This window comes from Lactuca saligna, chromosome 5 (assembly GCF_052625555.1).
Source record: "Lactuca saligna cultivar CGN05327 chromosome 5, ASM5262555v1, whole genome shotgun sequence".
Taxonomy (NCBI): Eukaryota; Viridiplantae; Streptophyta; class Magnoliopsida; order Asterales; family Asteraceae; genus Lactuca; species Lactuca saligna.
Window position 1 is genome coordinate 220,444,748 of NC_136421.1, and position 72,089 is coordinate 220,516,836.

At 37.5% G+C, this 72,089-nt stretch overlaps 1 protein-coding gene and 1 pseudogene across 1 annotated transcript; one reads left to right on the forward strand and one right to left on the reverse strand.

The window, feature by feature from the left end:
• The first annotated feature begins 12,435 nt into the window (after window positions 1-12,435).
• LOC145046282 (beta-galactosidase 15-like) lies at window positions 12,436-16,692 on the forward strand. Its single transcript, XM_078994577.1, has 15 exons — window positions 12,436-12,603; window positions 12,716-12,924; window positions 13,475-13,544; window positions 13,642-13,734; window positions 13,826-13,969; window positions 14,060-14,148; window positions 14,242-14,347; window positions 14,448-14,535; window positions 14,650-14,768; window positions 14,847-15,008; window positions 15,086-15,279; window positions 15,380-15,593; window positions 15,686-15,910; window positions 16,005-16,502; window positions 16,585-16,692. Exons 1-15 carry the CDS (start codon window positions 12,436-12,438, stop codon window positions 16,690-16,692), a joined length of 2,487 nt encoding a protein of 828 aa, XP_078850703.1.
• A 21,710-nt stretch (window positions 16,693-38,402) lies between these two features.
• On the reverse strand, window positions 38,403-39,404 carry LOC145045010 (ethylene-responsive transcription factor ERF017 pseudogene; annotated as a pseudogene).
• Window positions 39,405-72,089: the final 32,685 nt, after the last annotated feature.

Below are 72,089 nucleotides of genomic sequence, written 5' to 3' on the forward strand. Positions count from 1 at the left end.
ATTTTTTTAAATATGTAAAAAAATAAATACATAAATAAGAAAATTAATTAAAAAATAAACTAATAAGGACACAATAGTCTTTTTAGATAAGACATGACCAAACGCGCAACAAAAATAAACAGTAGGGACCATCCAAGTTGAAAAATAAGTTAGGGATAAAAAACATAAATCCCCCAAAACCACAGGGACCATTCATGTAATTTAATTTTTATATTTCGTTTTGTTCATATTTGGGTAACTGTTTTTTTGTACACATCTAGGTAACGAACTTGTTGAAAGCGTTCACATCTAGGATTTAACCTATTATAACAGGTCATAATGGTCATATGTGAACACTTCCAACAAGTTTGTTACTTAGATATGTACAAAAAAAAAAAAAAAAAAAAAAAAAAATTACCCAGATGTGAAAATACCAAAAATTTAATTACCTTAATAAATCATATTCCTTTTATTTATCAGTTTTAGCATCTTTATAACTCTTTGTATAATTCTATAAGTGAAGTCTTTTAGTCTTATTTTTAGTTATTTCATTTTTTTTATTATCACCAAACATTTTGAGACTTATATCTTGTAAACCTTATATGTAAGAGGCTATTTGTTTTCTTAGGAAACCCTCTTTAGATCGTATTATGATGTGTTGTGCCGTTAATACTTGTCATCTAACATCACTTTGTTTTTTATAATGCTTCAGACTACAAAACATTTGATTGTGTTTCTACGGCGCAATATTTGATTTTTCTTTTCAAATCTCTTTAGTTTTTATTTTTTCCATGTGATTTTTTTAAAAAAAATTTGGTATAACATGATTTTTTTAAACATTGTTTTTTTTGTTCTTTATTTTTTCAAAGAACTTTAATTTACAGATTTTATACAATTTTTTTTATAGTTTCCACAACTTTTATAACTTGATTTTTTTTTTAAAAAAAAAACATTGATTTTTTTTATTTTTTACCGTATCTTTTAGTAATATTGTTAGTTTCAGTTCCATCTTTTTTAAATGTGGGTTTCTTTTACGAATTTTCTAGATATTGTTTGAAATATTTTCTTAAATTTCTTATTTCTTTTTTTGTAAAGACTAGGATAAAATATGTAAAGACTAGGATAAATAATGTTTCATTTCCAAGTCTAGGATAAATAATGTTTCATCTCCCCCCCTCCCCTCCCCCTAAATTGAGTAAAGACTAGGATAAATAATGTTTCATCTCCAAGTCTACTTTATTTTTTATTCTATTTTTTTACCTCAAAAAACTTATATATATATATATATATATATATATATATATATATATATATATATATATATATATATATATATATATATATATATATATATATATATATAGTCAAATTCATCCTTCTACTAATTAGATTTTAATAAATATGTATTATATTTTTTCATTACAAAAAGATTACAAATTATATTATCATAAACAAAATGCTTTTATATAATAAATTTAAATTAATTATTACTTTATTATAAATATTTATTAAATAAATAAGATTATATTTATAATAAATATATCAAGATAACAATCATTTTTTATTACTATATTTTATATATTATGTTACCGTGTTTCAAGTCTTCAATATATATTTAATTTTTTTATTTGAATTCGATAAATAAATATTAAACTCTATATTTATGATTAGTTAATATAAATTACTATATAACATGATATTACAAATATCAATATTGCATTTAAATTATAATTAGTAGATAAAAATAAACTATAAATGTATAGAATAAAAATGTAAGTGACTAAAATTGGCAACTGAAACTTCAAATCCATTTTTAAAGATATGAATAGTTTTCCCCAAATATGGGGGACTACTATTTACATCTTCAAAAATGAAGATGGAAATGGGATAGCATTGGAGGAGAATGTTGGAAAAAATGGAGGGAAAATGGATTTTAGGGGTGGGTTGGAGATGTCCTTAGAATTCCTTCATTGTTTTAAGACTAGAGTTATTAGAATTTCGACGTTGAGAACTATTTTCAGTTTGTAAAATCACTTTATTTAAATTTCAGTTTGTTGCAGCAGCCTACATATATTAAAAAACAAACATGCTTTTTATTACAGATTGCATCCGTTTGGTCAACCTATTTAGCTACAGAGGGTTGCATAGGTGGTCCGTAGACTTCATGAATTTTCGTTTCGAAAAAATAAACGACCCTAAGTGTCAATTTTATTAGTATACCAAGTAGTTTCCTTGTGTTTCTTTTTCCAATAAGGGGCCCCTCCCATTTAATTGTGTTCTTGGTTGGTTTTATTGTTTGGTTTATCATTATATTTTATAACATGTTTAACAAACTAAGCCACAACTATTTTCCAAACTACAAATACATTATGTCAATATCAATCTAGAAGTCAATACATATGTAAAAAGTTAAAATAGCAGTTAATTACCAGTGTAGTATTCCCTAGAGAAGTTATTGGCGATATCCTTATTTTCACATCAGTTTGAAATCAATTGTAAGTGATTGATCCATATATTACACTTAACCAAAAGCATCCTAATTTTAATGTCTCAAACATTAGATATTATTATGCACATTAACTTCTGTCGTGTCTTATGAATAGTACCCGTTATTGAGCCTAATTTTCATGACTCATATGTTGGCCTTGCTATATTGAAGACATGTGTCTCGCTTGCCTCTGCATGAAACCAATTTCTTTCATTTGATACACACAAATCTCAAATTCTTGTCTTCTATGTGTAGTATACCGTCCTTGAATTTGCACGTTATACTTTTCCTTTATTAATACATTAGAGGAATAAACATATTGAGGATTGTACTAGAACAAAGATTTGAATTTATAGGTTAGTCGTCTCTCCGTTTTTCTCAAAACAGGGCTTCCATTGTAACGTCCCAATTTTTAGAATAAATTTTCGTTTTTAAAAATAGAATAAACACCTATTTTCGTAAAGTTACATCCAAGTTGAAACCATTTGTTCATAAAATGTAATTCAAAATCAAGTTTATAAGGAAAACAATGTGGAATATCGAATCATAAAACTGTTGTGGTGTATCCACAGTCCCGCCATCGCAATCTGACAAGTACCTGGAAAACATTTTAATCCACAACTGTAAGCTAAATATTAGTGAGTTCCCTTAAAATACCCCACACAACAATACACATATAATGCATGCAAACATGAGCCTACAATCTAACTGAACCGCCTTATAAGGCCTATAGTACACCTGGACCACTATAATATGACTAGATTGCGTCGCAAGGCCTACAGTACAACTGGATCGTCCAGGTATCTTAGCCTACAACACAAAGTATGACCGACTCAACCCAACCACATCATGTTTACAAATACAAACAGATAACAACCATTAACACATGTAATCATAACATATATACCAAACTCATAGATCACTACAACATAACAACATCATACACATAAGGATACATACTTAAATACAAAGTATAGTAAGAAAGGCTCACCTAAACCGCACAGAAGAAGCTCAACAGCCGCAACATCTAGTTTTAAGAAGCTTCCTATTTGCGGAATTATGGGCATTAAATGGATCAAGTTAGGGACCTGGACTTCAAAAAGTTTGGGTTTTAGGCCCATTTGGGAGTGGATTATATAGGTTTTATGATGCAAGCTTTTAGTTTATGCTTTGGAGCCTAAGGGCATAATGGTAAAAATGATGTTTCAGACCTTTTCATGAATTAAGGATTCTAGTTTGGAAGGTTTTAAGTCAAAGGATATTATATAGGATTGTTGGGCTTTGCATTACCATTCCGGGCATTTAAAGAATGTTGAAAACAAAGTTGGGATGCAAAAGTTATGACCATTGGAAGTTAGGAAGGAATATGGTGTTGACTTGTACGTTGGGAGTACATGGCATGTACGTTGGGCGTACTGAATGAATGAAACGTGAACATCCTTTGAGTGTGTTGTGTGTATATATGGTACCTACAGAGTGCTTACGTGAATCTTAAACCTAACTTTTAGGGTTGGGACCCTATAAAAAACCACATTATCTCCTTTGAGGCTGGCCTTATTTCTAGCCTCCATCCTCTCTAACCATAATTTCAAAACCATAGCCCCATTTGTGAGATTCTTGAGTGTTTGAATGTTTTAGAGTGTTCTTGGTGTATCTTAGAGAAGAAGGAGCTCATAGGAGATGTGTTATTTGGCTTGGAGCTTATAGATCCATACTTTGTTTACCTTGATCTTTCTTCTGGAGGTATAAAGCTTTAAGCTTGATGGTTTTTTAATGTAGACCTAGCTTTAAGTTATGTTATGAGAATGTTTTGGTCCCATGGTTTGGATCTTGTGAGTAGAAGTTACTCCAAAACCTTTGAGCCCCATTTCTAGTCATTTTTGAGGTCATTAAGTCATAAAAATTGAATCTTGATGGGTATATCTTTTCCATACATGAATAAGTGGTCCTTTGGTGGAGTAATGAATTTAAGGCTTTGGTTTGGACTCCATTAAGCCATGCAAAATCATAAAGTCAGGAACTTTATGAGTTAAGATGTCCCTTAGAGTTAGATCTAGAAGTTAGATGTTTTGTATTAAGGCATTAAGAGCTTAGAACAAGATTTTTGGCTTCAGCACACAGTACGTCGGGTGTACTACGATGGTACACGGGGGCGTACTCACTAGAATATCCTTATGGGCCATTTTTGAGTTTTAGGTCATTTTGGATTTGGGCCATGACTCTTTGGGCCAAGTATGGGAAGGGTAAAATCTTATTTTACCCCTTATCATGATACAAAATGATTGGACCCTTGATTATGGGTTGTTACCCTAATTATTGATTAAGATTGATCTTGGATATGTTCAGTGTGAGAAGCCATGGTAGCAGCAGCTCGAGTGTGATTTGTTGGAATAAGATAAAGGTGAGTCTCCTCACAATACTTGCTGGTCGAAGGCACCAATGTTGACCCACCGATTATGTTTATAGGATGCTAGCTATCTATGTGAATCTTGCATTTATAGTATATGTTTGTATGTGTACCGAGCGCGACCTGATGATTGTGTTGGATGGGGCCCATCTCATGTTACCGGTATATCTATATCGGGTGGGGCTTACTGTATGTATGGTATGTGGTATTTTTGGGAACTTAGGTAGCTTTTTGCTTAGGTTTTAATTTTATGTTTTAGGTACTTTTGATTCGATGGGGAATGACCCGACTTGATCACAGAGCATCCACCCGTGTCAATTATTTTTATTATTTTGGGAATTGTACTCTGATAACTATTTTTACATTGACATACTTTTGGATGGTTTAAATGAATACTTGATGGTTTTTGGTTGACCTAAAAATGAAAATTTTCTTATAATTTTTTGGATGTTACAACGACATCCTTGTAACATCCTAAAAACCATGATTGTAAATTGCTAGATTTCTGTGAGAGCTCAAAGATAGATACATTTTTGAGTGCCTGTAATTGTTCCAGAAAATTCATAAAATGATCTCTCTTTCTCTCTCTCTCTCTCTCTCTCTCATTTGCCCATGGACACAGGTCCCCTTGACCGAACCACGTTAAATATTGTGCTCTTTTGATTTACGTTTTTTAGAAGTTTTGTGAGTTTACCAAAGTTTTCGCTTTGATATTTTTCTGAAGTGCTTAATTTGTTTTGTTGTCACCCAACAAACTGATATCAGAGCAATGGTTGAAGATGGGAGAGTTAAGATGGACAAGTTCAATGGAAAATATTTCGGTTTCTGGAAGATGCAAATTGAAGACTACCTCTAGCAAAAGAATTTGCATGAACTATTGTGGGAAGATAAGTCATACCTAATGGAGCAGGAGGATTGGGAGTTGTTAGATTGCCAGGAACTTGGTGTGGTGCGTTTATGATTGGTAAAGAACGTTGCTTACAACATTGTCAATGAGAAGACAACTTATGGGTTGATTAAAGTGCTATTTAACATGTACAAGAAACCTTCAACAACGAATAAGGCTTACTTGATTCGGCAATTGGTAAACCTGAAGATGAAGGAAGGTGGATCAGTGACTGATCATGTCAATGGATATAATTCAATCTTGTCAATATTGATATCGGTTGAGATTAAATTTGAAGATGAAGTCCAAGCACTGCTGCTATTATCATCATTACCTGAAAGTTGGTCAGGAACAGTGACAACAGTTAGCAGCTGAACTGGAGGTTCCAAGCTGACATTTGAAGGCATACACAACTTAATCCTTGGTGAGGATGTGCGCAGACGAAGTACTGGTGAATCCTCTAACTGTCTTCTTAGTACCGAGGAATGAGGAAGGAAGTCCAATAGTGGGAGTGGGGGTAGAGGAAGATCAAAATTAAGGAAGTGAGGCGTATCGAAAAACATGAAGGGCATCACCTATTGGAACTGCAAAGAAAAGGGTCATTTCAGGAATCAATGTCCAAAGCCTCTTGCAGATAAAGGCAAGAATTAGATGAACATTACATCATACACTAAAGGAGATGCTCTTATCTGTATAGTTGAAAGCTCAGTTGAATCATGGATCATGGGTTTTGGTGCGTCATTCAAAGCTAGTTGTTCCAAAGACATGATGCAGAATTTTAGGCAGTACCAAGGGAAGGTCAGACCAGTAGATAACAAGATCCTTGACATTACAGTTGTTGGGGATGTGGTCCTCAAGACTACTTTGGGTATGAAGTGGACTTTGAAGAATGTCAAGTTCATTCCATACTTGAAAAGAACGTTGATATTAGTGGGGAAACTTGATAATGACGGTCACCATGTCACTTTTGATGATCATTAGTGGAAGGTGACAAAAGGAAACTTGGTCGTTGCTGGAGGTCAGAAGCGGGGTACACTTTACATGTTGGAAGTTTTTGATGATGAGGCACATGTTGTTGAAGAAGTTGGGGAATCCACTCTATGGCACCAAAGACTTGGATATATGAGTGAAAAGCGAATGAAGATGCTTTCCTCCAAATGAATAATTCCAGATCTAAAGAATGTGATAGTAGATATCTATGAGCCATGTGTTCTTGGCAAATAGAAAAAAGTTACTTTCATGAAGATAGGACATCTACCCATGACAGGGAAGTTAGAGCTTGTTCATTCAGATGTCTATTGTCCCACTTCAGTTGCTTCAATGGGAGGATCCCAATATTATGTTACTTTCATCGATGACTACACTAGGAAAGATTGGGTCTATTTCTTGAAACAAAAGTATGAAGTTTTCAGTGCTTTTAAGAAATGGAAAGCGATGGATGAAAATGAAACTAACTTGAAAACCAAGTGTTTTAGATCTAGATAATGGGGACGAATATAGTAGCAAAGAATTTGTTGATTTCTATGTTGAACATGGAATCAGGATGCAGAAGACTGCTATTGAAACACCTCAACAAAATAAAGTAGCTGAGAGGATGAACAAAATATTAAATGAAAGGGCGAAGAGCATGAGACTACATCCAGGTTTTCCCAAGATGTTTTGGGTAGATGTGATCAACACAACTACATACCTAATCAATAGAGGACCCTCATTTCCTATAGGGTTCAAGATTCCACAAGAAGAATGGAAAGGTCGCGAGGTTTCATTCAAACACATAAAGGTCTTCGGTTTTATCTCATATGTAAAACCCAAAGACTCTAAGAGAGACAAGCTAGAGGAAAAGTCAATGAAGTGCACCTTTATAGGCTATGGGTTGGACGCCATGGGATACCATTTCAAGGATAACGAGCACAAAAGGGTTATCAGAAGTTAGGATGTAGTGTTCAATGAGAATATGCTATATAAGGATGAACTTTCTAGGGGCTCAAGAATTAATAAACAACCAGAAAAAGAAGAACAAGTTGAGTTGGAAGAAACTTTAGAAGATGAAATTATAAAACCTGTCAGTACTCCAGAGATAGGTGAAAGTTCAGGAAGCAGTGGGAGCTCTTATGAAACTGGATATATTAGGAGCACAAATGATAGTAGTTCAGAGAATGAAGGTGTAGAAACTGAAACTCCTACCATCCGTAGATACACTAGTGTACGAAGGCCTCCAGTCAGGTATTCTCCTTCAGCAAACTTCTTGTTGCTAACAGAGAATGGAGAACCTAAGTCTTATCCAGAAGCCTTGAGGATGAAAGAATCCATATAGTGGAAGAAGGCTATGGAAGAAGAATTGAGCTCACTTGAAAAGAATCACACTTGGTCCTTGGTCAAGCTCCCAGAAAGGAAGAAAGCACTGCAAAAAAAGTGGGTGCGTCGGGTTAAGACTTAACATGCTGAGCCTTCAACCCGATAGGCTCCACTGTACGGCTTTCCGTACTTAGCATAGTGGCCCCAAACCTTTTTTCCCCTACTGGGAGGATCGGAGGTCTTATGCTTCTTATCCTGACCTACTGTTGCCTGAGCCTACTCCGAATTACGCTTCGACTGGAGATCCAAATCAATTTCCCATTCCCGGGCCTTCTCCACCATGTCATTCAGGGTTTTCCACCCTGAAAAGTTCACAAACTCACGGATATCATCCTTCAGCATGGAGTGATACCTCGTCTTCTTCATCTACTCATCTGCAGCGTACTGCAGAACCAACAATGTCCTCTCTTTGAACGTGGCGATGATCTTCGCCACATTCTCTATCGTCTGATGAAGGTCCTGAAACTCCCTCATCAATCACTACACCTCAATGGCCGATGCAAAATCCCGATCAAACCTCCATACAAACTCCTCCCATGACATCTCAGCTACACTCGCTGATCCTACCTCACGAGTATCCTACCAATCTCGCACCTGATCCCTCAAGATACAATATGCGAACCCAACCTTTGCCGCCTCGAGGCAAAAAGCTCGTGGGCTGGGCATTCTCCATTTCTCCAACCTAGTGGCAACTAGGTATGATGTTCTTAACCCTAAAGAACTCAGGCACACCACAAGCCTTGAACTCCCAGAATAAGGGAGTTTGAGTCCCAATCTGACTCGTAGAAATCTTAGCTCGAAAAGACCTGAGCCGCTCCTCTATAATCTCCATGATCCCCTCCTTGATGGTACCAAATATTATCGGGGTAGTGTCAAGGATTCCACGATAACCTCAGCCGCGATAAGCTTGCACTGCCTCTCATTAATTGACTCTACACCAGAGCCTAAACCTGATCCTGAACCCAAACCTCCTCACATAATCATCACCATCCTTAACTGAAACATACAACATAAAGAGCAATTGATAAGCAAGTTCGAAGGGATTCCTCCTCACCAGACTCCTTAGAGCTTCCAATTTTGTCCTTGTTTCGAGTACATATCCTATGCTTTTAGTAGTACGGGCCCAATACTACCTTCCACACCTATTTGTACCTTCCCCAAGGCCATACCTGATGCCTCTAATTCACCCAACCAAAGATAAACATGACCCACAAAACACAACACAAAATCAGATCCTAGACTATCATAAGATTTCTCAATATTCACCAAACCAGAAACCTAAATCAAACATCACAGGTTGCCATATGCATGTAAGTGATACTTAAATATAATCACATAGATTATCAAATAAAGCTTCTACCCTAAAACTACAACCAAACAAGGAATAGGAAATAAGGTAGAATCCATCATTCTAGGGCTATGCAATCCTAGACATATACAAGTTTGAAAACATACACTTAGCAAATAACAAATTCAACACCAACTTCCAAGAATATATATCTAGCATGGCTAATACACTGGGAACACTCACTTGAGCTCGACCGATTATGCGCATTGCACTCTCACTCGTTTACTTAAGAAAACCATTTTCAGAAGAAAAAAAAAATTGAACTTTGGTTTATTTTGAAAAAACGTATGCCATTTCCTCAGTTTGAGTTCTGATACACCCGAGAGTGTGCCTAAATCTCTTAAACTAAGGCTCTGATACCAACTTGTAACTGCCCAAAAGTTTAGATAAAATTTTCCATTTAATATTTAAAAATTACAACCATAATTAGTTTTCCAAAATTCCATTACATAAACTCATGTCCATAAAATTAGAGTATCCAAAACAATGAATGCGGAAATACTAGAGAGTACATGTTGCGCCATCAAGCCAGACCCTTGCCCTTAGAGCCAAACGTACTCGAAACACCCAACAAAATTGTAAGCAAATGCTTAGTGAGTTCCCAAAATACACAAAACATATAACAACATAATGCCATGCAACATATATACATAGGATTGCCATGGACTCACTCCATGATCTTCACGCGGAATGCCATGGGCTACCCCCATGGTCTTACATCCATGGGTCATGGGCTCCTATCATGGTTTTTACCAAATACCATGGGCTCCCCTATGGTCTTCACATAAGTCATAACATGCCAAATAACAAAACCATTGCATATTTAACTATTGAAACCTCATATCAAGTAATGGGCCGACTTGATGCCTTCTACCCATTGGTATAATGAGAAGACTCACCTCAGTCTGCTGAAAACAATAGTTGCTCGACTACCAATCAAAAATTTCACTCTGTAAGAATATTCAAATAGCCCTAATTAAGATTATGACACAACCTAGACGAGGGCCCAAAATCCTAAGTCCAAGTCCCTCCATGATGGCCCGAAGGTCTCTCCTTCCTTAATGGGTCCAACATCAAAGTCTAAAACCATAAAGGGCCAAAAGACCCAAAAGGCCCAAGCATGCCAACTATTTTCCAAATTAGAACAAAAGTCCAACAATTATGAATGGGTCCAGGCCCAAGGTTGGATAGGGCCCAATAAGCTTACAAGCCCAACGAAGCCTAAACTCATTTGGGGTGCGTATGCCTAAAGTACCACATGAGTACACTTAGCATACTAAGTCCTTTGGCCGTACGCGCAACGTACGCATCCTTACGCCTAGCGTACAAGCAACCCATGAACAAAATTCAGTTAAGTACTTATTACTTGAGATCTCAACATCTAACTCTAAATTTGAGTCTATTAAGATGTGCTAGGTGATAAAGTTATCAACTTTATGCCCTTGCATGCTACATGGGACCCGAATACCTCATTTTTTCCATTAAGACCACTTTTAAGACCTTAAACTCATGCATGGTACTAATACAACCTTCAAGATGGCACTTTTATGCATCAAGCATGACCAAGGAGCTTAGATCTATCATTTTTAGCCTTTAGAGTTTCTCAAACTCGCAAGAAAGGGTCCATGAACCAAAAATGGACTTCACAACAAACCCTAACTCAAACTAGCAAAAGAGGTGGCAAGGTCTAGACTTTTTACCCCCATAAGTTCCTCAAGATGAACTAGATGTAAGATCTAGAAGCTCAATAACATCCATGACTTGATCACCACCTTCTCCTTGTAAACCCAATAAAGTGGCCACCAAAACACTTTTAAGCTCAAAGATTACACTCTCATGCAAATCTAGGGATTTGGGACGATAATAGACTATCGAGGATGTCTAGGGTAAGGTCCAAACAACATAAGAGTGTTTAAATAGAGGCTTTACCCTAACATTAGGGTTTTAGTCCTGAGCCATGAATGCCCCACGTATGTGGTGCATGCCCGAGACGAGCCTTCTTTGTTGCTCTCTTAAGGTTGATGGATCCCATCAATCTAATCGTCAATTTTCTTTTTTGTCATTCTTTTTTCCTTTCACAATCTTTCAAAGTTTCTTTGTAAGTTCTCCATAATTTCTTGCTATTCAAATTTTTTTTTTGAAGAAAATGTTTCTTTACCTATTTCTTAAAAGTTTTTCTTCTGGTTAGACGGGGATCATGTATTGGCCCATGAACAAACCTGTGTGTATTTGAGGATACGAGTTGTATTCCCTTGATTTAATATTCTTGGTCAGTTGGCCCAATATCAACTTCGTTGTTATCTCTTTTTCTATTATTTTTATAGTACGTCATTTTTTTCACAACATATCTCATCCAAGTGTGAAAAATATGAATTCAAAATCATCCAATGAAAGATATAACGTAATATTCAACGATGTGACTATAAAAGTTTGACATATGTTGATCAACATTAATTCTGGGATTATTGTACCCTCGCATATTTGTATTTACGATATATTTAAAAAGTAATATAAAATTATTGCAAAAGGATATGATATGTTTGAAACAATAGTAACATTGCTTAGTTGTTAATGTGGCAGGGAGGACTAAAAGAAACGATTGATACTACACCAATATAAAAGTAATTGCAAAAAATAAAAGTAATTACAAAAGCTCCTAAGATATGTTCGAAAGAATATGACATGACATGATATAAGTAAAAGAACGTACGTATTTCTAAAAAATTGTCTTTTGTGCCAGTTAAAAAGTGCAAAATATTTTCTAAATGAATTGCTATTGTTTTGGTGTTTTTTAGGAAATGTTAGAACAAACATCGGAAATTGATTACTTAGATTTATACCACTTCAACTCTTGAACACCGAATTTTCATGAGCTTTCAACTACTCCACAATTCACTGTGACAATTGACAACATCCCTATAAATATACACCAATCTTGATACTGATCTTCTATGCATTCTCCCTCGATCATGATGGGATTGAGTACTACTCTCCTTTTGCTTTCTCTACTTCTTCTTCATCAATGCATATCAACCGCTAACGCAACCCAAGTTTCTCACGATGGTAGGGCCATCACCATTGATGGCCAGCGCCGTCTTCTCATCTGTGGCTCCATTCATTATCCACGTAGCACGCCCGAGGTATATATACCACCTTTCTTTTCAAAAATTTATACCACCTATCTAATGCTATAAACTTACTTTGTAACCATTGTCTTATCAAATATACATATGATGTGCTTTATAATATTAGATGTGGCCTGATTTGATTAAGAAGGCTAAAGAGGGTGGCCTCGATGCAATCGAAACTTATGTTTTTTGGAATGCTCATGAGCCTTTTCGTCGCCAGTATGACTTTTCTGGCAATTTGGATTTTATAAGGTTTATAAAAACCATTCAAGATCAAGGCCTATATGTTGTACTTCGTATCGGACCTTATGTTTGTGCCGAATGGAATTACGGGTTTGTTGTTTTTTCTTTTCTTGTATTAATTTGTGTCTACTTATTTCAAACATCTTGCTTTATTGACACCTTTTTTTAGTGGTATCATTAAGGGAAAATGATTTACAAACCCAACGAAGTTTTCAAACTGTTCAAAAAACCTCAATCATGTTTTGTGTGTCCAAAAAAACCCAATGAACTTTACATTTTGTCTAAAAATCTCAACTAAGTTACACTTTCCTGAAAGTCAAATAAGAGGAATAGATGATGTGGCTTATTACCGTATCGGGAAAATGACTTGTTAGATCAACAAAGTTTCCAAAACGTTTACAAAACTCCGATCATGTTTTGACTGTTCAAAAAAAACCCCAATGAACTTAAACAAAACAAAATTGAGATTTTTTGAATGGTTTGGAACTTTGTTGGACTTTTTAGACAAAAAGTTAAGTTCGTTGGGTTTTTTGAACAGATAAAACATAATTGAGATTTTTTGAATGTTTTGGAAACTTTGTTGGGCTTTTAAGTCATTTTCCCTATCATTAATGTTGCATGTTTTATATAATGGTTTCAGAGGATTTCCACTATGGTTGCACAACATGCGTGGGATTGAAGAACTTCGAACAGATAATACTGTGTACATGGTAATTATATTTTATCAGTTATTGATCATATTTTGTTAATTGTTATAATATTATATATAGCTAACACGATTGCTTTTGTGTATCGAACGAATATCAGAAAGAGATGCAAAATTTTACTGAAAAGATAGTCGAATTGGTAAAAAAAGAGAAGCTTTTTGCTTCTCAAGGAGGACCCATCATTCTTTCCCAGGTATTAATCTTGTTTCATGCAATCCTTAATTCATTTTGCATTTATAACTTCAGTATAATTAATATCGATGATTATATTGAACCATAAACAGATCGAAAATGAGTATGGAAATGTGATGACATCTTATGGACATGCTGCGAAAGTTTATGTCGACTGGTGTGCAAAGATGGCTGATTCACTTAATATTGGTGTCCCATGGATCATGTGTCAACAAAGTGATGCTCCAAAGCCTATGGTAATTAACCATTAATGAATTCATATTTGTTTTAAATTTACAAATGTAGCTTAGAAGTCTGATTATAGTCTACTTAATTAATGTTGCCAGATAAATACATGCAATGGCTGGTATTGTGATGAATTTACTCCCAACAATCCCAATAGCCCAAAGATGTGGACTGAAAACTGGACTGGATGGTATTTTATATAATTATGTCAATATTATTAATACTTCTTTATTTTTGTTAAATTTGCTTTTTTGTTATGATAAAATTTTGGATTAATAATTAGGTTCAAGAGTTGGGGTGGTTCAGATCCGTTTAGAACAACTGAGGATATTGCTTATGCTACTGCAAGGTTTTTTCAGCGTGGAGGCACTTTCAATAACTACTATATGGTATTTAATACTATTGTTCTTCTTTACTTCACAATTAGTTCATGAGTCTTAAATAATGAATCAATATATTTACAATATGTTACTTTCTTTATGCGCCTAGTATCATGGTGGCACAAATTTTGGTAGATCTGCTGGTGGTCCATTAATCACAACCTCATACGACTATGATGCTCCTCTTGATGAATATGGTTATGTATCTTCTATTTTCGATTTCACAAATTAATACATGTTAAATGTTAAATAATGATGATGACATGCAAGTATAAGCAACTCAACTGATCGAATGATGGGATTTGTTATAGGGAATTTCAATCAACCCAAATTTGGGCACTTGAAGAAGCTCCATGATGCTCTTCATTCCATGGAGAAGGTTCTTATCCATGGCAATGTTTCACACACAGACATGGGGAATTCAGTTTCGGTATAACTATATATAATTACTTGCTGGAAATAATTAAGAGTATGTTTAATTTTCTTTGTTTGTTTATGGGGATGACAGGCATCGATTTATCAGTCAACCGATGGAACTGGTTGTTTTTTGAGCAATACAAATACGACATCGGATGCTAGGGTTAGTTTTCAAGGAACACTGTACGACGTTCCTGCATGGTCTGTTAGTTTACTTCCCGACTGTAAGAATGAAGTCTATAACACAGCCAAGGTAGGTAACCAAATACTTATCTTCATGTACCGATAAGAATGGAAATGTCGTTAAGATTTGCATCGAACTTTTCACAGGTGAACACTGAAACATGGGTGATAGAGAAGAAAGCAAATCAAACAGAGCAAGAACCAGTACCTTTGAAGTGGGCATGGAGGCATGAGAACATCGATGACACGGTTATTAAAGGCAAGGGAGACAAAACTGCTTCTAAACTCATGGATCAAAAAGCTGCTAATGATGTTAGTGACTACCTATGGTACATGACCAGGTATATATACATATATGATCACTTTATAGATCAACAATAACAACGATAATCAACTTAGTTACTTATTAACTCGAATATTTCTTTTGATTATCAACTCAAGTGTGAATATCGATGAGAATGACCCGATTTGGAGCGATGATATGAGCCTGAGAGTTAATTGTACTGGCCAAGTTCTCCATGCATACGTAAACGGTGAATATATAGGAAGAGAATTTGTTACATACGGAATTTTCCATTATGTTTTCGAGAAAAAGATTAAGTTGAAACCTGGCCTGAATCAAATAACCCTACTTAGCGTCACCACCGGTTTTCAGGTAACAAAACGAGAACTACATACGTATATTTTACTATATATGGATTAATTTATATTCATATGCATGTAATGTTGTTTATATATCGAGCGCAGCATTATGGGCCGAAATTTGATATGATTGCAAATGGTGTTCCTGGTCCAGTAGAGATCATAGGAAGGAAAGGCGATCAAACTGTCATTACAGATCTTTCTTCCCACGAATGGTCTTTTAAAGCCGGAATAAAAAGCATCGATCAATATAATAACCTTGTTAAAGTCGATTCCTCCGAGTGGAAAACTCATGATCTTCCCACACAACGAAAAATGACTTGGTACAAGGTATATATACGAATGTATTTCATTTGGTATAAAGATCAAATATTGTTTAATCTTATTAATTAGTACTAATTATAATTGATCTGGATGCATGCAGACGACATTCAAAGCTCCGATGGGAAAAGATCCGGTGTCATTGGATCTTGACGGACTAGGTAAAGGACTTGCATGGGTGAACGGGAAAAGCATCGGTAGATATTGGCCAAGCAACATTGCAAAAAACCATAATTGCTCGGAGAAAGCTTGCGATTATCGTGGTAAATACGATAACAACAAGTGTGTTAGGGCCTGTGGTTTACCGACGCAAAGGTGGTATCATGTTCCACGATCGTTCTTGGTGGATGGTGATCAGAATGAACTGGTTTTGTGGGAGGAATTTGGAGGCAACCCATCGTCGGTGAATTTCCAGACAGTGTCAGTCGGAAAGGCGTGTGGTTATGCATACGAGAACAAGACGATGGAGATATCGTGCAGCCATGGTCGAAGCATCACTGCAGTTCGATTTGCTTCTTTTGGAGACGTTCAAGGGAGCTGTGGGTCGTTTCAAAAGGGGACTTGTCAAGGGGGAAAGAATGCTTTGGACGTATTGAAAAAGGTGAATGATCAACACGGCATGTTTAATTTGTTTAATGTTTAGAGTCATAAAATGATATGTTCATAATATTATTCGTGAACAGGAATGCATTGGGAAGGAGAAATGTGTGGTTGCAGCAAATGAAGCCGTGTTTGGATCCGTCGATTGTAAGGGTATCAGAAAGAGACTTGTTGCAGAAGTAGTTTGTTAGTTAGTTATTGCTCTTTTCATTATTTTTTTTGTTTGTTTTCGAAATGAAGACTGCGATCTTGATAACAATTTAATTTTTTTAATTAAATTTGGGATTGACTGGTTGGAAATTTTTTAATTTGTTTTTCAAGAAGAAAATACACCTGTGCATGTATATATGTCAATCGGTGCTTGGTAATAGATAACGATATATTTGACTTCCTGGGGATCATATCCTCAAATAATGGGCTCTAAAAAGCTCTGATTTTCCCTGACCCCAGTGACGCTGTAGTGGACCTCGATGATGGGCCTGATGGGCCGAAAGAGGAAAAAGTTAAGTGGGTCCGAGATGGTTAGAGTTGGGCCTCAAAACAAAACAATAGGCTGTATATAGACTAGAGAGTGGAATGTTGTGGATCTAATGGACTCCCAGTCCACACCGAAAATTAATATGGGGCACCACATTGATGTTGAAACTATTCCTAACCTCAACCAAAAAAATGATCTAGCTCGTCAAATACAATCGATTTTAATCACTAGCAATCGTCCTCGACTGCAATTGATTGCAAACCAGTGAGAATAATTAATAAAGGTGTCAAAACCTCTTCTTCATAAACCAAATGGATGTCGGTTAAATTCAGAGACATTTCTTCGAGCTTCAACTTGAAAAACATGCCCCAAGTCAGGGGCGGATCTACAGTATAATAAGGGTATGCAATTGCATACCCTTGAAGTTTTACAATAAATACTAATTATTTATGTTCTAAAAAATTTATATATACAAATTAGTCTTTGCATACCCTCCTCAAAAAACTTGCATACCTCGAAAGTAGGGGATGAAGACTCGCTAAAACAATATTAAGATAATTCAAAATTTTATCTTCAAAATTTTAATACAAAAAAGAAAATCACATCTAGCTTTTTGACCTTGATAAACCGGAAATCATATAACAAATCTTCTAGAAATTATAAAAGAAAATAAAATGTTAATCATAAAGATATCGACCCTAAAAAAATCCAATGCCAGAAAAACATTGTACGAACATCATTTGGCATTCATAAATCACCAAATGATTTGCATCCTCGGACGGACCTCTCCGTCAGAGCACCTTTTCCGTCAAACGCTGCAGTACTAGAGTCCTTTGTATCAGATATGCAAATCATCTCGTCCCTTCATCTCCAGTTCTCCAGCGGACTGTTCACTTCTCTTCGGAAGAAATGCATATAGTATCGGTATGTGCTTCTCTCTAACTCTTTTTGTTAAATCTTGATAAACATAAAAGTGTTTTAAAAGTAAAAGTTGTTGTCCAATGTTTGCTAACTGCTCCTTTGTATAGGAAATAGAATAACAAATTGAAACTTGTGCCTAGAGTCTTTACCAAAGCATAACCCTACGTACGTACCCGAATTACATTCTTTTTTTTTTTATCAAAAGCCCCTTTGTAAGTTATGTCTTTTATTTATTATATGCATTAAGAACTTGTCACATATATAATGTTTAACAATATATAATATTAGAAAATAGATATATAGTTGGTTAACTAAGATTATAAACAAAAAAAATGAAAATTGTATATTGTTTTCAATATTTACAATTTTAATTAAATTTGAATCTCTTGAAGAATTATTGTAATTTTTGACTTTACTTACAAAAATTTAATTAATTATTTAATTTTTATTTAACATCATCAATTATATTGTAACACCAACAATTGTTTTTTGGATCGGTCGTTGCATACCCTAGTTCTTTTTCCTAGATCCGCCACTGCTCCAAGTCATGTGATACTACCAATCACAAACGGTCATTTACGCCTAAAAGTGTCGATTCTCCTGGCCAAATCAACTCCACCAATGTTGAATTAATCAAAACTATGAAGATTGGGGATTATGTTGGCTTCCAATAGAACATGACTAACCAATTATATATTATATTGATTTAGAAGCATCCTTGTGAACAGTTCTTTGTAGTGGGGGATTTTTTTTTCCTTTGGACAACTTTTAACCACTTTTAATTTTTTTTGGTCAATGTTTGGAAACATGTGTTACAGAAGCCAATATACACGTGTCCAAAAGCCAATAGACAAAAGATTAGTGCCCACCGCCCTTGTTATCCAATCAAGTGCTACTTTTCGAACCTTTCTTTCCCACCGCTTTGTAATTCCTCCATCAAATGATGGTTACGTCTTTTGCTTCCCGATCCTTCCACCACCACTCACTTTATCTTTCCCTCGCCGCTTGACCCTCTTCCTATTTGTGTCTTGGACCTCTGGGTTTCCCATTCACCGTCGGCTATTTCAGGTACAAAGGAGTGTAGCGATAGTAGGTCCAGAAGAGAACGAGGACGGAGGCTGGAGAAGATGGCGACAACAAAGCGCGATTGATATTTGATCCACCACTAATTGCAACGTCTCCATCTTTTTCATTTTCGAAGTGTTAACGTATATTCAAAGGTAATAATATACATAGGGTTCATTAATTTTGGAAAACTTTTTAGGAGGTATATTCAGTTTCTGTTCTCCGCTGTTTGTTCTTCATTCTTCCTGGTTTTTTCATCGACACTATGTGTCCTCCCCATGATACACCGCCTCTAAGGTACTCCATGTTTTTTCTAAGCACCAATTCCTAAAAACCATATTCCAACATTTTCCTCTTTTCCTATCAACAAGCCCTAAAACCACTACACTGTTGATTGTGCCCTCGGGTTCATCTCCATCTTCTCCAAGCTTTGGCTCCTTCACCGCCTTCCCACTGCCATTCTCTGTGGAAATCAATGGGTCTTACGTCAATACGCTATTGTTCATTATTGGTAACTATATTGATGTTCCTCCAGTTTCCCTTCAATAATTCCTTTTATCTTCTTGTATTTTGAATTCAGTTTCATCAGCTTATTAGAATTATTGGTTAATTAATCCGTGTTTTCTGATGTGGTTCGTTGAATAGTGTATAAAGCCATTGTTGAAGGTGATTATGATTTACGTACACACACATTTTTATTTTAGTTATATATGTAATGTTGGTGATTTTGTATCATCAATGTGTATTTAAGTGTAATGGATTGACTTGTTGACCAAAAATTAATCTTGATGAATATTAAACAAGTAAGGAATGTGCAGAGTGCACACTTGTTTAAGTTCATTCAAGATTTAAAGTAGACTGTTATTTATGGGCGAACCCCATAAACGAACGGGGGTCCGGGGGCAGCGCCCCTGGGAGCGCAGTCCAAGGGGCGACAACCCCTGTCAGAGTCCAAGGGGCAGAGCCCCTGGCTGGGGTCAAATTTTTGGTCTTCATTTGAATTTTTATTTAGGTTATATTATTATATTAAAAATGCATCAGAAATCTGAATTTTTGGAAATAAACCCGATTTTTGGCTTTGTTTTGACCCTTATATAAATAACCTGAATTAGTGACAGGTTTCAGACATCAAACTGTTTTTTGTGATAGTTTTTAGACATACAATTGTTTGGTGACAGTTTTCTGATGGAAAGGTTACTTAACTAATTTTTGGTCTTCATTTGATGGTACACACGAAATTCATAACATCCATATTCTTGGTTCTTGCTCTCATTTCTGAGTCTTATCCAATCAAAGATTATGGAGTACCAGCCAATACTTTGATTTGATAGTGAAATCACAATTCTCAAAATATCCAAGTGCCTTTATTACCTTGAAATTCTAACATGTAATCTATGTGAACATATGTGAAGCAATGATAATTTCTCAATTCGTGTTTGTAATTCTGTCCTTAGTTGATTTGGTTGTTTTAAGGTGTACTAATTAGTTTCATAATCAGTATTTGTATTACTTATTCTGATATTTATATTGATTTGAAAATAATAAATGTTGATTTTGTTAAATTGTCTTCTTTTGTAGTATAAGACCTACAAATTAAGAGAGCATAATGGCGGAGACAGATTTATTATAGAAGTTGTGGAGAAAGAAGTAGTTGATTTGGTGAGTCAATTTTGATGTTAATGGTGACTTTTACAAAAATTGCAAAAATTAAACTTTAAACGGATGAATGCACCCATGCAAAAGAATGCTTGAAAGGATTCATTATCATGAAATAGAAGTTTATTTGCCATCATCTTCTTCCTTGTACTCCTTTTCCATTGTAATAAATTTATGTTTTGCTTTTTATTGATGACCATTGACCTCTTATCATAGTTTCCTTATTGTTGGTAAAAGCTAGATTCTTCTCCTGACTATTCATCAATTTTTATTTGGAAGGTCGTATTCCGATGTAGAAACAATAATGAAAATAGGAAGCTTACATTGTAAAGTTGAATTTGTCTTCTTTTTGTTTTTAAAATATTTATTCATCAAATAATTATTGAATGTCGTCGTTTTCAGGTGCATGCTAAGAGAATTTTCGCTGCATGAATGATGTTATTGGGTCAGAAGTTCATTGATCATACTTGATCATAATATGGTACGTCGACAATGTAGGATTGTTTAAGGGTTGCTTGAAAAAGTTTTTTGCTGTTATGGCTCTAATTACAGGTTCCACCTACCCCTTGCAAAACATAGCTATTAATTAATTTGCTTCTTCTATAGGATTTAAAAAATGTAATTGTATGTTGAAATGTAGTTTGTGGATGTGCCTTGCCTGGATAAAGTTGGTGATCAACTCTCATCAGTCGATCTTTTTTGCTTCCAATGTTTTGATTCTGCTTTCAACCTTTAATATTTGGGTTGCAGGGTTCGACATTATTTACCTTATTGAAGAAATAACAGTGAAGTCAGAGGTATGGCTTCTGTTATGAAGCAGAAAGAAATAATGCTTCAGACTATAATAGAGATATTAGTTTAACTGATTTTCATGAAAATTACTTTGAATTATTATTCTATTTCTAACTTTACTATTGATTAGAATATAAAATGCTGCAAAAGAAAGTGAGTCACCAACTTAAAAGAATCAGGATTGACCATGAAGGACAAGATTGCATTTTCGACTGGTGATTACTTTTTATTGCTTGCTAATTTCAGCTAACTAAGTGTGGTATTGGATCTCATTCCAGGTAATATTTTACTCATTTATATTTGGATTCTTGAATTATGAAGATTTGAATGGATATGTTTCTTTGTTTGATGTTGGATTCAAGCTATTTATCATCACCATAACTGGCTGGCCAGTCAAGAAACTTTCAACAGATTTTTATGTTCCATATTTATTACATAATCCTGCTACTGCAATGTGAGCCCATTTTATTGTGCCTCTTTGTAATGGAGTTTTAATTTTATGTTATTAGGGGGAACATATGATTAACTTTCTTTATTATTATTTTTTAGTTAAAAAAGTTATTTTATCTTCGTTCTGACACATGAAATTCTAAAATTCTTTTACTTTTGTTTTGGAAAAATTGCAACCTAAATTTACATAACTGTCTGTTCTCATGTTTACAAATTATTGATATTATTGATTTTTATCCAAAAGGTTGCATTTACACTTTTTTTGTCATTTCTTAGCTTAAGGGTAGACGACATTTCTAACCGTGGGTAGATTTTTTTAAGTAATTAGAAGAAATGCAAGTTTGAGGCAATATATGTGAGTGCTCACCGGTTGATTACCCAATGTTCACTAGTTGATTACCCCATTTCCTTTTTTTGATATTACATTATTGCTTAAATATTAACTATGGATTTAAAGTCTTCTTTTGATATGTTGGTGATATTGGGTTCAATTGTGTTCTTTTTATCTCAATCTTTCCATTAAACTGAAATATGCTTTTCTTCATTAAATTTACAAGGTTTTATATGCATGGCACTACCAGTTAGGTCTGATTATATGTATTGAGAGAGTAAGGACTTGATTTTTTCTTGGTTTATAACAAAAACATAGATAAAAAAACTTTTAGGTGCAATATCGTGTGTGGTAATGGTGGCGGTGACGATGACAGTGACGGTAGGTGGATGGGGGTGGTGGTGGTGATAACGGGGGTAGGTGGTGGTGGTGGTAGGTGACAGTGATGGCGGTGACGATGGTAGGTGGTGGTGGTGGTGGAGGCGGTGGTCGAGGTAGCGGTGATATGTGATGGCGGTGGTGTTGAACGTGGTGGTGGCGTGTTTATACTTATTTTATTGAATACTATTTTCAGATTCTTTTTATATTTCTGAACTTTTGTATGGAATCACAGCTGAATATTAGGCATTGAATATAGTGGAATTTGATTGTTTATTTTATCCTATTTGCTTTTAGGCTACTCCAGGTTTGATTTTCATATTTCTTCTATTGTGAATGCCTATTATGTTGTTGTTTATCAAGCTCCAAGTGAAAAATGAGTAAAGTCAAACAAAATTAGCAACTACAACACATCCAAGTTATAATCTTACATAGCTTCTTTATTAATGCAATCACCTTCCTCTACAAACCTTTTCCATATGAGCATTCACCGTTTGTCTAAAGTGTTTTTTCGATTCTTTTATGAAAATTTTGTTGATTTGTATATGAATTTTGAGTACTTTTTGATTTTGGTACAAGAAATTCTATGTGTATTTGTGTAGGAGTGTATATCTATGTGTATTTGTTTGTATTTATGTGTAGGTTTGGATTTGTGTACATCTCTGTTTGTATTTATGTTTGTAGCCTTGTATACCTGTGAATTTATGTGTATCAATGTGTTTATATGATAGGTTTGTGCAATAAAAAGTATGATGCTAAAAATATATGTTTTGATAGTGAAAAAATGGAAACTAAAACCGAAAAAAAAGTAATCATTTGCTTGAGTAGTTTTATATGTTACCTTTCATGCCTCTGTTTTATTTCTATAGAAATGCTTTGTTTAGATTTGATGAATTCTAGACACGCTTGCAAAAAGAAAACATTAGTTTGAGTCTAATATTATAGTTTTAATGTTATTTTGTGTTCACTTACATTTGTAGGGATATGATCAAAACATAATATTATACTATATTTGCTTTTTTGTTTTAGTAAACAACTTATTCTGATAAGACTTTTGTGTTTGTTATCTTTAATATACTCTTAAAACAATAATAGATTTATACTAATTTTATTTTCATCTTTTTTTTCAAGAGTTGGGTGTAAATACATGTTTTGTCCAGTTTCTTGCACATAATAGGAGGCTAAGAAATTGATAGCTTCAAAGATTTTAAGTATAAAAGGGTTCCTGATGTATGATGAAGAAACAGATGGAATGTGTTACCAAGAAGAAGGAACTGAAGAAAAATATGAAGTTGAGGTAAGTAGAATTTTAAAATTCTAGGAGGTTTTTTACCACATGCAGTAGCCTTACAATCTGGTATAAGAAAACAAAGAAGAACACCATTTATTTATCTTCCACATTATTTTATTCCTTCACAATCTTATCATGGAATTGAATGACTGTTTTCAATATCACCTATTTTTATTTATGGATACTTAACATCATTTTTACTCGGTTTCATTTTAATACCCTCCAACCCCCGTAACGTGAGAACCTTCTCTAGATATTCAGAAAAGAGAGAAGGTGAAGGTGCATCGACAATCCCTTAATGAATTTATCAACTTTCAACATTAGTGGCACTAACAACTCAAATAAAGCAGAACAAGTTGGGATCTTAAAAAAAGAATTTCATTTAAGTATCATCTAAATACACATGATACTTAGATGGTTGACATTAATGATATTCCCATAAATGATTTCTTGGATGGTGTAATACATGGTTTCTGGGATAAGAATGTTTATGTTAATAGAAGAAATATTATTTAAATAAATAAAATAAATAAAAATTGAAGTGAAATTATGAATTATAAATTAGAATGATGGTTGATATTAAATTTAATGGAACAAAAACATTATTGCAAAATTTAGTGAAAAAAGACTATAAGTGTCAAATATGTGGAAGTTAGACTTTGACTAGCATGTTGACCAAGTTGAGAGAGTGTGACCATTTTTGTCATAAGTCATAGCAGGGAAGGGGTAGAGGCGAATCAGTCAATGGAAAATTGCTAGTGATCTCAGAAGCACAAGGAAGCAGAAGAAAGAAGGCCTTCCAAAAAGAGAGGAAACCTTGTAACGATGTATGAAAGAGACTCTTGAAAGCTATCGAAGTAGACAATAGTGTGTTGCTTCTTATGAAAAAGACCTCAATGTTATGTGAAAGAGTGGTGGGGAATGACTAGGCTCAGGAGTAAAGTCAACATAGTGTGGCCATTTTTGTCATAAGTCATAGCAGGGAAGGACTAGAGGTGGCAACTTCCTATGTTAGAGTTGCACATATGGTAGTTGGGTTTATTATAGACAAACATGAATTCTTGAGGATATAAATTGAAACTTAGCAAATAAGATGAATCCCCTCTCACTTATTTCTTTATATCATGATTTTGAGTAGTTGGGAGCTCTCCACATGTTGAATTTCTCTCTCTATTGGTGTTTTAAAGCAATGTATGGTGATCTAGTGGAGAATCTAACATTTTCTAATCAAATTTAAGCTTAAGGAACATATCTTAACATAATATGAGAGGGGATGAAAGAATGATGATCTTGAGTTCCAAAATGGAGCTCTAAAGCTGGAGTTTAAGGTTTAGGTGGGAGATTTAAGTCATCAAAAAAGATTGGGATCATTTGAGGTGTAATTCTCTCCATGTAGACTCCACTTTCGAGTTAGGATTTTGAGTGATAATTCAAACTCTAATTTAATAAGTTTTGATGCTTGTTTGTTTTCTAAACATCCTGTAGTGGTTTATATGTTTCTAAACTTAATTCTATCATTCACTTGATATAATTGATGTTTGGGCAAAAATCTAGTCATTAACAATAGAATCTCAAATTATGACTATGAAGTTGTTAAACTATTATCAAAACGATTCCATGATCATAAATGTATTTTTGTTGCAATAAATTCATATTGGATGCACAAATTTAATGAATGAGAGAATCAAATCGTGGATGATTGGAGTTAAGGATTCTATGGTTGAATTATGAACTTCAACTTGGATCTTAGCATCTAATTATGTAAATTCAATACAAACAAACTTATATTTAATGACATAAGTCATTAGTGGCATATTATTTTTTACGTAACTATATTATCTTTGTAGTGTGTGACATCCCCATTCTCACGGTCAGAAAAGACCGATTTTGTTTATGCTTTATAAAATCAGAGTACTTCTTTTAATAAAAATGTTGCGGAATTTGTTCCCAGAAAAATACGATAAATACGTTATTAAAACATTTTCGAAGAAACGTATTTTATTCATTTCAAACTGTTTGGGATGTCATCGTTAATACAGAAACATAAGCATAAACAGAACTTACATTTATTTACACTAGTGATCTACATCTCTTTAAATCTCTCAGTGTAAAGTGACTTCATATCAACACCTGTGATATAAATAAACTGAGTGGGTCAGGTTGGGAAACCTGGTGAGTACATAGGGTTTTCAACCCACAATAATATAATTATTATCTTTAAACAATCAAACAATCAACCCAATTACCCATCCCCATTATCTTCTTTAGTCTTAAGGATCTACCCTAAGAATCAGCTATTCCTCGTTTATTTATTCCTAAGGATCATCCTAAGGAATCGACACGAAGTCCATCATTACCAAGGCTTATAGAATATATCTGGTGAACACGTAGTTCGAAACCTCTGGTAAACACTTAGTTCAAAAGTAACTAGTGAACACACTTAGTTCAAAATACCTAGTGAACACACTCAGTTCAAAGATACGTAGTGAACACACTCAGTTCAAAATACCTAATGAGCACCTAGTTCAAAAACACCTACAGGTTACGAGCTTACTAGCGTTCCATCGGACCATCTAGTATCGCCCATGGTCTCCATCTATACTCCACTAGATGACTGGATCACTGACAACATCGTGTTATCACAAAACAACTATTTCATCTACCCATGTTTTACCCAACACATTCTGTAGATATAAAATACATATACAGTTTAAATCATTTAAAACATGTATAAAAATTTTTCACCCAACATAGACAGCAAGTATTCAGACAATATGCACACACAACATGTAATTTATATTAAAATACTTCATATCTATGTGTAAGATGAAAGGGACTATGCACTCACCTGAAATGTGGTGATTCAGCACTCGGACAGCGCTTCGATACTCTCAAAACAATTTTCCTTTGATAAAACCTAATACCAATACCACTAGGGTTTAGTCTAACGATAATCGCGACAAATTAATAGTCTGACTATTATTATTATTATATAAGCGTTAAATAACACTCAATATAACTCATAATAATAGCCCAAATACTCATTATAAGTTCCTAATAATGTTACTATATTAGAACATAAACTATACTAAAGATAGGTTAGGCGTAGCTCACTTACAGCGGGTTTTCTCGAAAACCGGGCTTCGCTGGAGCAGCGTTCCCGAGCCGAAAGGCTCTTTTCTCGGGACTTCGGGAGCCTCGGGGCTTCCTTCGGGTGCTAGGGGGTTTACCTAGGCTTTTAGGGGTTTAAGGGAGCTTAGAGAGAGAGTATAGAGAGAGAAAGAAGAAGGTTGAAGGTGTGAGAATGAATGGAACCCGGCACCTCTATTTATAGGGGTGCTGACTGGTCTACTCGCCGAGTAGGGGGGACCTACTCGCCGAGTTGGTCCATGTGGTGGCCTTCAGGTGGTGCCACGTGTCCAATTCTGGTGGTGCCACGTCACCCCCTATCGCGTATCAGCCTTCGAACTTAGAAAAATCATAACTTTCGCATACGAGCTCCGTTTTTGACGTTCTTTATATCCACGCGTAGGTAAAATCAATATCTACAACTTTCATTTAGACTCCGTCGGCTAATTCTCGACTGATCTCAAATTTAATAGTAGAAGGCGTTTAGACTGTTAAATGACCGCGAAGAATTCATAACTCCTTCATACGGACTCCGTTTTCGTCTGTCTTTTTACCGTTGAGTTCCTATTAATGAGATCTTCAACTCTCATTTAGGTCGCGTAAGCCAAAAACCGCTCGAACTAAAATTCGAGTTTCGGGCCGTGCACTGCTAAGCCGAATCTTAGAAAAATCATAACTTCCTCATACGAAGTCAAATTTGGGCGTTCTTTTTATCGATGTTCTTAGTTTAACATATTTTACGACTTTCGTTTAGATCACTAAGGCTAAAAATTCCTCCATCGTAAATTCACTATTTACGTTTCCCGATGCCGTGCCGGTTCCGTCGCGAAACTTCGACGGGCCATAACTTCTTCGTTATAACTCGGATTTCGGCGTTCTTTATATGTACGAAAACCTTGTGACATATTCTAAAACTTGGTTAAGACTATTTATTCTAAATAATCTTTTGTTGAAAAGTCATTTTTAACCCCTATTGCCTCTAAATTGACTAGCCCGGGTCTGCGGGCGTTACATAGTGACACGCATATTATATGTGTCACTATAGCTAATGAAAATACTAATTTAATGTCCTACTCCTATGAATAGAGCACACCTCTTTTTCATGAAACAAATCGACACAAATGAATAGAGCACACCTCTTTTTAGCTTCACTGGTTCACCACCAGTTCTCCAAGCCACCTATCCACTCCTCCTCTCCTCCCCATGATGATTAATGGAGCATCACCTTCTATCGTTCTCACCAACATCACCATAACAACATCTTGTAGTACGATATATATTTTAGAGGTCAATCGAGTATGTATGACACATCAAATGATATGTATGGCATGTCAAACTAGATTTATGTTATATTGAAGCGGATTATGGGTTTTCGTTACCCCCCATGAAGAACACGATCCCTAATCAGGTATGCATTCTTCAATCATTTCATTCTCCTTTAAGCACTTTACCATCTCCTCTTTAGATTCTCATCGTAGTTTTAGGGTTTTCATTCAAACGTGTAAAGTTCTAAAAATACCTAAGTGAAATTTCATTTTCATACACCAAAAATCATAAATTCATTTGTTTACACTACAAAAAAAACCATTTTACGACGCGCAAACCACGACACTCATTGATTTATGTTCCACAAAAGACAGTGACATTAAAAAAGTTTCATCTCTTCAAAAAATTTAAGGATTTAGGTCATGCATTATTGTGTGCCCTTAAATTAGTGTCTCATGTAAAAAAAATTAAAAACACGGAAGGCACTTTATCTAAAATGTGCGTCCTATGTGAATGTTGCTTTATGATTTTTACTCAAAACGTCATTCTAAAATTTTTAAATACCCCGATTCAAGATCTCCCTTCGTTCTCTTCTTCCCTTTTCTCTGCAAACCCTAATCATGATACCATCTTTGCTAGCGTTCATTCCCGAAGATCACAAAATGGCAACCATCAACTAGGGATTTTAAACCCTCACCTATTCTATCTGAAAATTTAAAAATCCCCCCTCTTCCAATTAGCAAGAAAGAAGCCCTAAGTCTTCCTATTCACCCACCTTCAGCACCTCCAACGCTTCCGTGTTCATCCAACCTATCTTTATCTCTTTATGCATGTCTATTTGCATTTTTGCACTATTTGAGTACGGATTTGGAAATTGGATTTGAGTAATTAGGAGTTGATTTTACTGCATTCTCCCAAGACGCGATGTATTCTTTTGTTTATTCAAGTTTGGGGATTTAAGTTTCATTTACATATTTTTCATTAGGTAACGCCTGCTACTAGGAGGAATTCAACCCTAATCTGTGCAACGATAATGGCGGGTACAGTGGATCAGATGTTGATTCAAATGAATTCGGCAAAATCTTATGGTGTTGACCTTGTTGATATCTGATTGGATAGCTTGAAAGGGTTTAACGCCCAGGAGGCTATCCAAACCCTAGTCAAACTTATTCCTCTCCCCACGCTTTTCACTTACAGGTGCTATTTCTACATACATCGCTCTTAGAATATGAATGCTGTCATTTCAGTTTCTTTTTAGTCCCCTGAGTTGCATGCAAAACATAAAAGGATTCAACTAACATCTACTTTTGGATTCTTGATAAATATTATGCATATTAAATGATCTTCTAATAGTTTATCTTCCTCAAAAGGTTTCCGATTCTCTATTATTTTCTAGAACAACATGGGAAGGTGGTCAATACAATAGGGATGAAGAGAGTCGATTGGATGCTCTGCGTTTAGCAATGGAGCTAGGAGTTGATCACATCGATGTTGAGCTTCAGGTTCCTTTTTTCTCTCTAGCTACAAATGGTGCAGCTGGTCATTAACTTCTTCGGCTCATATATAGGTATATAAACCATAATTTATTGCAATGTAGTTATTAACTCAGTAACATTTAATAAACTTATTTTTTCATCAAATTACAGTGCTTTTATATGATTTATTTATAAAAAACGTAATGCTTGTTTTCCAGGGTGAGAAAAAAAAAAGAAAACAAAAACTGGAAAATACTGGGATTGGGAATTGGCCAATGAGACAAAAACGATATAGGTAATTTAAAAAAGTGATTTTTTTTTATCTTTTTGAGCCATTTGTTTGCTTAACAATTTGTTAATTTATATAATTGAAATGCTTATGAGGAATCCTAAAGAAACTCATTACAGTGAGTTTTACAAGAAGACGTTTGATGAGTTTCTTGATCCTCTTGCATACACTCATTTCAATGTAAAGGTACTTGTTCTACATTTTTCTTACATGCTATAAAATCTTAGTTATATACCATTATGGTGCATACACTACACAACTACAGTAATGATGTCAATTCCATCTAGCGTAAAAGAAAATCTCCTAGGATATCAGGCATCATAATTCATGAAATTCTATCGTGTAATTCCTTAAGATCCCTAGCCTATAACTAGCATGAAATTCTATCATAATCATCATAAGCAAATAACATTGTGGGTATCTTGGGGAATACTTTCTTGCTCCAGCTAATCACACACATCACATCCATCCTTGGTTATTTTTGAAAAAATTTGGAAAAAAATTTGATAGTTTTTGCAAATCTTTAGCTTGAGTTTGGATTCACACGAATGTTTACCCATTGCTCTTAAACCAGGGCTCTGATACTAACTTGTAACAACCAAAAATCAAGGTAAACTTTTCATATTTAAAAAAATTTGAAAAATCCATAAGTTTTACAAACAAGTTCTCAAAAGTCCTATAATGAATCAGAGTATCCCAAAATTATAAAAACACATAAAACCCAGGATATATGATGTGCACAATCAAGCCTTTTCCTTTTCCCTATCCTCTAAAGTACCTGAAACCATAAAATCGAACTATAAGACAAAGCTTAGTGAGCTCCCTCAAAATACCCAACACAACATCTCATATACAATCATACATGCTGGTTCCACGGTCTTTGGACTGGACGACCCTTAGGTCTACAGTCATCGGACTGCATTACCCCTGGCCCATAGTCATCATAGTGGATTGCCTCCACCAATCAACCATCGGACTAGAATATGTCGGTATGTTGGCTTACAAACATAGCAGTGAAGCCTCAACCCAAACTACACTATGTCGACACATGTAATCAACAAATCATATAACAACAACATATAATCATGTAGATCTAATAAATCACTACGATATAGCAACATCCTATATACTAGGATGCATAACCTAGTGGGTCAGAATTGGTGCCATCGACCCACAAGTACAGTGAAGAAAATTCACCTTACAGTCTGAAAAATAAATGAATAGATGACTACTCCAAATACTAACTCTACATATTACCTATACAAATAATAGGGACCCAATCTCAAACTACTATTAAAATTACCCAAAATTCTATTAGGTCAAGCTTGATCAAATCCACGGTCAAAGTTAAAAGTCAAAGAGTCAACACAAGCTAAGTATCTCCTGCATACTCTATCACTACTCATGATGCAGTGAATTCCCTTCGCCAATTATGGGGGTCTAAGCCAGTACGCCATGCGTACTCCCATGGTACACCATGTGTACTCAACCAACTCCCAAAATTCTCATTAAGTGCTTATTCCCTTAATTCCTTACATCCAAGTCTCAGATCTAACACTAAATAACCTCCTAAATCATAAAGTTTCCAACTTTATGACTTTGCATGACTAGAAAGTGTCCAACTCTAGAAACCCTAACATATCATAAGATTCTAAGCCCCAATACTCATGCATGGATGGGAGGAAAGGATCTATATCACATTTTTATAAATCCATACACTTCAAAATATCATAAAAGGCTACTGATAAGGCCTAGAGTAGCTCATACTCAACTACATAAAGATTATGGGACCAAAATGCACAAAACTTAAGAACTAACAAGATCTTGTGAAGAGATCATCAACTTCAGAACTTTATACCTCCTAAAGGTTACTTAAGATGTGAAAATCCCAGATTTACATTACTTGAAGTTTTCTAAGCGCACTCTAATGACTTTCTTCCTTCAAGGATGGACACAAAACACTCAAATAACTTAAAAACTCTAAAATGAAAATTAGGGTTTACAAGGGGTCATTTAGGAGGATGGAGGCTGGAGGTGAAAGGAATTAAATCATTGCACCAGATTTCTTCCCTTTTGAATAGACATGGTTCATGGGTAACCTTAATTCATTAGAATAAATATATTTTAGTTTTTAGTTTTGAAATCAACATTCTAGTTAACCTTAATATGTAACAGGTCTTGCCCTTTATAAATGATGTTTTTGCTCTGATGTAAAAAAAGAGATTCATGGCATTTTTGTACATGTAGCTCTAATTTTCTCCATAGCTATATGGTTATTTTAATTTAAAGGATTGTTTTTTTATATACATTTTTAATCCTATAAGTAGTTCAATACTATCTTTATAGGTTTCAAGTTCTGTGAAAATGCCGAAGTCTTTGATTTTGAGAGTTCGTTCTACAAAAAACATTCTTAATTATGTGTAATTCATCCAACCCTACTCCAATCAATTGGTAAGAAAACAATTTGAAAATGCTACAAAATTAATAAATGATATTGGGTTCAAATGATTAAAAAGACTGAAAAAGAGAAGTGTTTTCTTACGGCATAAAAGATGTATCTTATTAAACATTTTGGAAGATATTTTGGTTTTAAATATTGATAGCATAGTTTCAAATTTTAAATTAAGTATTTTTTATGTATTCCATTTATCATCTTTTTTTAATCTTATATTCCATTTAAATTTATAAAAAACCCGACCAAATTTTCAAAAATAAATATTTTTTTGATAAAAAAAAATTTGTAGCTAAAAACAAAAAAACAACTTAATTTCAACAATTATATAATGACATTAAAAAAGTGCTTCAAAAACCAAAAGTGCTATAGTGATATCAAAAGGTGACTAAAAACATTTAGTGGTAGAGTTTTTAGTCACTTTTTTGTGCCATTGATTGCCAACGAGGATTTTGGTTGCACTTTTTGGGTTTCATTGATGCATTTTCTGTACCAATAAGCATCATTTTATTTGTAGTGAATATATTACAGTCATGAAATGATACATTAGGAATGATTTATATGAAAAAAGATGAAGGATTAATTTACCTATAAATGGATCTTGTAATTATTTGGCGATAAAGACAAAATTAGAACCTATGGAATTGGAATATTAATTCTAAATCTAGGTTATGAGTCTTCAAACATTTGAATTGAATTAGGAAAAGTTGAAATTCATCTATTTATGACCCAAATGTGGTCTAAAAGCTTTTGTGTAGGCTACACGATTCATTAGTAAGTGTATGAGCATTTTGAGCACTTAACCCCATATTTAAAGTTTGATGAAAAATAGGACCATAAAATTATTATGATGAACTTAATGGATTAAGTAAAGTGTGTTAGCATGTCTAAATTACTTCTAAATATGTTTGGGAACCCATAGCGATTGTACAAAAGATCACTATTAAAAACCACAAGTTAATATGCATAGTATGATGGCCAAATGGGAACGAGAATTAAAAAGGGTAAATTGTTGTGTAGAACGTGACGGGTAATGTAGAACGCCGATGCATACCACGACACATAAATACCTACTGATTTCTTTTCACAATTTGTCACTTCCTAGAGTTTGGCTTATCCGTTTGGTCTGATTTTACTTACATAAATATTACTTGGGTTAAAAATGTAACAATTTAAGAGTTTGGAAGTTTTATGCCCCCTAGGGGTATTTTGGTCGTTTTTAATAAACTATTATACACCTTATAGTTTATTATTAAAGAAGGTTTACCCTTTGTGCAAATTGTAGGAGTTATAAGTCATTTTTAGAAATAATATTGTTTGAAGTCAACCTTTTGGACATATAAGACACTTCGATTTAACTTGTGTTATTAAACCCCAAGTGTTCTAAATGTTTTAAATTGTGTTTTTTGAGGTTTGATTCGAGTAAGCTATATTTCCATCCCTTATTCTAAATGAATCAACATCGAGTAATCACTAGGCAAATTCATTGTCTAACTCAATTTGATTTGTATTCAGATTGAAGACTTAGTGAGGCTAGGATATGGCATTGACTTTTAGAAGGCTTTGAATCGTGTGACCTTATGTGCGATAGCATGGAATATTTGGGTTTGGAGGTGTCGAGCTGTTTTTGATGGAGACTTTATTCTCCCTCATGATCCTAACCGGAGGATTGCTAACGATGTTTAAATTGCTGTCTCTGCTTTCTATTCGAAGAAAACGGAGCCAAGTATGCAGGTAACCAAGTTTCTTGCTTGGGATCGCAGGCACTACCCGACTTATTTCGGTATTGCATATAAGTACAAGTTTAGATGTGGCCATCTAGACAAGTGAAACGGTCCTTGCTGTCGAAGTTTACTACTGGATAGGAATTCTCAGCGGCGGGATTGAATACCCGGATCGAATCAGAGTTCACGCCGCCCGTCCTGAACAAATAGGAGGCGTGGGCCACAGGTCGCACATAAGCCGCCGGGTCGCACGACAGAAGAACACCCAACATAAAGATGCACACTCCTCCATGTGTACGTGAACCTTTGATATGATACCTATTTCATACCTCAAACTTTTCTAAAAAATTAAACTTTCGGAATACTTTTTGGACCATTTGTTATTCGTTCAACTTTTAAAATCTAAAACATGTTAATTCTAAATATAAAAAAGGGTTAATTATGTATTTTTAAACTTCCCAAGCTCGGGGTGTTTCAAATAGATAAGACTTTTAATTTTGTTAACTTTCTAGACTTGACGTAAAAGTATTAAGACTTGTTGGTTAATGAGATTTAGTTACGGAACAAACGAAAAACTTAAAAGTTTATGGATCAATTTTTTCATTATCTTAAAATTATGTTCTAAATCCTTAATTACTTTTCTTCCTATTCATTCAAGCGTTTGGGAGCTAGAGAGATCAACAAAATTCGAGTTTAGAAATATTTGATGAAATTTAGAGAATAATTAAAGATCAAATGGTCTTTCTAAGCTAATTCTCGAAGTGAAAGATTGTAAGGTAGTTTTCTTATTCATTATTTTCATCTAGGTTTATGAAAGCTCCATGAATCTAAATTCTATGATGAAATTTATGATTAGATTGAGTCTTGTGTTAAAATTTAAGTATATAACACCAATATAATGATGTGAGTTCATCTTTTTGGTATAAAATGAAGCTATGAAGCTTTAGTGGTGGATTTGAAACCCTAGCATTATGAATTCATTTATGGATCCAATAGAATTCAATTTATGGGTTTGGATTAGTTTGTTGTTTTACATGTAATTCTAATGATTATACGTTCAAATCATGTGTTGAAATATCCAATTTTTTCAAATTTCAAGTTGTGAAGCTTTGATGGAATTTATGAGCTTTTCCAATGGTGGATCATTCTTGATCAATCCAAATTCAAGTTTGACAATTAATTAATGCTTTATAATGATTTGGATTATATATTATTGTGTTCTAAAATACTGAAGAGATTTTAGTTTAGTAGTCATATCTTCAAATTGAAGTTGTAATTTGATGATGGTAAAGATCATTCCTTAATCCATGAATTAAGGATTTTAATGATAATATTCGTTTTTTATCTAGTATTAGAAAACGAATTTAACTCTATTTAGTTATCCCAAGTCATTAAAGTTGGAATTAGAGTTGTTGGAAGTCATTTTGATATGTTATGGAGGGTTAATGGAGGTTTTAACTCATGATGTGCTATCAGACAATTCCACTCAACCGACTAAAATCAAAGTGGAAATTCAACTTGATCGAGTAAAATTTTGTTTGCACACATGAAAACTTCTTTTTGTTTTATCAAATTATTTTGTTGCTTCCATTATCTTCTTTGTTGCTTCCATTTACAATGTTAATTATCACTTATAATATTAATATTAGTAAAATGATTTTAATAAAATTTAGCTGTTTGTCAAAATGCAATTTAACTTGCTATCTTGTATTACTTGTAAACTATTAGTTACATGTGCTACATAGTAACCCTCAATATGAATCTATTTAAACTAAATTGATTATTAGTTATATTAATTAGTGTTTGTAATTAAAATTATAAATGGTGTTTTATTGCATACTAATATAAAAGACTAGGGAAGAATCAATCTTTACAAGTAGTTTCAAAATGTTGAGAACCACATATTAGAAAAAGAATGTGACCATAAAACCACGAAAAAAGTCTTTGTCGATTGGCAAAATAATGATAGATAATCGTTTAGGTACTTAATTTTTGCATTAAGCTATAAATAACACAAGATGTGTTTACTGTTTTAAATTGCCTCTTGAAAGATATATTTTTAAATTTGTCCCGAAACATTTGAAGTTCTAGATTCAGCCCCACTAATTCTAAACTTTATGTTTTGCCCCTAAATACTGATATACATACCACACGTATATGCACATATAGCCACATACAAATGCATAACATAAAAATAAATGAACATAGACAAACACATATGTATACCAGAAAACACAACAAACCACAATGGCCATTTTTGTAGTTATCTTTATTTGTAATAATCTTTTCCTTTGAATGATATAGAAATTATACTAATACTAAAGTATATATAGAAATGGTCCTTGTTGTATACCTTTATAGATATAGTCTAAGTTTTGGAAAATTGCCAAGTATCTATATCGTTCAAAATCAAGCATATTTGGTCCTTTAGGCTTACACCACTAAATTTTTATGTTAAGTTTATTGTAAAAAGACTTTTACCCTTCCTTTTAATATTATATTATGTTACCTTTGGTAGGCTTTCAAGATTATGCTAACCACCACACCTTGTTGCCCCAAGTTGTCGCAATTGGAACTCAGAATTCTTCGAATTATCATAGAGGAACTCCAATCAAACTTAGATAATGTTGGTAGAGACTTGGAAGAGTGTAATTTTAACACTAGTATAAAAATGATATTTGGTAACAGTTTTATTAAAATAGCTTAGTCATATTTTTTCTTATTTATATGGCTAAAGGTTATTTATGAGATTGTGGTATCGTTTTAGCTATATTTTAAGTTAATAATTGTTACCATTGCCAATAATATACACACAATTTTAATGTCTTATTTAATAGTGTATTGTTGATAGTGTTTTCTACTGATGAAATGTAGATTGTAAACAATGCTCAAGGTAGACCAAAAAATGATGTTACATTGTTAATCGCGTTATGAAATGTTGATTGTAAAAAATGCTCAAGGTGGACCAAAAAATGATGTTACAAATAGCAATTCGAGTATGAAAAATAATTTTTGAGAAGATTCAAGAAAGTTTAGTTCATGATGGCTAGAGAAATGATGTTATAGTTGGTGATTTAGATTTGGGTAAACTAAAAGAGGAAAAAGGTTTAAAGAAATTGTTTAAAGAGATCAAGATATTTGAGAAATTTTCACACATAACGTCCGATGTGTCACCCCTATCCACACGTGAACACCGCCCCAATGGGTAGTAAGTGTGTTGTGGCGTGACTCCGGCCACGGGAGAAGATTATTGATTTGATTGGGTGATGGTTTTTGTTCCTCTTCTCTCTTTCTGGTCCTTAATCTTCTTTCTTTCTCGTTCTCGTCCGCTTTCTTTCTCCGTTTCCATCTGATTATTCCCCTTTCTCATGTGAGTTCTTCTAGTTCTTCATAGTCAGCGCATGCAACGCAACAAAGGGGGAAAGGTTTTAAGACTTCCTGGGTTGAATGAATTAAGAAAGAAAAGGTATCGGTTGTACTCCAACTCAAAAGAATCCCATGCCCAATTTTAGTTTTTGACACAATAGGGCCTTAAGTCTCATCTTCATACATTAGTAGTTTTTAAATTTATAATATAGGGTTTTAATGTAATTTTTTATTAATAAAATACTTATTTAAGTTTAAAATTCTGTTTTTTTATTTAATGAAATGTGGTTTTATTTTTTATGTTTTCAAAAAATTTATTATGTTATAAATCACGTTTTTTTTATTTAATATAATGTTAATAAATAAATAAATAAAAGAATATTTGTGGAGTGCTAACCATTTACAATGGTGAAACTAATATGATGCAGATGTGACAATACTTTTTCGGTGAGTTGGAGGTGACCGTTTCCCATAACCTTAACCTAGAGAACCAAATGTGTTTGATTTTGAAACTATAATGATATTCAATTTCCCAAAACTTAAACTTAGACTAACTGTAGTTTAATGTTAATCACTTAAATTTCAAAAACTATAAAATAAAACGACTCTTAAGTTTGAGTTCTCCGAAATCCTACAGTCCTACTTTAGGATGATTTCGAAAAAAAAAATATATAATAATTGGGTCGCATGTCACTAGAAGCAATTTCACTACTTAATAATAATCTAACACATATGAAACACGTGGGAAACAGGTGATTCGTTTGATGAAAAAGTGTCGTTGGCACATAGTAAGTTGGCTATAATAATTGGAAAGGAAACAATGAGAACGACAACTATATAAGGACAACGTATCTCTAGAAGATATATTATTATTTTTTTGTATTGTATCTCTCACTATACACAAAAGATATCCACATATTATAATTGTGAATAAATGCGAAAAATGAGATTGGTCCCATTAATAAAAGGTGGTCCATCTCCTTCCCCATAATTGGGGTTACGTTATTAGCGCAGCAACTCCGGCAACTAAAACTTTTCCAGAATTCTGATCGATCATGTCATTGCAGTATAGTAACGTATATATATCTAGCTACAAAGTATTGCACGTTTAAAAGTTCCAAAGGAATGATGACCCTTGCAAGTATATCCCATCACTGTTATCTTCTCCATAATCACTCGGAGTTGGCGTCGTTGTCATGAAATAATCGTCAAATCCTGGAAATATCCCAAAATCCGGCACGCCAGTATTATTATAGGTGGTACTGTTACCAATATCATTATGATCAAGATTCATGTAGCTGAAGTCATTTAGAAACGGAGATGTTGGGTCGAGCGGCGGGGATTGGGAAGTCGACGCCTCACCATGATCCGTCTGAAAAGCTCCGTCGGAGATGGAAGGCGAAGGGGACTCCTCAGAAGAACTGGAAGAGGAGGAGTTATTATCTTCGGTGGTGGTGCAGTTGGAGTTGGAGATGGAGTTTGCAAAGCGAGAAGCTGCAGCTTGGATCTCGGAAGGAGGCAACGATGTACCTCCGGGAATGTCAGGGATTTGGTCGGGAAAGTTGAACTTGGCGGTGCTGCCACGGAGACAGTAGAGAGCGGCGTCGAAGGCTCTTGCGGCCTTTTCCGGTGTGTCGTAGGAGCCTAACCAGATCCTTTCACGGCTGTTTGGTAGCCTGATTTCCGACACCCATTTACCCCATTTCCTTTTTCTCACACCTTTGTACTTGGCGTCACTACTCCTGTCATGAGCAGATGGTTTTTCGGGTTTAACCATTGTTGTAGTGTTGTTACTTGTTAGAGACTTAGAGTGCGTTGGTGTTGTGTTTGGACTTTGCAATTGGCGGCTACCTATATATATGTGTGGGGGTGACTGCGGGAGTGAGTGGTGGGTCAACATGACGCGTTGACTGTTTGACCAATAAACACAGATGATACTAGGGTTAGTGCTTACGCGGTCTGGTCATCCACAAGAGTGGTTCACGTGCGTTTAAAGTATCCACAATGATCTCATCTTTGATAGCATATATGATGTTACTAGGCTAGCCCGTGCTATCTGTTCCGATAAAATTAACATTGCAATTGGAATCCAAACCATCCTGGAACTGTCACTTTCTAGCGCTTTAAATCGTTCCGGTTCATACTCGTTCCATACCCGTCAAAACTATATATATATATATATATATATATATATATATATATATATATATATATATATATATATATATATATATATATACTAGTTTATAACCCGTGGGAACAACGGTTACAAAATTAATTAAATTTTTATAATAAAAACTCAAAATTATTAATTATTTATTTTAAAAATAAAATAATAATTAAGAGATTTTTTTAGTTATATAAATTTTAATCATTGATTTAAAAAATATGTGAAATTGTATCATTTTATAAATTGTATTAATTTTTTTTAATTTTTATATTAATGTTATTAGTTTAATGTAATTAAAGTGGAAAACTTAAAATTTAAAGTTTGAAATGAAGTTGACAAATAACATTCATTAATTATGAGAGAAGACACATGACAACAGAAGAATAAATATATATTAATTAGGATGCCGAATAGGATGACACATGTTAAAAGGAGAATAAAACTATTCTTTTATTAGAATAAGGATATATATACTCTAATAAATAAAGGTTTGTTTGTCACATTTCATCTTTTCCTTCATTTGGATACATGACATTTTCTACAATTTTTAGATTTTCTATATTTCAGTTGCCTTTTTATTGTATTTTTCATTTTATTAAATTAAAATTACATATTTAATATGTAAGATAATATATATGTAAGGTATTTATTAGAAAATGGTTTATATATGTAATGTATTCAATACATTAAAACCTTATTAATTTTAATAATTCAAATTTTTTCTCATTTTTCTTATAAATTCAAAATTTTCAAATTGTTAAAATTTCATATTAATTTTTTTTTTAATTAAACCCATATAATACATGGTGTAACGACCCGTCTCTGGTATGTTGCTTTTATAGTATTTATTTTTGAAGTTTGTAAAGGAACTCGGCGAGTCTATGTCCCGACTCGTCGAGTAGGGTCGCGTTCTTGATCAGCTTATAGATCGGCGACTCGGCGAGTCCATATTCGGGACTCGGCGAGTCGGCCTGCCAGGTAGAAACCCTAAATCCCCGGGTTTGCACCCTATTTAAACCACCTTATCAGCCCCAAACTCGCCTCTTTCATCCCCAAAACGTTATCTAAGCAAACCCTAATCATATCATTGCGTTTTTGAGCATTCTTGGTGTAATTCTTGAAGTTTTGAAGAGGATAAGAAGGCTAAATCCAAAGAAGAAGAAGAAGATCCAAGTCCTTGCTCCCATCTCGGAGTACTTTGAGGTAATGATCAGTTTCTTCCCGTTTTGTTGATAGATTCCCCTTTATAAGCATATTTAGCCCATTCTTTAGCTTGTTCATAGTTGAGAAATCATATTGGATGGATTAGCTTTCGAATCTAGCCATGTTTCTTTTCCAAAAGCGAAGATCTATCAACTTTATGGAGCCATTTTGCATGATAGCCCTAGATTTACTCTTCCAGGTGTCTTTCTAGCCTTTATACCCTTTTGTATGCTTTTGTACACGTAAAGTTGGGAACTTTACGTGGTTAACCAGCCTTAGGAGCTCAGATCTATATATTGTAAGCAGTGGTTTTGAGCATAATCGAGTTTTTAGAAGTTGCATGCATAAGACTCGGCGATTCGTTCTTCGGACTCGGCGAGTCGAGTCGCGAGTCCCCGATTCTTCCCCTTTGAGTGATTCCGAGTGGGGACCAGTGAGTAGTGTATGGACTCAGTGAGTTAGAGGTTAGACTCAGCAATGGAGGGACTCGACGAGTTGTTCATACAACTCGGCGAGTCCAAGGCAACCTTCTTATGATTCAAGAACAACTCGTCGAGTTGTTCATACGACTCGGCGAATCGGATGCCTATGACCTAAGTGTTGATATAAAATGGGAACTCGTCGAGTGTATGCCATACTCGACGAGTAGCAGCGAGCAGGGTTGAGAAATGAGAGTAGGGACTCGGCGAGTTGGCGGCCCAACTCGGCGAGTCAGGTCAACTGTAAAGTTGACTTTGACCAGGAGAGTTGACTTTAGCCAGGGGTAAAAGAGTCATTTTACCCCAATACAGTTATTAGTATTTGATTGAGTGTATTTGTGGAATTGTAGCCGGGGAGACACCGGAGCAGCAACAGATAGTTCCCGGAGCCACACACTCAGCAGCCAGATCACGAGGTGAGTTTCCTTTCAGTAGGAACGGGTCTAAGGCCACAATGCCGGCCCGTTTAGCTAGCAGTAGTTTCCGGACTTCGGTCCGATGCAGATTTTAGTACGTTTGATGCCTTCGTGGCTCAGACAGGATTTTGTGTTATGTGTTTCGGGTTATAGCCCAATGTAGCATGCTATCTATGTGCTTATGTTAGTTGATATGCTTATGTGATGCTATGTTCAGTATGTTCCGGACTTCTGTCCGATGCAGTCAGTTCCGGACTTCGGTCCGATGCAGTTAGTTCCGGACTTTGGTCCGATGCAGGAGGCAAGGCCTCAGTAGTTCCGGATTTCGATCCGATGCAGAGGGCAAGGCCCTGGTTAGTTCCGGACTTTGGTCCGATGCAGTTTCCGGACTTCGATCCAATGTAGTGGGCAAGGCCCAGTATGTGTTTATATGTATTATATGGTATGTGGTAGTTTGGGGAAGCTCACTAAGCTTCGTGCTTACAGTTTCAGTTTTGGTTTCAGGTACTTCCGCAAGCAAAGGGAAGAGCTCGGGTTGACGGCATCACACACACCACAGCTTCAGCTGTCCTGGGAGTTGTTTTTGGTAGATGTGATTGATATAGTCTTGATATAGTTTACTCATAACACTTTGCTATTATTTTTGAGATATTGACGTACGAGTTTTACCTTATGATATTATCATGGTGTTTTTAGTAATTATTAAACAAAAAATTTGGGTCATATTTTGGTATGTTTCAAGTTGGTATCAGAGCCTTGGTTTGAGGGATTCGGATATACTTTCGGGTGTGTCTGAACTCAAACTAAGGAAACGGTAAAGATTTTCAAAGGAAAAATGTTTTTGAAAATGATTTTGAAAAAAAAGAACTTAGGAAAATAAGAGATTTGATAAAAAGAAAATTGGTGTGGCGTATGCGATCAACCGAGCTCAAGTAAGTATTCCCAAATTACCCATACATGTTACTTTATGTTTATCAGTTTTAGTTTCAGTAGAACAGCATGCTAGAATAGGACTAAGGATCTAGGAGGATGCCTTATGTGCCTGCTTTATGTGTTTCAGTTTCACGAGATCTGCATGCTACTATTGAAGTAGACAGTAGTAGGATAGCCTGTTAGGTTATGCCTAATAGTATGAGCTTAGCATTGTATGCTAGAACAGTATTTCGTTATGAGAACAGATTTGCTTGAGTAATTTCCTGTATCCGAATGCTGCTTGCTTCGTGCTTTGTGGGACTCTGAGTGACGGGAGTTAGTCATTAGGTGAATACGACACATCACATGTGACAAGGGTTGAATAATCTCAGAGTGTTGGATTTGGCTCTATTGCGCAGCTCTTGTTTGAGTCTAACCGTGGTAGGGACGAGTCCTTTACTCGAAGGATTATCTGAGCCTCATCACATGTGATGGTATTCAGGTGATGACTAATTATTGACACAAGGAGACCTTCAGCAGCTGAGGACTGTTTTGAATAGAGTCAGAGATTCCCCTAGGGCAAGCCTAGGATGAGAGTAGCAGAGACCAGTAGTAGTAGAAGTGACTTGGTGGAGTCAAGGCAGTTCTTGAGGAAAGTACAGATAGATGTGGAAGGTAGTATGGGCCCGTACTACTGAAAGCAGAGGATCTGTACTCGAATCAAGGAAGGTTGAGACAAGACCAGGAAACTAGTATTGGTATCAGTGATCCATTGAGATATTTCAGTTTTCTGATGTTGCTATGATTTGTTTCAGAATGGTAGTTTTGCGTTCGAGGCCAGAAGTCGACAGTTCAGATGCCGGAGGGGGATCAGGATCAGGATCAGGCCCGGAGGCGGGGCAGTTGGATGAGCAGACCAGAGAGTTTCTTTCTTCTGAGGTTACCCGCATCATACTGGAGCAGACTCCTGTGATCTTCGGTTCGATCAAGGAGGGTATTCTAGAGCTGATGGATGAGAGATTGGGCACCTTCCATGTCGAGATGGCGGCCATGATGGGGTCGCGCACACTTACGTTCAGGGAGTTCAGGGCATGTGGAGCTCCAGACTACCATGGGGCGCGGGACCCCATAGCGAGTACTAGATGGTTGGCGGATGTGACCAACGCTTTCCGCACGAGCAGGTGTCCCGAGGGGGATAAGGTTAGTTGGTGTCCTATCTCATGAAGGACAGGGCACGGGATTGGTGGGAGGAGGTCGGACATACTATTGGAGATGATGCAGCGTTAGATGCCATGACGTGGACCGATTTCACCACCAGGTTCAGGGCGGAGTTTGCACCGGTTATCGAGGTGCAGCAGTTAGCCAGGGAGTTTCAGGACCTCACCCAGACTACAGAGACAGTGGCAGAGATCACCGCAAAGTTCAGGGAAAGGGCTCTTCTCGTTCCTCAGTATGCAGCTGGTGAGGAAATGAAGAAGGCCCGTTATCATGAGATGCTGCAGAGCGATATCCGCCAGTTTGTGAGCCGGTCCAGCTGTAAAATGCTGGATGACATGATTTCTAGGGCTCTGGAGAGGGAGATTGACCTTGAGATGGAGAAGAAGAGGAAACCGGAGGCGGTTCTGGGTACAGGCAGTTCGGGCAAAAAGCCCAAGGTTTCAGATCACAGATCCAGGAGTCAGCAGAGCCACGGTCGATGTGGCAAGTGTGGGAGATTGCACGACGGGGTGTGCAAGGCAAGGAGTTCTGGCTGCTACAAGTGCGGTCGAACTGGGCATTTGATTAGGGATTGTACGGCTCCTGCTACCGCTATTGCAGCATCAGTTCTGATTTGCTTTCAGTGCAATCAGAGGGGACATAAAAAGTCCCAGTGTCCGAGCTTAGCTGCAGCAGGGAAGGTGGTTGCACCTGCCCCTGCTACTTTGAGGATTACAGATGGTCGTCAGGGCCGAGAAGAGGCACCAGTGGCTAGGAGTCGAGCTTTTCAGATGACAGCAGAGGAGGCGTGAGCGACTCCTGATGTGGTGACGGGGTCATTCTCTGTGAACGACATCTCTGCTACAGTATTATTTGATTCGGGGGCTACCCGATCGTTTGTATCGCTAGCGCTTAGCAAGAGATTTAGTAGAGCTCTAGGGGATCTGGATTGTCCACTAGAGGTCGAGATAGCAGATGACAGGACCATGAGAGTCGCCAGGGTACATCGAGGATGTTCTCTTCAGTTGTTCGACGAGTAGTTTTTGGTGGATTTGGTCCTTATTCCCCTGCGAGGGAATAAAGTTATAGTGGGCATGGATTGGTTGAGTCCCAACGGGGCCGTGATTGATTGCGAGTTACAACTAGTGAGGGTTCGCACCCCCAGTGGGGGAGAGTTAGTGATTCAGGGCGAGAGGCCACAGCGTGGACCAGTTCTTTGTTCAGCCGCGAAGGCGAGGCGCTATTTTCAGCAGGGTTGCGCCGGTTATGTAGCTTATGTTATGGATGCCCAGGAGAAGGGCAAGACGACAGTTGGTGACGTTCCGGTAGTGCGAGACTTTCCGGATGTATTCCCGGAGGATTTACCGGGAATACCTCCCAAGAGACAGGTCGAGTTTGGGATCGACCTAATTCCTGGTGCGGCTCCGATAGCCAAGGCACCGTATCGGTTAGCTCCCCCTGAGATGCAGGAGTTGTCTACGCAGCTGCAGGAGTTGCTAGACAAGGGTTTTATACGGCCGAGTAGTTCACCCTGGGGAGCGCCGATCCTGTTCGTGAAGAAGAATGATGGGTCGCACCGTATGTGCATTGACTACCGGGAGCTGAATAAGGTAACGGTGAAGAACCGTTACTCCCTCCCGAGGATAGATGATTTGTTTGATCAGCTTCAGGGGGCATCTTGGTTCTCCAAGATCGATTTACGCTCCGGATATCACCAGATGCGAGTTAGAGGCAAAGATGTGCAGAAGACTGCTTTCAGGACCCGATATGGTCATTATGAGTTTGTAGTGATGCCTTTTGGGCTCACTAATGCTCCAGCCGCATTCATGGACCTCATGAATCGCGTATGCAGACCGATGCTGGATCGGTCTGTGATAGTATTGATAGATGATATCTTGGTGTATTCCAAGACTTAGGAGCAGCATGAGGAGCACCTGAGGGAGGTGCTAGAAGTTTTGAGAAGGGAGAGGCTGTTCGCAAAGTTCTCCAAGTGCGAGTTCTGGGTGCGTGAGGTGCAGTTCCTTGGTCACCTCATCAACCAGAAGGGTATATTGGTAGATCCGGCCAAGATAGAGGTCGTGATGCAGTGGGAAGTCCCGAGGTCTCCATCCGAGATTCGGAGCTTCCTAGGTTTGGCAGGGTACTACAGGAGATTCATTCAGGATTTCTCCAAGATAGCAGTACCGCTCACCCAACTGACTAGGAAGTTGGTGGTGTTTCGTTGGGGGCCTGAGTAGCAGGCGGCATTCGAGACCCTCAGGCAGAGGTTATGCGAGGCTCCGATTCTTTCCCTACCATAGGGAATAGAGGATTTTGTAGTCTACTGTGATGCCTCAATCATAGGTATTGGAGCAGTGTTGATGCAGTGGGGGCATGTGATAGCTTACGCCTCGAGACAGTTGAAGCCTCACGAGGCTAACTATCCTACGCACGATTTAGAGCTGGGGGCTGTGGTGTTTGCCCTCAAGATTTGGAGACATTATCTTTATGGGGTCCGTTGTACCATCTATACAGATCACAAGAGTTTGAGATACCTTATGGATCAGCTGAGTCTAAACATGAGGTAGAGGAGATGGTTGGATGTGCTGAAGGATTATGATTGTGAAATCCTTTACCATCCAGGGAAGGCCAACATTGTGGTCGATGCCTTGAGTCGAAAGGTGATAGCAGCCCCTATCAGAGACTTATGTTTGAGGATGACATTGATCACTCCGTTGTTGGAACGGATCAGGGAGGCTCAGGTTGAGGGCCTCAAGGAAGAGAAGCAGAAATGTGAGAGGATTGTGGGCCGAGCAGCTGCGTTCGATTATGATAGTCGAGGGTTGTTGACCCTTCATGGGAGGGTGTGGGTACCGTACGGAGGCGGAGTACGGCAGGTGTTGATGGACGAGGCTCATAAGTCTCGATTTTCTATCCATCCAGGGGCAACGAAGATGTATAGAGATCTTCGACCAGATTATTGGTGGCCCTGCATGAAGCGGGATGTTGCTTGGTATGTAGAGAGGTGTCTGACCTGCAGGAAGGTCAAGGCAGAACACCAGAGGCCTCACGGCAAGATGCAGCCGTTAGACATTCCCGTGTGGAAATGGGAGGATATTACCATGGATTTTATCACTAAGCTTCCCAGGACCGCACGTGGGGTGGATTCGATTTGGGTGGTAGTGGATCGGTTGATGAAGAGTGCTCATTTCATACCAATCCAGGAGAGCATATCAGCAGAAAAGTTAGCCGATATCTATGTGCGGGAGATAGTTGCACGTCATGGAGTGCCGGTATCAGTGGTGTCAGACCGAGACGTTTGTTTTACATCTAGATTCTGGAAGCGGTTTCATGACGAGATGGGTACTCGTCTCCATTTCAGCACCGCTTTCCACCCTCAGACGGACGGGCAAAGTGAGAGGATGATTCAGACTCTCGAGGACATGCTCTGAGCATGTGTTCTAGACTTCGGGGGCAGTTGGGATACATACCTTCCGTTAGCGGAATTTTCGTATAACAATAGTTATCATGCGAGCATTGATCGACCTCTCTTTGAGATGCTTTATGGGAGGAAGTGCAGGACCCCGATTTGTTGGGGAGAGGTCGGTCAGCAGGTTATTAGGAGCACGAAGGTGGTGCTCAAGACGACTGAGTTGATTCAGCAGGTTCGTGGTAGACTGCAGACTGCACATAGTCGGCAGAAGAGCTACGCCGATAGGAGGCGTTCAGATTTAGAGTTCCGGGTAGGCGACATGGTCCTTCTGAAGGCCTCACCTTGGAAAGGTGTCATCAGGTTTTGGAAGAGGGGAAAGGTGGGCTCCAGGTTCAATGGTCCTTTCAGGGTTTTGGCCCGGGTGGGTTGGGTTGCTTATCGGTTGGATCTTCCGGCAGAGCTTAGCTAGATCCACAACACTTTCCACGTGTCTCAGTTAAGGAAGTGTTTAGTGGATGAGTCAGCAGTTGTTCCTTTAGAGGATATTCAGTTTGATAGCAGCTTGAATTATATTGAGAGGCCGATCGCGATTCTGGATCGGAAGGCAAAGACCTTGAGGAACAAGGTAATTCAGCTAGTGAAGGTGCAGTGGGAGCACCAGAAAGGGTTTGAGTGGACGTGGGAGGCTGAAGATGAGATGAGAGAACATTATCCCGAGTTATTTGCAGATTCAGCAGCGGCAGACTTCGAGGACAAAGTCTGAGTCAAGTAAGGGAGAGTTGTAACGACCCGTCTCTGGTATGTTGCTTTTATAGTATTTATTTTTGAAGTTTGTAAAGGAACTCGGCGAGTCTATGTCCCGACTCGTCGAGTAGGGCCGCGTTCTTGATCAGCTTATAGATCGGCGACTCGGCGAGTCCATATTCGGGACTCGGCAAGTCGGCCTGCCAGATAGAAACCCTAAATCCCCGGGTTTGCACCCTATTTAAACCACCTTATCAGCCCCAAACTCGCCTCTTTCATCCCCAAAACGTTATCTAAGCAAACCCTAATCATATCATTGCGTTTTTGAGCATTCTTGGTGTAATTCTTGAAGTTTTGAAGAGGATAAGAAGGCTAAATCCAAAGAAGAAGAAGATCCAAGTCCTTGCTCCCATCTCAGAGTACTTTGAGGTAATGATCAGTTTCTTCCCGTTTTGTTGATAGATTCCCCTTTATAAGCATATTTAGCCCATTCTTTAGCTTGTTCATAGTTGAGAAATCATATTGGATGGATTAGCTTTCGAATCTAGCCATGTTTCTTTTCCAAAAGCGAAGATCTATCAACTTTATGGAGCCATTTTGCATGATAGCCCTAGATTTACTCTTCCAGGTGTCTTTCTAGCCTTTATACCCTTTTGTATGCTTTTGTACACGTAAAGTTGGGAACTTGGGAACTTTACGTGGTTAACCAGCCTTAGGAGCTCAGATCTATATATTGTAAGCAGTGGTTTTGAGCAGAATCGAGTTTTTAGAAGTTGCATGCATAAGACTCGGTGAGTCGTTCTTCGGACTCGGCGAGTCGAGTCACGAGTCCCCGATTCTTCCCCTTTAAGTGATTCCGAGTGGGGACCAGTGAGTAGTGTATGGACTCAGTGAGTTAGAGGTTAGACTTAGCAATGGAGGGACTCGACGAGTTGTTCATACAACTCGGTGAGTCCAAGGCAACCTTCTTATGATTCAAGAACAACTCGTCGAGTTGTTCATACGACTCGGCGAGTCGGATGCAGATGACCTGAGTGTTGATATAGAATGGGAACTCGTCGAGTGTATGCCATACTCGAAGAGTAGCAGGGAGCAGGGTTGAGAAATGAGAGTAGGGACTCGGCGAGTCAGGTCAACTGTAAAGTTAACTTTGACCAGGAGAGTTGACTTTAGCCAGGGGTAAAAGAGTCATTTTACCCCAATACAGTTATTAGTATTTGATTGAGTGTATTTGTGGAATTGTAGCCGGGGAGACACCGGAGCAGCAACAGATAGTTCCTGGAGCCACACACTCAGCAGCCAGATCACGAGGTGAGTTTCCTTTCAGTAGGAACGGGTCTAAGGCCACAATGCCAACCCGTTTAGCTAGCAGTAGTTTCCGGACTTCGGTCCGATGCAGATTTTAGTACGTTTGATGCCTTCGTGGCTCAAACAGGATTTTGTGTTATGTGTTTCGGGTTACAGCCCGATGTAGCATGCTATCTATGTGCTCATGTTAGTTGATATGCTTATGTGATGCTATGTTCAGTATGTTCCGGACTTCTGTCCGATGCAATCAGTTCCGGACTTCGGTCCGATGCAGTTAGTTCCGGACTTTGGTCCGATGCAGGAGGCAAGGCCTCAGTAGTTCCGGATTTCGATCCGATGCAGAGGGCAAGGCCCTGGTTAGTTCCGGACTTTGGTCCGATGCAGTTTTCGAACTTCGGTCCGATGCAGTGGGCAAGGCCCTGTATGTGTTTATATGTATTATATGGTATGTGGTAGTTTGGGGAAACTCACTAAGCTTCATGCTTACAATTTCAGTTTTGGTTTCAAGTACTTCCGCAAGCAAAGGGAAGAGCTCGGGTTGACGGCATCGAACACACCACAGCTTCAGCTGTCCTGGGAGTTGTTTTGGTTTTCATAGATGTGATTGATATAGTCTTGATACAGTTTACTCATAACACTTTGCTATTATTTTTGAGATATTAACGTACGAGTTTTACCTTATGATATTATCATGGTGTTTTTAGTAATTATTAAACAAAAATTTTTGGGTCGTATTTTGGGATGTTTCACATGGGTCTCACACCCTCATTAATGTTATGTTATTTAACCTCCATTTGCCAAGTGTCATTCTCATACAACACCCTCATTAATGTTATGTCATTTATTATGTAGATATATTAGGTAACTCACTTCGAAATTCAAATTTACATTTTCTAATTATATGTTAACTTTGAAGCTATAATAACTTTAAAATTTTTGATATATCTCTTATTTAATAATTAATAATTTATTTTAAATTATTTGTTTAAAATAATTGATTAATAATTATTAAATTTTATTATGAATGTTTAATTAATTTTGTAACTGTGGTTACCACGGGTTATAAACTAGTATATATATATATATATATATATATATATATATATATATATATATATATATATATATATATATATATATATATATATATATATTAGTTTGTAACCCGTGAGAATCACGGTTATAACATTAATTAAACTTTCATAATAAAAACTTAACATTATAATTGTTGATTTAAATAAATACATGAAATTATATCATTTTATAATATATATATATATATATATATATATATATATATATATATATATATATATATATATATATATATATATATATATATATAGTTTTACTTTTTATTTTAATGTGATTAATTTAATATAATTAGAGTGAGAAAATTTAAGATTTAAATTTTAAAATGGAGCATTAATAGGTTTACATGTGTCCTGATAGGTGACTTATAATATTAAAGATGATTTCTAATATTGTGATACTTGTCAATAGAAAAATAAACTTATTTATTTATTAGAATAGTGATATATATATATATATATATATATATATATATATATATATATATATATATATATATATATATATATATATGTGTGTGTATATATACATATATATATATATATATCACTAGAAAACTTCATATATTAATTACATGATTCGTTGGAATTCGAATGATTATACTAAAATCACCATTTTGTACCTATGAATAATATATGTATACTATTACATATGTTGCATCTTATGTTTGTTTATATGAAAGACAGTGGCAACATCTTAAAAATTGCTTTCCTTCTTCCTACGAAATGGAAAGCTTGCAAAGGAAATAGGAGGAAAAGGTCTTGATAGCTTGAATATGACTAGGTTGTAACATCTTAAAAATCAGAGTAATTTTTTTTTCTAAACAACCTAAAGACAGTAATTGTTTACAATAACATTTTTTCAAAAGTATAATTCATAAATTAGAGTAATTCCAAAATCCAATAACATAAAATCCTAAGGATATGCACGATCATGCCTTCGCTCTACGATGATCATCTGAAGTATGTGAAATAATAAACCAAAACTGTAAACAGAAACTTAGTAAGTTCCCCCAAGGTATCACCACACAAAACATATAACTAAGCAGATACTGAGTCAATAACCTCTTGGTTGGATTACCTCTTGCCCACAACCTTTATGTTGGAATGCCTCGGCCCATAACCTTTCGGTTGGATTGCCTAATGCATATTGGGTCCATAACCTCTTGGTTGGATTACCCATGTCCCACAACCTTCTAGTTGGAATGCATTGGCCCACAACCTTTCAGTTGGATTACTAATACATAATGAGTCCATAGCCTCCTGGTTGGATTACCCCTATGTCACGGGATGGTTCGATCATCGTGTGCTACTTAGTGTAACTTCGACTAAGTCAGGATACAACACTTTCTAGAGATGTATAAATGATTAAGTAAGCAAGAGATTTAGTCTTTTGAGTTTCTACAAACGAAATAGAACTTCTATTATAAGAGCTCGAGAAAATACAAGGAAGCTTTCCGATGGTTTGGGAGCAAATGAGCTTCTCCCTATTTATATTTGTCCTCCCCCTTCTAGAGAAGTTTCTAGATATCACTACATTAGTCATATATCCATGATTAATCTAGATTATTCTACAAGCTGCATGTATTTACAAGTCTCCATGAAATGTACTAAATTGTTCTTCGATGTCCTAGAGAAATCTAGGACATTCCAGGATCTATTGGTCTTTACTTGCAAGATCTCCCACTTTCTTGAGTTATCTGGAAGATTCTAGATACTATCCATGACACCCTCCCCCACCAAAGTCCTTGACATCCTCATCAAGTCTTATTTTGGTAAGTGTCAATCTTGTCACGAAACTACCATAAATCTTGCTCTCCCTCCCAGCTAGATTTGGTCTCGGGGAATCCTTTCCATCGCACGTAATACTCTGTCTAGTTGTGAGATCCTCTTTTTCGAATTTCTCTGCCGGCTAAGATTTCATCCACCTCCTTATCATATGAAACGACATTGGCGACTGGGTCGCGGTGTAATTCACTTCTAGGTGGGTCTTCCTTATCTCGGTTGTATTGTTTGAGGAGACTTATGCATTAAGTAATTATGGAGGGTAGTTTTTGAAAATTTAATTAGTATAAATAAGAGCCTTGTGCTCTCATATTTCTTGCACCATTCTCTTGATTCAAGAGTCTTTCTCTCCTTATCCCCCGAGCATTTCGGTCCCTCGTGATTCGACTTATCTTTCTGTAGTTTTAGTATAGTAAGGTGAGCACTAAAGCGCTACATGAATTTTTCTTAGAAAGATTCAGCGACGAAGTTTTGCCCCTGCAGAGACCGACTCCTAGCTAAAACCCCCTTGTACGTAAGTTATGTTTACCCTATTTTACATATAGTTTATATTTAAAATTAGTATTGTTATTATAAATTTTTAATAAATATTTAAGCTATTATTATGACTTATAAGTGTCGTTATAATACCTTTTTAACTACTCGCGGTACGGGGAATCTGGTTTAAAGGGCCGCATAGGGTTGTTGGATTTCAGAAGTGCTATACGCCAAAATGGTCATGCCCTCCGGTGTTTTATGTCCGGCCCCTGTCTGTACATAGTGGTTGGAAAGTATTGTTTAAACGCTTATATAATAATACCAATAATAAGACTAATAATTAGTCACGGTAAATATTAGACTAAAATCTAGTGGTAATAATACTAGGTTTCGTCGAAGGAAATTATTTTAAAGTAAACGAAGCATTGTCCGAGTACCGAGTCACCACCTTCTTAGGTGAGTGCATAGTTACTTTCATCTTACACATAGATATGAAGTATTTTATATAAACTACGCGGTATGTGTGCATATTATCTGAATACTTGTTGTCTATGCTGGATGAACGTTTTTTTATACATGTTTTAAATGATTTGAACTTTATACGTATTTTAAATATACAAGTATGTTGGGTATGAGATGGGTAGATGAATGATGAGAGATAAAAGATGATGTGAGTAAACATTGTCAGCTATAGACTTAGTGCCTAACAAATAACATAGACAACTATGGACTTAGTGACTATTGGACAAAGACTGGTAGCTATGGACTTAGTATATGTTAGGAATTGGTAGCTATGGACTTAGTACCTATTAGATAAATACTGGTAGCTATGGATTTAGTACCCAACAGTTATAGAATTAGTGTTTTATGAACGAGCATTGGCAGCTATGGATTTAGTGCTAGTCCTATAACTCTGGAAGCAAAGGACTTCAGAATGAACGAATGCGAGATAGATGACTCTTAGGATAGATCCTTAAGAGTAAAGAAGATAATGGAGATGGGTAATTGGGTCAATTGTTTGATTGTTTAAATATAATAATTATATTATTGTGGGTTGAAAACCCTATGTACTCACCAGGTTTCCCAACCTGACCCACTCAGTTTATTTATATTACAGGTGTTGAGATGAAGTCACATTACACTGAGAGATTAAAGAGATGTAGATCACTAGTGTCAATAAATGTAAGTTCTGTTTATGCTTATATTTCTATATTGACGATGACATCCCAAATGTTTTAAAACGAATTAAAAATACTTTTCTTCGGAAATGCTTTGATAACGTATTTATCATGTTTTACTGGGAACAAATTTCGCAACATTTTTATTAAAAGACGTACTCTGATTTTTATAAAGCATAAACAAAATCGGTCTTTTATGGCCGTGAAAATGGGGATGTCACATTTTACAACAAGTGTGTCAAAGGAAGAGCATGCAAAGTGGGGGATTTAGTACTCATGAAGAATGATGCAAGAAGGAAAGAGCACATCAAGAAACTAAGCCTCAATTAGGAAGACCTTTATAAGATAAAAGAATCAAGGTAAAATGGATCACACATTTTAGAATTAATGTAGGGTGACAAACTCTCAAGAACTTGAGACACACGTAATTTGTGAATTTGTCATTCTAAGTGTATTAGAACTTTTTTTTATTCAAGCATGATCATTAAAAAAACATTCCAAAAGTAGACTTTTGGAATCCTTCGTTCAGGATAGCTCTGTAAGAATAAAGGATCGAAATTAAATAAGTCAATCTTTTGGCTTTAAGAAGTTGTATTACATCCATAAAATACTGAAATACATTAAGTTACTAGAGACCTACACCATGGTCCGACCTAATAAGCCACCATAGTAATGCACCATGGCTCGGCATAAAAAGCCACCATGGTTGTACACCATCGTCTGACATAATAAGTCACCATGGACCTACGCCATGGTTCGACCTAATAAGCTTCCATCTTTATACACCACAGATCGGCATAACAAGACTAAAGTTATTGATATCACCATATTTCATCTTATATTTTATGGAATGTTTAGTACTTTTAGCTACATTTAATGTAAAATTATAGATAAAAGGTATTAGTAATATTAAAATTCCATTTTTTAGAAAAGAAAACATGCTCTATATAAAAGAAGAGAAAATATAGAGCAGGGAGCGGTATTACTAAATTAAAGCCAACAAAAGTCAAAGTGATGAAGAATATAAGTTCCACCGTGGACTTCTTATATCCATGTCGTGGTGGAGGGGTGTACCCCTATAACTATAAAAAAGAAACACACATCGAAAACTTGGAAAATACACGGTGAAGACCGATGCCATGATGTGGAAGTATATTTTCCACGACATGGAGGACATTTTATGGAAAGTATACATATAGGTTGGTTTTCATAGCCTGACTTATGACACAAGTTCCTTCCAAATTTTGATGACCAGAAACACCTGCTAGAGCCTGTGGATACCTTAAAAATATTCAACCTCATTTTCACAAAGCCCGCAAACGCACGTATTACTCAAAGTGATCATGAAACAAACTTACGGTTCCTGAATGTTTTAGGAAAATAGTCGACTATGGAAAAGATGATAGTTGAAGGTGACATATCAAGACATTATCTCTATATAAACTGTGTGGTGAACATTAAGCTAAAGAGTCTACGGTGATGAAGGACTGCATGGATCTTGGTAGATCACTCGTGTTGGTCGCCCACTCACCGTAGAATGCTAATAAAACACTGCAATATCTTTATACCGGAGAACCATCATACCAAACATATCAAATTGCATATGAAAACTCACTACCATCATATGAACCACAGATGGACATTGATGATGAAGAAAACATTCAAAATTCTTTAGCCATAGTAAGTCAACAATTCCATTGGCTTCCGCCACCACACATTCGCTAAAAATCAACAGTTCACTAGACCTCCCTTTAATCGCAGCTACAACCCACAGATCAACCCACCTCACCCCTACTATCAACTATCCAGATACCCAAGAAACTTACCATATCAACCTCGGTGTCAAACTACTTATTTGATGCTTACTAACTCCACTAAAGTTCCACATAAAGAAAAACCTTATGAAACCTCGGTTGTCACTGAAGAAAGAAGGAGTTCTTGATATCACAAATGTCATAAAGAAAATCATTTCGCAAGATAATGCAAAGATAGTGTCGTGAAAGACAAATCATACTATCTGAGAATGGAAAATGAAGTGGAAGAACAGGAGAAAGAAAAGCATTTGTGACTCATGTGTGAAGGGACCATCAAGTTTTGTCATCTAGGGATGAATACAAGGAAACTGGCAACAAGAGAAAGCGAAGAAAACTGTATCTCGTTGTGAGGAAAGGTGATAACACCAGAGATGGGTCAACAAACTTGAAGAAGAACTACTGCTTCATGTGCTTTGGTGAGTGACTCCACCTTACTTTGAATAGCAGCCTCTGAAAAGTGAGATGTTGAGGAGGAGGAAGAAGCCACAAGATTGTCAATCTTCTCGTGGAGCTCCTTGATGTGCTTTTTAGTGACCGGAGCATCATCATCATCATCACTCTGAAGTTGATAGGGGCTGTAGTAGATGGAGTCAAAAACGGTATCCTCCCCTCCCAAAAAGGTTTCGGTTTCAGCAGATGGAGTGGGAGATAAGGGTGCAGTGGGTGGTTCGGTAGTGATAGTGGGTTCGGGTGCATATGTAGGTTCGGGTTGTGAAGTAGAAACCCCCGTATCAGATACGTTGGTTAGAACCTCACGGGTGGTAGTGGTGGTGGCTTCTGTAAAAAGTGGTGGGGGAAGGGTGGTTGTTGTGGTTTGAAGAGAAGTAGTTATGGGGGGAATGGAAATAGGGTCAAATATGGAGGGAATGGAAATGGAGGAGGTTATGATGGGAATGGAAGAGGTGCGAATAGGAGAAGGTGAAGGAGGTTTTGATGAAATATGTACCTCATGATTAGGTGAGTGAGGCGGGGTTTCGCCTCTAGCTGACTCATCTGAGTCAGAGTGGTTCTCATCCGAGTCGCTGGAGGCAGAAGAGAGAATAAGTTTTCTCTTGGGTTGGACTCTCTTCTTCTTCGCTGGTGGGGAAAGATCTGGTTTTAAGGGTTTTCGCTTCTTAGGAGAAGGACCCTTCGCCCCCTTTGCTGCTTTCTTTATCTTCCCTTGCTCGGGTTTCTTTCCTCTAGCAGCAGGTTTATCTGCATCATTAATGGACTGAACCATTTCTGCAGAAAGTTCCCTTGGGCCCGAAGGACGAAAGTCCTTGTAGGCTTTCATGATGATGCTCTCCTTTGACACCCCAGCAGACATAGAGTCCGGAATGGATCCGACGAAAGAATTTTTTTTTCGGATCGGTGACAATGATTTTGGTGGTGTGGAAGACGCTGATGTTGGAGAGAAGGGAACCTGAAACAGTAGGAACATGAAGTTTATCCATGGCCCACTTGGTGATGAGCGTCCAGAACCTGGCGTAGGATACCTCAGTGTGGCGAGAGGAGGAGGCAAGGCTCTGAATGAGTTGCTGCCATAGAACCGAGCCATAGTCGAGGTTAAGGCCGTGATATAGACCATAGAGAATGGTCATAAACAGTTTGCTGGCCCCATCAGAACCAGAACTACGCTCAGAGAGCCCTTTGAATAGAATGGTGAAGAAACCATTCCATGGAGGAGGGAGACACGATTTCTTGAATCTTGTTACCGTTGTGAGAATCTCCGTGTAACCCATATTGTAGAACATCGAAAATAATTTCCCGATGGTAATGGTGTCGGGATTAACCCTAGATTCATCGGCTTCAAAGCCTAGGAGCCAACAAAATCTTTGCTTAGAGATGGAGGTCTTGTGTGAAAGAAGATCAAAGTAGATGCGATCCACTGATCTGTCATAATAGGCTGTGGAGAAGACCTGGGAAAGGCATTCCATTGGTACCAGCTCAACTTTGGAAAGAGCGAGCACCAACGGAGAGTATTTGAGGCACTCCACCATGGGATACATGTAATTCTCGTAAGCCTTAGGGTTGAGATCAATCACTAGACTTTGTTGAGCACGGATTGGAAGAATATTTGTGCAGGAGGAGGTTTCCTGAACTGATGAAAAATCCGCCATGGTTGAAGGTAGAAGATGATGAACAGTAGATGAGAAATCGTTCGATTTTGCTCGTTTGAGTTTTGAATGTGGTAAATTGGGAATGAAGCAGATGTGTTCCTTTTATACCGTGGGTAGAGGAGAGAGAAAGATCATCCCCAAATCTTCTTGATACAATAAAACGGTTTCAGATTTGACTGAAGCGCAACGGTTGACACCCCCGATGATTACGCAGGAGAGAGAAGAACTGTTCCATTTTGCACGCGTGCCCATCACCTCACTATTGAGGCCGTTACTGTGTCGGCTGAGTCAGCATCTTATCTGTTTAATAGCTGTCATCCAAACATAAGATTATAAGGTAACCGAACGAGAAGTTTGGAAAATCAAAGATTTTCGTGCATAGAGTGTGAAAGATAAGGAAATAAAGCGAGATATATAGGGGAAGAGTGATGTCAAAATAGACACAAAACAGTTGATCCCGGGCATGAATCACTTTCTTCAAGGTCAAGAGAGACCTTAAAGTGTTTGTATGGATTCCCGTTGAATTACGATCAATCACTTTCTAAGAAGTGTTGAAAGGCATCTTTTTGTTAGGCATAAAAGGGTGGCTTTTCTCTTCAATTTAGAAACCTGGACCTTGACATAAGACCGAGACGAAATGAAGTGCTTGTGAGACCGATGTGGTCTGTTGAACAAGTAGGTTGGATAACAGATATAGTGACTTGGAAAAGTATATGATGGTGAAATCTCAAAAAAAAATTAAACTGGATTCTAAGGGAAGAAATGTTATGGTAAATAACAAATTCATAAGAATCGCACAACCAAAGAGAGATTTCATGTTGACCGTCAATTCATGATAGGTATTGAATTTTGGGTTTCACTAAGCACGTAGTGTCACGTGGCTTAGATCATAAACATAGATATTTTGTAACCATAAACCTCAGTGGTTAATTCTGAGAGTCTCAAGGGTTACGATATGGGACCGAAATATGATGGAGAAGACTAAGGTGGTGAAGAAAAGTGATAGTACCTCTGCTGAAAATAGTGACCAAGCAGGAAACTCTCAACCCATATGAGAAAAGAGTAAGGTAGCTCAGGATTAGAATATATGAAGCAGCCTTATTGGGAAGACAAGGTTTGTATATACCTAGTCATTAAGGCTTTTATTCAAAATCAGTTGAGGCTTTGGATAACATGCAGCAACATGCTTCTAGGGACGCTTAACTAGTTAATATAAAGTATGAGAATCAAACCTATCCCAAGTAATTTTTAAACAAGAATGAGACAAAAAAAATATTTTTGGAGATTTTAAGATTGTGAAAAGAGAAAAACCAAACAAAATAAGTAAAAATAAAAAAATAAATAAATAAACCGAACCCGAAATGAACCGAACGCTCGGTTCATTTCGGTTCCTAAAAAATATTTTTGGATTTTTAGAAAACAGCATTAAAAAAGGGAAAAACTAATACAGAATAAGAAAGAATAATAAATAATAAAATAAAATAAAAAAATTTGAACCGAACCCGAAATGGATCGAACGCTCGGTTCATTTCAGTTCCTAAAAAAAATATATTTTTTTGAATTTTAGAAAACAGCTTTACAAATGTGTACAACCATAGACAACACCTTTTTGAGATTGAGCGAAAATATGTGTTATGGGACCGAACCCGAAATAGACCGAACATTCGGTTCATTTCGGTTCCCATGTGAACCGAACCCGAAATGGACCGAACGTTCGGTTCATTTCGGTTCATTTCGCTCATTACTTTTTAACTTTGGGATGAAGTCTTTGGTAACGATTCAGATTCCATCATTCCTAGACCATGAAGGATTTTATTGAAACTGGCTTCAGGTAGGGCTTTGGTGAAGATATCTGCCAGTTGATCGGTGGTTCGAACAAAGTGAATTTCGACATTACCATCCTCCACATGATCCTTAATGAAGTGATACCTTAGTGCTATATGCTTGGTCTTAGAGTGTTGCACTGGGTTGTGACAGATCCTAATTGCACTTTCTGAGTCGCAATATAGTGGGATCTTTTTCATGTTAAGTCCATAATCCCTGAGCTGGCTTTGGATCCATATGACTTGAGATGTGCAGGAGGCGGCTGCGATGTACTCTACTTCGGCTGTAGAAAGGGAAACACATGTTTGCTTCTTTGACTGCCAGCTGACCAATTTCCCATCAAGGAATTGGTAACCCCCTGTGGTGCTTTTCCTGTCTAAACCACATCCTCCAAGGTCTGCATCAGAGAAGGCTTGAACGAAGAAGCCTGAGTTGGATGGATACCAAAGACCGAGAGAGGTAGTTTGCTTCAGATACCTAAGTATGTTCTTCACTGCAAGCATATGAGGTTCTCGTGGGTTTGCCTGAAACCTAGCACAGTAACATACGGAAAACATGATGTCAGGCCTGCTAGCAGTAAGATACATTAATGACCCAATCATCTGGCGGTATAGCGTAATGTCAACTGCTGGTTTCTCCAGTGAAGGGGTGAGTTTGGTTCCGAAAGCCATTGGAACCTTGACCTTTGAATCTCCCATCATACCAAATTTGGCAAGAAGAGTTTTGGTGTATGCTTCATGGTTGATAAAGATGCCTTCGGGTCCCTGTCTAATATTTAATCCAAGAAAAAAGTTAATCGGACCCATGGAACTCATTTCAAATTTAGTCTCCATCAGCTTTCTGAATTTAGCTGTTAAGTTGGGATTCGTTGAGCCAAAGATGATATCATCGACGTAAATTTGTACAATCATAAGGTGGTTACCTTCCTTTTTACGAAAGAAGGTTGGGTCAGCCTAACCTTGTTTGAATTTAGACATCTTTAAAAACTTAGTTAGCATTTCATACCAGGCCCTAGGAGCTTGTTTCAGACCAAAAACCGCCTTGTCCAGAATAAAGCAGTGATTTGGGAACTTCTCATTGACGAAGCCAGGAGGTTGCTCCACGTAGACTGTTTCTTCGAGTTCTCCATTCAGAAAAGCGCATTTGACATCCATTTGGTAGACCTCGAAGTTTTTGTGTGCTGCATAGGCTAGAAAAATGCGAATAGATTCCAGTCTTGCAACTGGAGCGGAAGTCTCTTCATAGTCAATTCCTTCCTCCTGACAGTATCCTTTCACTACCAGACGTGCTTTGTTTCGAATCACATTCCCTTCATTTTCCATTTTGTTCCTGAATACCCATTTGAGACCAACAACTGATGCATATTGAGGAGTTGGAATGAGGCGCCAAACTTTGTTCCTTTTGAATTCGTTCAGTTCGTCTTGCATAGCTTGAACCCAATCGGAGTGATTGAGAGCAGTGTTAACTGTCTTGGGTTCAACTTTTGAAATGAAGGAATTAAACATACAAAATTCTACTTTGGAAAATAGGGAAGTTTGTTTGGCCTTAAGTTGTGATCGGGTCAGAACATTTTCAGAAACATCACCTACAACTTGAGAGACCGGATGATTTCTGGTCCATTTGATGAGAGGAGGGTTATTTGGATCATAGGACGGATCCAATTCAGCGTTTACCATCTCTTCTGGTTCGGATTGACTTTCATCGTCATAGAGCATATTGGCATTCTCCCCCTTGAATGAATAACTTTCTGGAATAGTCGGATTGTCGGGTATAGTGAAGAGTTTGGGTGCTCCTGTGCCTTCAGATGATGTGGAGTGATTAGATGCTAAAGTACCTTCGGGTGATACAATGCCTTCGGGTGCTGTTGTGCCTTCTAGTGTTGTGGAGCGTTCAGGTGCTATAGTACCTTCGGGTGCTGTTGTGCCTTCTGGTGTTGTGGAGCGTTCGGGTGCTACAGTACCTTCGGGTGCTGCAGTATCGACGTGCTCCCCCTCGACTGATGCTCCGGAACTGGGCACTCCTTCATTCATTCGCCTTGTAGCATCTTCTACTAGTTGCTTCAGATGATCCACCTTGTTGTCTGCTGCGCTAGCTTCCGAATTAATAGCCTTCTCTGGTTCATCAAATAACTCGACAAACTTCTCAAAGAGATTTGCAATTGATGCTGTGACTTGACCTGTTTGAGGAAAGATTTCACCAGTTGAGTTTATGTTTGCTGTTGACTTTTTGACATAGCTATCATCAAAGGTCACGTAATACGTCTCTTCTATTTTCCTTGAACGTTTGTTTAATACCCTGTACGCTTTAGAAGTGAGAGAATAGCCCAGAAAAATCCCTTCATCGGCTTTGACATCAAATTTGTTGCGATGCTCTTTAGAATTGAAGATGAAGCACCGGGAACCGAACACATGGAAGAATTTAACATTCGGCTTCCTGTTGTTTATGATCTCATAAGGAGTGAGCGTGAATCGCTTATTGAGATATGACCTGTTCTGTGTAAAAAGCTGCAGATATAGCATCAGCCCAAAAATACAAAGGTAAAGAAGCAAAACTTAGCATGGTTCGAGCTGCTTCACATATGTCACAACTAGAAGATTACCGGAATAAGGTTTGGAAGCATTTGAAATGGCTGAGGTTGGAGCATGGCTGAGGTTGGAGCATGTACTGCCCGCGAGGCGAAATACAGAAGATGGAACAAGAGCTATGGAACCTCACTGTGCAGAATGCGAATATCGATGCCTACATATCGAGATTTAGCGAACTATCTCTGCTGTGCCCGGGTATGATCGCCTCGGAAGGAAAGAAGATTGAGCGATTCATCTGGGGACTCACATCACCAATTCAAGGGAATGTGATAGCTGCAAACCCCGAAACATTTGACAGTGCAAAGAGATTGGCAAAAAGGTTGTACGACCATAACAACAAAAAGGGAGAGAAGCCAGTGGAGGCTGAGAAAACGAAGGAAGGAGATGGCAAGAGGGGAAAGAACAATAAGAGGAAGGGGCGCCAGGGCCCCGACACCTCCAAGAAGCAGCAGACAGTGGCGGTTAATGCTGTTACCACATCGGTTCCAGCCGCACCACATGCTCCAACCTCAGCCATTTCAAATGCTTCCAAACCTTATTCCGGTAATCTTCCCAAATGCAATAAGTGCGGTTTCCATCACTATGGAGAATGCAAGGATTTTCAGTGCACCAGTTGCAACCGAAGGGGTCACACCGCAAAGTACTGCAAGGCTTACCCTCCCCATAACCAAAATCAGGGAATCAACAACAACAACCCTCGCAACAACAACAACGCCCATGCCAGCGGCAATAGCGCAGGGCCTAGCTACACCTGTTTCGGATGCGGGAAGACTGGACACATCCGCCGAGACTGTCCCAACAACAACAATTTAAGAAGTGGAGGAACAGGAAGGATGTTGACCATGGGTCAGAGTGAGGCTATTCAAGACCCCTCTGTTGTTACCGGTACGTTTCTCTTAAACCACGCATATGCATGCATCTTATTTGACACCGGAGCGGAGCGAAGTTTCGTAAGCAATAAGTTTAAGCACTTATTAAAACAACTTCCCCAAAAGCTAAATGAAGCCTATACGGTGGAAATGGCCAATGGGAAAACCGAATCCACTGGGGAAATCTACACCGGATGTACCCTAACTCTTAATCAACACGTTTTTCGAATAGATCTAATGCCAGTGTCAATTAGGAGCTTCGATGTGATCATCGGCATGGACTGGTTAAGCCCCCACCATGCCGAAATTATGTGCCATGAGAAGGCCGTCCGTCTTCGTCTTCCAAATCACGAAACCCTAGTAATTTACGGAGACAAATCTAGCATGAACCTTCGCCTCGTTTCGTGTATCAAAGCACAAAAATATCTACGAAGGAACAATCTGGCGTTCCTGGCTCACGTGGTGGACAAAACCAAGGAGGAGATTAATGTTCGAGACATTCCCGTAGTATGTGAATTTCCGGACGTGTTTCCTGAAGATCTTCCGGGAGTACCCCCAGAGAGACAGGTTGAATTTCGAATCGACCTTATTCCAGGAGCAACTCCTCTTGCTAAATCACCCTACCGGTTGGCTCCTGCCGAGATGCAGGAATTATCCAGCCAACTCAGCGAACTTTTGGATAAGGGATTTATTCGACCTAGTTACTCGCCATGGGGAGCTCCGGTGCTCTTTGTCAAAAAGAAAGACGGATCTTTTAGAATGTGTATCGATTACAGAGAGTTAAATAAACTCACAATCAAGAACCGCTACCCACTCCCACGAATCGATGACCTATTTGACCAGCTCCAAGGAGCTAGTTATTTTTCTAAAATAGATCTACGGTCCGGATACCACCAACTCAAAGTCCGGGAAGAGGATATTCCAAAAACCGCTTTCCGAACTCGCTACGGACATTATGAATTTGTCGTAATGCCCTTCGGTCTAACGAATGCCCCTGCCGCATTTATGGACCTAATGAATCGAATCTGCCGACCGTTTCTCGATAACTTTGTCATTGTTTTTATCGATGACATCCTCGTCTATTCTCGAAGCAAGGAAGAGCATGGCCAACATCTTCGACAAGTCTTAGAAACTCTACGACCAGAAAAACTTTACGCCAAACTCTCCAAGTGTGAGTTCTGGCTGCGGAGCGTGAACTTCCTAGGTCATGTAGTCAGCCAAGATGGAATCCATGTGGATCCCTCTAAGGTCAAAGCTGTAGAAGGATGGGCAATCCCGACAACGCCCATGGAAATTCGTCAATTCTTGGGATTAGCAGGCTACTATAGGAGGTTCATTCAAAACTTCTCTAAGATCGCCAAGCCACTTACCTCGCTTACGCAAAAGGGCGTACCATTCAAATGGACAGACAAACAAGAGATTGCGTTTCGAACCTTGAAACAAGCTCTCTGTAGCGCACCTGTACTATCTCTGCCTGAAGGAACGGAAGATTTTGTAGTCTACTGCGACGCGTCAAATCAGGGTTTAGGTTGCGTTCTCATGCAACGTGGGAGAGTGATAGCCTATGCATCCCGCCAGCTAAAGACGCATGAAGTAAACTACACGACCCATGACCTAGAGTTGGGAGCTGTAGTCTTTGCCCTAAAAATTTGGAGGCATTACCTTTACGGTACAAAGTGCACCATCTTCACGGATCACAAGAGTCTCCAACACCTCTTAAACCAAAAGGACTTAAACATGAGGCAACGAAGATGGGTTGAGTTGCTAAACGATTATGAGTGTGAGATTAAGTACCATCCAGGCAAGGCCAACATGGTAGCTGATGCATTAAGTCGGAAGGAGTACTCTAATCGTTGCACGAAAACTCTCTCGATAACCATTCAATCACACCTGGCCACTCAAATTGCAGTAGCCCAGTCAGAGGCCATGAAGACAGAAAATAGAGCAAGCGAAGTATTGCGCGGAATGGAAAAGAACCTGGAGGCAAAGGAGAATGGAGTGTACTATTTCATGAACCGTATTTGGGTCCCTAAATTTGGAGGGTTTAGAGATGTTGTCATGAAGGAAGCCCACAAGACGCGATACTCCATTCATCCCGGTTCCGATAAGATGTATTTGGATATTAAACAACACTATTGGTGGCCTAACATGAAGGCGGAAATCGCGACCTACGTCAGTAAGTGCCTTACGTGCGCCAAAGTAAAAGTGGAATACCAAAAACCCTCAGGATTGTTACAGCAACCGGCAATCCCTGAGTGGAAATGGGAGGGGATTTCTATGGATTTCGTGACCAAGCTACCCAAAACGTCGGATGGATTAGACACCATATGGGTAATAATCGACCGACTAACGAAATCTGCCCATATCCTGCCAATTAAAGAATCGTACAAGATGGAGAGATTGACGCGTTTATACATTCGAGAGATCGTGAGACTCCACGAAATACCAACATCTATCATCTCGGATAGGGACAGTAGGTTCACGTCCCGATTTTGGCAATCACTCCATAAGGCGATGGGAACAAACCTCGATATGAGCACCGCTTATCATCCACAAACGGATGGTCAAAGCGAGCGAACCATCCAAACGCTCGAAGATATGCTCCGCGCATGCGTGATAGACTTTGGAAAGTCTTGGGATACCCACCTACCCTTAATCGAGTTCTCATACAACAATAGTTACCATTCGAGCATCAAGGTGGCTCCTTTGGAAGCACTGTACGGGCGTAAATGTAGATCACCGTTATGTTGGGCTGAAGTAGGTGACACCCAGCTAGCAAAAACCCATACGTCAGACAAAACACTAACGGGACCGGAGATCATCCGTGAAACCACGGAAAAGATCGTTCAAATCAGAGCTCGATTGCAAGCATCGCGTGACCGACAAAAGAGCTACGCTGACAAACGGCGGAAGCCCTTAGAATTTCAGGTCGGTGACCGAGTACTGTTAAAAGTCTCGCCCTGGAAAGGGGTTATACGTTTCGGAAAACGGGGAAAGCTGAACCCGCGATACATTGGACCTTTTGAAATCGTCGCCCGAATTGGTCCAGTAGCATACAGACTGCAACTACCCGCAGAGCTAAACGGTGTACACCCCGTGTTTCACGTCTCTAATCTGAAGAAGTGTCTCTCAGATGAAATACTCGTCATTCCTCTTGACGAAATCGAAATCAATGAGAAACTCCTGTTCGTTGAGGAACCAATTGAAATCATGGACAGGGAGGTGAAGCGTACTAAGCAGAGTCGCATCCCGATCGTGAAAGTACGGTGGAACGCAAAGCGTGGGCCAGAATTCACTTGGGAACGTGAAGACCAAATGAAGCAAAAGTACCCTTACCTATTCTAGCTTTCTCAAATCTAGCTTTCAAAAAGAATTTCGGGACGAAATTCCCTCTAACGGGGGGATGATGTCACAACTAGAAATTTAGTGTCATATAAGCTATATACTCAAGTAAAGGTTGAATCAAAAATTTTAAAGCATGTTTGATGCCTATTATGTAACATCAAAATTTCAATCAAATACATCATACAAGTACTACACATAGTCGTCAAACAATTGGAAACCCTAGAAGTTCTTCTTAAATCCATTTTTGGACTAGAACTTCCTTATTGGACCTAAGTGGACCAATAAGCTTCCAATTTGACTATTATGGGCTTAGAACCCTTAAATGGGCTCTAATTGGACCCACATCTATTTATTTCAACATTTTGGGCCATATTGGGCCTAGAATGAAATGAATTAAAAGCTTTGATCCATGATTAACCTAATCTAGCTTAATAGAGCATAAAAATCACAATTTTATCTTATAAGGCCAATGATCACTCAAACTAACTCTAATATTGGGCTTAGGAGCAAAAAGCCCAAAAACCTTTCTTCCTTTCCAAATTCTCGGCCCAAGGCCCAAACCCAAGGAAGGTGGAAGAGTTGACTTGCCATTGCCACCTCATTTTTATCTTTTGGACATCCATGCAAAATATCACATATACCCATGCATACATCACCTCAAAGTCACTCTTCTTCTCCTCTCCTACTCACTCTCGGCCGAACAACACCCACACACACACACATCTCTCACAAACTCTCTCTAGATCACTCAAGGCTTCTTTCTTCTTCTCCATCCAAAATCTCGAGATTTAGGAAGCATTCAAGGAAGTTCTTCCACAAAAATCATCATCTAAGGTAAGGTTTTGCTTGGATCTATGACTTGTATTCCTTGTTTTTATCAAAAATCTCTTCCTAATCCATGCAAAAATCGTGATCTTGCACTCTAGAAAACTCCATAAACTCGAAAACTTCATCAAGGAGTGCAAAGGCCAAAAATCACTTCATTTCTTCCATTCTTTCTTCAAAAACCGAATCAACACCCAAGGTGAGTTTCATACCCCCTTATTTTCGGTTTTTATAAGTTTTTGTGGTGGAGAATACAAGAAAAGGTGTAGATCCATCATTATGTGTATGTTGTGGTTGATTTCTATGCTTATATGTATGTTTTGTATGATTTTGATGCTAGATCTAGTATGAAATGCTAAAAACCGAGACATGTATTTTATAATAGCATAAAATATACTACTACATGCAAAGTATACTAAGAAAAATAGCCAAATGGCTTGACAACACTTAATTTGGGCTAAAAACTCATTTTTTGACATAAAATGTTGAAAATACAAAGTTGAAGGGCCTAAAATGAAATATTTCGAAATCTGATGGGTGAGATAAGTCAAAACAGTTTACATAATGTATTTTATGAAAATATACTATTTGGAGGGTTAAAAACATAAATTCCAAGCTTATTGGGCTAAATATGACATTTTCGGCCCAATGAGGCCCAATATGCGAAATTTTCTATTTTGGAGGACCAAAACTGCATTTTTCTGTAAAACAGTGGACTATAAGTGTTCCATGTACTTTTCAAAGGTTTAAAATGCTTTTCAAATTTAAAAAGGACCAAAGTTGCAAAAATTTTCCAAATTGGGCCAAAAATGTAAAAATTGCCAAAAAAAAGAGGGGTTATAACCGAGAAAACTGCAATTTCAAGGACTTAAGCTGTTTTCTATGAAAAATATGCTGGAAAATACTTATTTCAATAGTTTTTGGTGTTAAAATGTCAAGAAAATTGATTTAAGGACCAAACCGGAAAGTTTTTAAATAAAGGGGTGAAAAGGGTAAATTTTACAAATAAGGAGGGACTGAAAACAAAAAATTCTCAAGGGCAGTTCAATACATGGAATTTGACCAAATGATGGTACCACGCCTATCGACGAAATACAATACATTACAATACCAAAAGTCGTTGTCAAACGAATTGGTTCGGTCTCGAACCAATAAAAATCCGAAACTACTAACACGACGACACTACGACATTACGACATTACGATTCATAACTAATAACGATTGGGAAGTCACTATACATGCGAGTGTGCACAGACGTCTACGCACCATCTTTGGGCCCCAAAGTGTAAAATCTTGTTTGTTGAGCCTAGCTAGCCCAATGACCTGATCTTAAGGCCCAAAGACCTCTCTCTTACGACGTGTTGGGTTTTACCGATCCGACATAACGTAAAAGGACTTTCAATGGCTAACATGCTGCTGGTCCCCAAGGGTCCTTCAGTGCTGCTAGTAAAGTCTGTAACTCACGATTGCGGGTTGGGCTTCGGGCCCTTGGCAATTGCAATGGTCTTGAACGACGCGGGAAAATACCGAGGGTTTCGCACCTTCTCTCCTTCCCTCCGGTCGTGGGACTACACAAGTCCGGGAGGATTGAGTTGTGTGAAGAATTACGAGTGACGCCTAAAGGATCGCTTGTAAGGTTGTTGATTGGACGTTTTCATTAACGCACGTCACAACACTTCACCACCCACTGTATTCTCAATGCCTCCGGAGCTCAACGGTTTCCTCTAACGCAACGAAACAACGGTACGCAAACTAAGTAAAGCAAAGTGATAGGAAAATGTCGGGTTTTCCTAGGGTCTTCAACAATTATAATTATGAATTACCGGTCGAATTTCACAACTCTTACGCTTACATCTATAGAATTCAAACAAGCATACTCATGGATCCTCACATATTTTTACACTATTCTATTTTTAGAAAATATCGGATTTTCTGATGGTTTTCAAACAATACATTGGATTTCAAACACTACTTATGAACTCACCAACATTTCATATGTTGACGTTTTCAAAATACTTGTATTCTCAGGTAACAGATAAGGTGAAGGATGATTTGTACTCTATGACGTTTTGCTGTGGTTTAAGTAGTATCAAACAGTTATTTTTTTTGAGAATGTAATGTTTTGAACAATGTAATGAATGTAACGTTATCAGTTGTATCATTCCAAATGTTGGTGATGTATAATGTTATGTTTCATGTATATGCATTGTGATGGTATTCAATGAGTCACGATAGCCCTCGGACGTTTCCGCCGTCTGGTTCGGGGGTGTGACAACATAAGGATCGGTTCCGCCTCTCAACTATACCGTTTTGTTGAGGTGTGTAGGGAGCTGAGAAGTTGTGACTAGTTCCTCTTTCCGCCAGGAATTCTTCGAATTCTTTATTTTTGAACTCTAGGCCATTGTCACTCCTGATGTTCCGAACGACTTTCTTCAGTTGTACTTCCACCTGCTTGATGAACATCTTTAGCTTGTGAGTCGCTTCAGAAAGAACACTCATGTAAAACGCGAAAAGTCATCAACAATAACAAGAATGTACTTGCTACCGCCGATACTTTCAATTGATGATGGACCACACAAGTCAATGTGAAGTAACTCTAGTGGTTCAACAACTTTTGTGTTTATGATTGATGGATGACTTTGACGACTCTGCTTCCCCATTTCACATGCCGCACACAAATGTTCTCTATCGTACTTGAGCAATGGAAGACCACGAACATGACCTCCGGTGACAAGTTTGTTGATATCTTTGAAGTTGAGATGAGAAAGCCTTTAGTGCCACAACCAGCTTTCGTCAGATTGTGCTTTTGATAACAAGCAGATTGTTGGATTCCCTTTGATTGGTTTGAGATTTAGGGGAAACATTTCACCTTTGCGCTCTGATTTGAGAATAACATTGTTCGTTTGCTTCTCAATAATTTCCGAACCCTCATCATCGAACGAGACCTTGAGACCGGTACCTCCAACAAGCTGAGATACACTGATGAGATTATGTTGTAGTCCTTCTACATATGCAACCTTCCTGATCGTGAAATCACCGTTTGTAATCATTCCATAGCCTTTTATGGTTCCGAAGGAGTTGTTCCCGAACTTGACATTTCCACCGTTTGAAAGAGATCTGAATTCCCTTAGCTCTTCCTTCCTTCCTGTCATGTGACGTGAGTAGCCACTGTCAATATACCATTCTTCGTCGAACTGCTCGTCACAGATAACCTGCACAAATTAAACAGATTTAGGAACCCAAAGATTCTTGGGATACACGTGAGCCTTTCACAGGAACAGGAGTAGTAAGAGAGACGTCAACAAAATATTTTCTTTTTATTAACGTTGTTTCATCTTTCCTTTTGATGGTGAAAACCTTACTCTTAGTGGGATTTGATGCTTTTGGTTGGTCTCGGATTTAACTGACGAAACCTTTGATTTCCCTTTCAGGTCAGTTGGAGATTTAGGTTTTTGAGTTTGAGTAGAATTTGATGTAGAATGGGGTTGAGAAGAAGAATGATTGGAAGAATTAGAAGAGTTAGAATGAGAGAATTTAGACTGAGATGATTTCTTGACTTGATATTCTAGGTGACTCTTTCGGTTTTGATTATCAGTGGGACCGAACCTAGAATTTTGGTCTCTTTTGCTCTCGGAACCGAACTCCTACTTTCGGTTGATACTGTTCTCTGAACCGAACTTCTGCTTTCGGTTGATATTGTTCTCAGAACCGAACTTCTGCTTTCGGTCGATACAGTTCTCTGAACCGAACTTCTGCTTTCGGTTGTTATTTCTCTCTTGAGATCCAACATTAATTTTCTCTGACTTTAAATTTCTATCACGATATGAGAAATAGGCATTTTGAGATTGCCAAAACTGTTTTCTTTCAGAAAGATTCTTCTTGTATCTCTGATTCCTTTGTTGTTTTTGATTTCTCATCTGTTTCGGCTGATGATGGATGTTCGCCTTTTGATTTTGACTGGTGTCAACAGGTCCACTTTGAACCGATGATGATTCACTAGGGTCTGATTTTTCTTTAGGAACATCTTTTGTACCACTAGTACTCGGTACGTCAAAGTTATTAGGCTTGTTCAGTGGCTCAGGAATATATCTTCCTTTTGTCTTCCAGGATGTTTGCTCTGATAGACCAACAGTTTCATCAGCATTATCGATAGGAGCAGACCAGAAGAACTCATCACAACCATTAGCATTGTCTTCGTTTACAATGGCTGTGAGTTCGGCTGTCTGATGTTCGGTTGCACCTGTGACCTTATACACCTGATTTGGTGTTGTCCTTACCTTTTGGTAAACAACAACTTTTTCTTCAAGTTTCGGGGACTTTTGTTGGGACAAGCAAGCGAACTCCACAGAATTTTTTGAGATGAGATTTTTGTGGATTTCAGGTTCACTCTTGACAAACTCAGAACAGTCAACTTCATCCTCTACAGAAATTTCACTCATGTCATTATCCTCATTAAGCTCAGATGCATTTTCAACATCAATTTTATTTTCTGAGCTCAAATTGGCATTCAATGAGTCAAATTTTTGTATGGTTTCGGTCCTTAAATTCAGTTTGTCATTTTCATCCAAAAGGTTTTTCAGCATGTCCTTATGGTCTTTGGACTTAATGAAAGATTCAATTTTGTCTAGACCATACATATACGTTGGATTAACATCCTCAGACGAAACCACACTTTCACAATTGTATGCTTCAGCGTCGATTTCATCCTCCTTAAACTCAAGAAAAGGCAAGATCATACGATGAATTTTCTGCCCTATTTCACAGTTCAAATGAAGTTGAGTGATATTAT

Coding starts and splice junctions, on each gene's coding strand:
- LOC145046282 (XM_078994577.1), top strand. CDS start 12,436: ATGGGATTGAGTACTACTCTCCTTTTGCTTTCTCTACTTCTTCTTCAT. Junction 14,536..14,649: donor TGCTCCTCTTGATGAATATG/GTTATGTATCTT, acceptor GATTTGTTATAG/GGAATTTCAATCAACCCAAA. Junction 15,911..16,004: donor GAAAAATGACTTGGTACAAG/GTATATATACGA, acceptor GGATGCATGCAG/ACGACATTCAAAGCTCCGAT.